General features: G+C 43.5%; 1 protein-coding gene across 1 annotated transcript; it reads left to right on the top strand.

Moving 5' to 3' along the window:
* Positions 1 to 21,925: 21,925 nt before the first annotated feature.
* On the top strand, positions 21,926 to 51,107 carry LOC140127770 (hexokinase-2). The gene is made up of 18 exons (XM_072148839.1): positions 21,926 to 22,148; positions 28,462 to 28,624; positions 37,324 to 37,472; positions 38,789 to 38,908; positions 41,148 to 41,243; positions 42,695 to 42,794; positions 43,281 to 43,464; positions 43,994 to 44,149; positions 44,397 to 44,630; positions 44,760 to 45,064; positions 45,255 to 45,403; positions 45,547 to 45,666; positions 47,436 to 47,531; positions 47,928 to 48,027; positions 48,378 to 48,561; positions 48,729 to 48,884; positions 48,975 to 49,208; positions 49,636 to 51,107. The coding sequence occupies exons 1-18, from the start codon at positions 22,086 to 22,088 to the stop codon at positions 49,778 to 49,780; spliced, it is 2,754 nt and encodes a 917-aa protein (XP_072004940.1). The 5' UTR covers positions 21,926 to 22,085; the 3' UTR covers positions 49,781 to 51,107.
* Positions 51,108 to 72,089: the final 20,982 nt, after the last annotated feature.

The following is a 72,089-nucleotide window of genomic DNA, read 5'->3' as shown; positions in this document are numbered from 1 at the left end:
ACCATATTCTGACACTGGTTTCACAATAAAAGTCAAATAGCAGCAAATCAGACATTTAGGTGTTTTTTTTAATTTATTATAATAATGTATTATATTTTTATTTGACTACGTCAGGTATTTTTGGAAGTAGGGATTCCTAATATGTTTTTTTCCATTTCATATACATTCTAGGGAAATGGGGGTGATTTGAAAGTTTAGATTTTTAAATACTTTCTTATTAGATTATTTTTTAGGCCCTTTTGGGTGTTTGAAAACAATACAAAAACAGTAATAGTTTTGTATTGAAGTATACTGTGAATAAATCACACTTCTACAGTCTCCAGGGAATGGGGGAGAGGAAGGGGTTCTGCAAATTAACACATATGTAGCCCAGCTCCTTAGACTAATAACTCACAACTGTACTCAGTCAATGACTCACAGACTGTGTATAGGCTGGATTTAATGGAAATAACTTGCAGGGAATGGGACTCTGAGCATTATAGTCATATATGATATAAGGAGTCCCTACTTCCCCATAAAAAAAGCAGAGCCGATCTGTATTCAGGATTACCAAGAGGAAGAAGGGACTCCTTGTACATCACTATAATGATCAGTGTTCCATCCTCTGCACTGTGTTTGGTCCATGAAATGCAGCTAACACATGGTCTGTGATACTGACATACTGGGGCTCATTTACTAAGGGTCACGCTGCTCACTTTTGTCAGACTGTGCGCCTTTTTTGGGGATTACACGGCTTGCACAGGTGTCTGCGCTGCACAATTTAGAGGGGCCTGCTGTCGGATGAATTCGGACTGAGCGTGGGATTTAGCTTTCAAATTGTGCCGCAAGCCCAAGCACTTACATGCACCACTAAAAAGATGGTGAGCTCCATCGGACCTGAGCTGGGAAGCGACACAAGCAATATACAGGGCGCATCATCTTAGTGAATCGCGGCACAGTGCATTCTCACCGGACAATGCACTTTCTGTGAACTCCAGGGACAGGGTAAGTAAATGTGTCCCACTATAAGTATAGTTGTGTGGTTTTTGGCTAAGGGGTTAAAAACCATGAACTGTGCCAGCATTGATCATGGCTATTACTGCCCACTATCTGCTGCACGATACAGCAGACACTCCCTGTGTATGGAAAAAATTAAAGGAGCTTTCCAGGATTAAAATATTGATGACCTATTTGGTATAGATCATCAATATTAGGTTGGGGGTCTGACTCCTGATACCTCCACTGACCAGCTGTTCGAAGCTATAGCAGCGCTACAGTGACCATGGTTCCTAACCTGGTTGCAGCCCAGACCCATTCAGGTGAATACTGTTCTATACAATGTAAACTATGGAGCAGGTGGGAGTATCCTGCACCAGCGTATGATTCAACCCCATCCCCTTTAACCCCCCCAGATCTATAAGTAAAATAAATAAATGGTTGTGTGAGTGCAATTACCAGGTGCATATTGCACCCGCTCAGTTATATGCCAGGTCCTGCCTGGCATAGAACTGTACTTTAGCCTGTGCCTGAACTTGGCACAGACTCCGTCCTGTGACAGCCAACTGAAGGGCCCAGCTTACTGTTTATACGTGTATATATAATAATAAATCCCCCCTATATGTTTTGTGAGTAATAGTAAGACTACAGTACTGCGGCGAGGATAAGAGATTGTAGACCCCCCCCCCCCCACCAATCTGATATTGATTACTGATCTTTCATTTCCTATCATGTTGACCCATTTAAAGCTTTAAAAAATTGCTACCTTTTATGTTTACAATTCTATTTTTAGTGATTCATTACTTTTATTATCCTTACATCTTAATGCCACATAATGATACATAGAAAATGATATTTCGTGTAACATTGTGTATTATTTCTTCATTACCATTCATTGTTTTGCAGGCGTCACGCATTGCCCTGTGGTCGGCAGCTGTGTCACAGCCAGATTGTGCGCCTTTCCCTTAGGATGCCATTACACATGTGTTAGTAGCCAGAGGTATTGTTCTCATCTCTCTGCCCATTGCCTGGACTTGCCATTGTTTCACTTCACAAATCCAAAGCATTGCAGGGATGATGGTAAATCATGAGCATTACCTGTGCCCGCTGCTGTACCCTTTTATTGGTGATACATAACAATATAAACCTCACACATACATTATAGTTCCAGCTCATTGTAAATCCTGCACAATGATATATCACACATATTACATAGTGTTCTGCTATCCACACCACACATCCCCCATCTTGACCAGTAAATGAGGCCTCAGAGCCAATCACCTAAGATTAAGGTATAATCACAATAACGATTAGCTCTAATTGTCAATTCCTGCACTGTCCCTTAGTCCTTGTCACCTTGTGTGGTCCTTTTCAGGACAGTCAACAATTAGAAAGACATTCCCTTAAAGTGGTAGGAAAAAGAATGGCCAGAGGTTAAGGAGCCCAACCCCCAATACACAAAGGGCAATGTGTATCTTCATTCATTGATAGGATTATTAGGTGTCCATAGACATGAGCGTACATAGACAAATACACGTAGAGCCTTGGGACCAGAGTAATTGACATCATTTTTTTAAACCTGTTTTTATGGAAAGAATTAGATATTAGAAAAATCTCAATGACTTGTCTATATACTATACCCATAAAAAGTATCATGTATAGAGATGAGCGAACATGCTCGTCCGAGCTTGATGCTCGGTCGAGCATTAGGGTACTCGAAACTGCTCGTTACTCGGACGAATACTTCGCCCGCTCGAGAAAATGGCAGCTCCCGCCGTTTTGCTTTTTGGCGGCCAGAAACAGAGCCAATCACAAGCCAGGAGACTCTGCACTCCACCCAGCATGACGTGGTACCCTTACACGTCGATAGCAGTGGTTGGCTGGCCAGATCAGGTGACCCTGGGATAGACTAGCCGCTGGCCGCGCTGCTCGGATCATTCTGTCTCTGGATGCCGCTAGGGAGAGAGCTGCTGCTGCTCAGGGAAAGCGTTAGGGTGTTCTATTAGCTTACTGTTAGGCAGGAGTGATTCTCAAAGAACCCAACAGCCCTTCTTAGGGCTACAATAACGTTCTACTTTTTTTATTTTAATTTGCATCTTTTACCATTTTGTGAGGAATTAGCAGGGGGACTTGCTACCGTTGTGTTTAGCTCTTAGTGGCACACATATCCATAGCAAAGACCGAAGTGGGAAAATTCAGTAGGGGTTGGATTTCTATTAGGCAATAACTCAGTGTCATCTCATCTGGCATAGTAGTGTGCTTCCTTTGATACTTGGCTAGAAAATAGCCATAGGAGAATACAAACAGCTTCTTGAAGCCTACAGTAGCGTTCTATATATTTGATTTCTGGTTGATCTGCTGGTGGCTGTAGTTTCTGCAGTGCATGTACTTGCCAATTCTGAGCAATTTGTAGTGAGACTTGCGACCGCTGTGTTCTGCGCTTAGTGGCGCACATATCCATAGCAAAGGCTGAAGTGGCAAAATTCAGTAGGGGTTGGATTTCTATTAGGCAATAACTCAGTGTCATCTCATCTGGCATAGTACTGTGCTTCCTTTGATACTTGGCTAGAAAATAGCCATAGGAGAATACAAACAGCTTCTTGAAGCCTACAGTAGCGTTCTATATATTTGATTTCTGGTTGATCTGCTGGTGGCTGTAGTTTCTGCAGTGCATGTACTTGCCAATTTTGAGCAATTTGTAGTGAGACTTGCGACCGCTGTGTTCTGCGCTTAGTGGCGCACATATCCATAGCAAAGGCTGAAGTGGCAAAATTAAGTAGGGGTTGGATTTCTATTAGGCAATAACTCAGTGTCATCTCATCTGGCATAGTACTGTGCTTCCTTTGATACTTGGCTAGAAAATAGCCATAGGAGAATACAAACAGCTTCTTGAAGCCTACAGTAGCGTTCTATATATTTGATTTCTGGTTGATCTGCTGGTGGCTGTAGTTTCTGCAGTGCATGTACTTGCCAATTCTGAGCAATTTGTAGTGAGACTTGCGACCGCTGTGTTCTGCGCTTAGTGGCGCACATATCCATAGCAAAGGCTGAAGTGGCAAAATTAAGTAGGGGTTGGATTTCTATTAGGCAATAACTCAGTGTCATCTCATCTGGCATAGTACTGTGCTTCCTTTGATACTTGGCTAGAAAATAGCCATAGGAGAATACAAACAGCTTCTTGAAGCCTACAGTAGCGTTCTATATATTTGATTTCTGGTTGATCTGCTGGTGGCTGTAGTTTCTGCAGTGCATGTACTTGCCAATTTTGAGCAATTTGTAGTGAGACTTGCGACCGCTGTGTTCTGCGCTTAGTGGCGCACATATCCATAGCAAAGGCTGAAGTGGCAAAATTAAGTAGGGGTTGGATTTCTATTAGGCAATAACTCAGTGTCATCTCATCTGGCATAGTACTGTGCTTCCTTTGATACTTGGCTAGAAAATAGCCATAGGAGAATACAAACAGCTTCTTGAAGCCTACAGTAGCGTTCTATATATTTGATTTCTGGTTGATCTGCTGGTGGCTGTAGTTTCTGCAGTGCATGTACTTGCCAATTCTGAGCAATTTGTAGTGAGACTTGCGACCGCTGTGTTCTGCGCTTAGTGGCGCACATATCCATAGCAAAGGCTGAAGTGGCAAAATTAAGTAGGGGTTGGATTTCTATTAGGCAATAACTCAGTGTCATCTCATCTGGCATAGTACTGTGCTTCCTTTGATACTTGGCTAGAAAATAGCCATAGGAGAATACAAACAGCTTCTTGAAGCCTACAGTAGCGTTCTATATATTTGATTTCTGGTTGATCTGCTGGTGGCTGTAGTTTCTGCAGTGCATGTACTTGCCAATTCTGAGCAATTTGTAGTGAGACTTGCGACCGCTGTGTTCTGCGCTTAGTGGCGCACATATCCATAGCAAAGGCCGAAGTGGCAAAATTCAGTAGGGGTTGGATTTCTATTAGGCAATAACTCAGTGTCATCTCATCCGGCATAGTACTGTGCTTCCTTTGATACTTGGCTAGAAAATAGCCATAGGAGAATACAAACAGCTTCTTGATCTTGAAGCCTACAGTAGCGTTCTATATATTTGATTTCTGGTTGATCTGCTGGTGGCTGTAGTTTCTGCAGTGCATGTACTTGCCAATTCTGAGCAATTTGTAGTGGGACTTGCGACCGCTGTGTTCTGCGCTTAGTGGCGCACATATCCATAGCAAAGGCCGAAGTGGCAAAATTCAGTAGGGGTTGGATTTCTATTAGGCAATAACTCAGTGTCATCTCATCTGGCATAGTACTGTGCTTCCTTTGATACTTGGCTAGAAAATAGCCATAGCAATAGGATAGCATTGTTTGGTTTTAAAAACTCAAAAAAAAACAAAAAACACAAAAAAAAAAAAAAACACAAAAAAAAACAAAAAAAAGTAAAAAAAAAAATAAAGTTATAACTCTCATTTTAAAAATGTTTAACCCGAGGGCTAGGGGTAGAGGACGAGGGCGGGGACGTGGGCGTCCAACTACTGCAGGGGTCAGAGGCCGTGGTCCTGGGCGGGGTGAGACACCACCTGCTGATGAGGGAGCAGGGGAACGCCGCAGAGCTACACTCCCTAGGTTCATGTCTGAAGTTACTGGGACTCGTGGTAGAGCACTGTTGAGGCCAGAACAGTGCGAACAGGTGATGTCGTGGATTGCTGACAATGCTTCGAGCAATTTGTCCACCACCAGTCAGTCTTCCACGCAGTCCACCCATGTCACCGAAATCGCCACTCCTCCAGCTCCTGCACCTCAGCCTCCTCCCCCCCAGTCTGCCCCCTCCCAGGAAAATTTGGCATTTGAACCGGCATACTCTGAGGAACTGTTTTCTGGACCCTTCCCACAGTCACAAACCACTTGTCCGGTTGCTGCTGAGCAATTTTCCGATGCCCAGGTTTTCCACCAGTCACAGTCTGTGGGTGATGATGACCTTCTTGACGTAGTGGAAGTGTGTAAAGAGGTGTCCGACGATGAGGAGACACGGTTGTCAGACAGTGGGGAAGTTGTTGTCAGGGCAGGAAGTCCGAGGGGGGAGCAGACTGAGGGATCGGAGGATGATGAGGTGACAGACCCAAGCTGGGTTGAGAGGCCGGGTGAACACAGTGCTTCTGAGACGGAGGAGAGTCCTCGACCTGAACAGGTTGGAAGAGGCAGTGGTGGGGCCAGACGGAGAGGCAGGGCCAGAGCTGGTGCATCAGCGCCACTGTCAACTAGTGAAGCTCCCGTGGTGAGGGCTCTTGCGGCGAGGGCTAGATCTTCAGAAGTGTGGAGGTTCTTTAAGGAAACACCGGATGACCGACGGACTGTGGTGTGCAACATTTGCCAAACCAGGCTCAGCAGGGGTTCCACCACTACTAGCTTAACTACCACCAGTATGCGCAGGCATATGAATGCTAAGCACCCCACTCAGTGGCAACAAGCCCGTTCACCTCCGGCCGTGCACACCACTGCTCCTTCCCCTGTGTCAGCTGCTAGTCAGCCCCCTGCCCAGGACCCTGCCACAAAAACCCCATCGTCGCCTCCACGATCCTCCACAGCATCCACCAGCGTTCAGCTCTCCATACCCCAGACGCTGGAGCGGAAACGCAAATATAGTGCAACCCACCCGCACGCCCAAGCCCTTAATGTGCACATCTCCAGATTGCTTAGCCTGGAGATGCTGCCCTATAGGCTAGTAGAGACCGAGGCCTTTCGCAACCTCATGGCGGCGGCCGCCCCTCGGTATTCGGTCCCCAGCCGCCACTACTTTTCCCGATGTGCCGTCCCAGCCCTGCACCAGCACGTGTCAGACAACATCATCCGTGCCCTGACCAACGCCGTTTCTGACAAGGTCCACCTGACCACGGACACGTGGACGAGTGCTGCCGGGCAGGGCCACTATATATCGCTGACGGCACATTGGGTTAACTTGGTGGAGGCTGGGACCGAGTCTGACCCTGGGGCTGCTCATATACTGCCGACGCCGAGGATTGCGGGGCCTACCTCGGTCCAGGTGTTTCAGGCCTACTATGCCTCCTCCTCCTCCCACCCCTCCTCCACCTCCTCCTCCGAACTACCATCCGTGGGCACGGCGCCATCAGTCGGTAGCTCTAGGCACAGCAGCAGTGCCGTCGCTAAGCGACAGCAGGCGGTGCTCAAACTGCTGAGCCTAGGCGACAAAAGGCACACCGCCCAAGAGCTATTACAGGGCATCACGGCGCAGACTGATCTGTGGCTGGCACCGCTGAACCTCAAGCCGGGAATGGTTGTGTGTGACAACGGCCGTAACCTGGTGGCGGCTCTGCAACTCGGCAGACTGACACATGTGCCATGCCTGGCCCATGTGTTAAATCTGATAGTGCAGCGTTTCCTCAAGACATACCCCAATCTGTCTGATTTGCTCATGAAGGTGCGCCGCATCTGTGCGCATTTCAGGAAGTCCAGCCCAGATGCTGCCACTCTCAGGGCAGCGCAGCGCCGCCTCCAACTGCCCGCTCACCGACTGTTGTGCGACGTGCCCACGAGGTGGAATTCAACACTGACCATGTTATCCAGAGTTTACCAGCAGCGCAGAGCGATTGTAGACTGCCAGATGTCAACTTCCACCAGAACTGGTAGTCAGGTCAGTCAGCTTCCTCAAGTCTACAATGAGGAGTGGACGTGGATGTCTGATATCTGTCAGGTGCTGAGTAACTTTGAGGAGTCAACACAGATGGTCAGTGGCGATGCCGCCATCATCAGCCTCACCATCCCGCTGCTTGGCCTGTTGAAAAACTCTCTGGTCAGCATGAAGTCGGAAGCTTTGCGCTCGTCACAAGAGACGGGGGAAGAATATTCCCTTGTTGATAGCCAAAGCACCCTGAGGTCTGTTTCTCAGCGCATATCGGAGGAGGTGGAGGTGGAGGAGGATGAGGAGGAAGAGGAGGAGAATGTTGGCGAGACACAAGAGGGGACCATTGTTGAGTCCTTCACTGTTCAGCGTGTATGGGCAGAAGAAGAGGAGTTGGAGGAGTTGGAGGAGGAGGAAATGGACAGTCAGGCCAGTGAGGGGAGTGAATTCTTACGCGTTGGTACTCTGGCGCATATGGCAGATTTCATGCTAGGCTGCCTATCCCGTGACCCTCGCGTTCAAAGAATTTATTCCAGCACCGATTACTGGGTGTTCACTCTCCTGGACCCACGGTACAAGCAAAATCTTCCCACTCTCATCCCTGGAGAGGAAAGGAGTGTGAGAATGCATGAATACCAGCAGGCCCTGGTGCACAAGCTGAAACAGTATTTCCCTTCTGACAGCGCTAGCGGCAGAGTGCGTAGTTCTGCGGGACAAGTAGCGAGGGAGAGTAGGCGAGCAGGCAGCTTGTCCAGCACTGGCAAGGGTACGCTTTACAAGGCTTTTGCCAGCTTTATGTCACCCCAGCAAGACACTGTCACCTGTCCCCAGTCTCGGCAGAGTAGGGCTGATCTTTACAGAAAGATGGTGAGGGAGTACGTAGCTGACCATACCATCGTCCTAAATGATCACACAGCTCCCTACAACTACTGGGTTTCAAAGCTGGACATGTGGCACGAACTGGCGCTCTACGCCTTGGAGGTTCTTGCCTGCCCTGCCGCTAGCGTCTTGTCCGAGCGGGTTTTCAGTGCAGCTGGTGGCATCATCACCGATAAGCGTACACGCCTGTCGACTGACAGCGCTGACAGGCTGACGCTTATTAAAATGAATAAAGGCTGGATTTCTCAGAATTTCCAATCTCCACCAGGTGAAGGAAGCTCAACCTGAATAATTGATCCACTCCTCCTCCTCCTCCTCATTTTCCTCCTTCTCCTCCTCTTTGTACAGTAAAGCAGAGGAAACTGGCTATTTTTTGACAGGGCCCACTGGCTCTTGCTATAGTACTTCATGCATTTAATTTTTCTGGAGGGCCACCTACCCGGTCCTCTGTTTGAAACAATTTTTGTGAGTGCCACATACAGGCACTCAATCTATTCCATTTTACTGCAGGGCCACCTACCTGCTCCTCTGGTTTGAACAATTTTTGGGACTGCCACATACAGGCACTCAATCTATTCCATTTTACTGGAGGGCCACCTACCTGCTCCTCTGGTTTGAAACATTTTTGGGACTGCCACATACAGGCACTCAATCTATTCCATTTTACTGCAGGGCCACCTACCTGCTCCTCTGGTTTGAACAATTTTTGGGACTGCCACATACAGGCACTCAATCTATTCCATTTTACTGGAGGGCCACCTACCTGCTCCTCTGGTTTGAACAATTTTTGGGACTGCCACATACAGGCACTCAATCTATTCCATTTTACTGGAGGGCCACCTACCTGCTCCTCTGGTTTGAAACATTTTTGGGACTGCCACATACAGGCACTCAATCTATCCCATTTTACTGGAGGGCCACCTACCTGCTCCTCTGGTTTGAAACATTTTTGGGACTGCCACATACAGGCACTCAATCTATTCCATTTTACTGCAGGGCCACCTACCTGCACCTCTGGTTTGAACAATTTTTGGGACTGCCACATACAGGCACTCAATCTATTCCATTTTACTGCAGGGCCACCTACCTGCTCCTCTGGTTTGAACAATTTTTGGGACTGCCACATACAGGCACTCAATCTATTCCATTTTACTGGAGGGCCACCTACCTGCTCCTCTGGTTTGAAACATTTTTGGGACTGCCACATACAGGCACTCAATCTATCCCATTTTACTGGAGGGCCACCTACCTGCTCCTCTGGTTTGAAAAATGTTTGGGACTGCCACATACAGGCACTATCCAAATTAAATTGTCTCCATAGCAGCCTCCACACGTTGTCTCCATTGCTACCTCCAAAAGTCGTCCATATAGCTGCCTCCATACATCGTCCCTTTATCAAACGAGGTGTGTCAGGCAGAAATTTGGGTTGTTTTCATGGATTCCACATCAAAGTTGTTAACTTTGTCGCCACCCTGCTGTGTTATCCACAAAATATACTGGCAAACTTTTACCATTTAGGGATATTATTTCAGCGCTTCTTGCGCATCTGTTTACATTCCCCTCACCCGGCATATCCTAAACTTATAAGAACGCTACTACACTTGATCTTATACAAAAGGTTCTTAGAAGTGCTGTTTGGGGAGTAGCCTAGAGACAGGGGCTTGGATTGGCGAAAGCTCGCCTGGCAGCGGAACGCCAGCTCCATGCGCATCATGCGCTTCTTGCGCATCTGTTTACATTCCCCTCACCCGCCATATCCCAAACTTATGAGAACGCTACTACACTTAACTTGGTGCAGGCTGGGACCGAGTCTGACCCTGGGGCTGGTCATATACTGCCGACGCAGAGAATTGCGGGGCCTACCTCGGTCCAGGTCTCAAAGGCCTACTATACCTCCTCCCACCCCTCCTCCACCTCCTCCTCCTCCGAATTACCATCCGTGGGCATGGCGCCATCAGTCGGTAGCTCTAGGCACAGCAGCAGTGCCGTCGCTAAGCGACAGCAGGCGGTGCTGAAACTGCTGAGCCTAGGCGATAAAAGGCACACCGCCCAAGAGCTATTACAGGGCATTCCACATCAAAGTTGTTAACTTTGTCGCCACCCTGCTGTGTAATCCCCAAAATATACTTGCAAACTTTTACCATTTAGGGATATTATTTCAGCGCTTCTTGCGCATCTGTTTACATTCCCCTCACCCGGCATATCCTAAACTTATAAGAACGCTACTACACTTGATCTTATACAAAAGGTTCTTAGAAGTGCTGTTTGGGGAGTAGCCTAGAGACAGGGGCTTGGATTGGCGAAAGCTCGCCTGGCAGCGGAGCGCCAGCTCCATGCCAAGATCCAACTAACATAGTTTTAACTGCAGCACCTTTAATCTACTACTAGTTCACTGCCTCCATACATCGTCCCCTTATCAAATGAGCTGTGTCAGGCAGAATTTTGGGTTGTTTTCATGGCTTCCATGTTAACTTTGTCGCCACCCTGCTGTGTAATCCACAAAATATACTGGCAAACTTTTATCATGTACCGATATTATTTGAGCGCTTCTTGCTCACCTCCTTTGGTTCCTCTCTGCCACCCATTGGTTTGAAGCCTGAGTCCATTTAGGGTATGTCGCCATGACACTCTCTAGCCTGCTGCCGCTGCCTCTGCATGCCGTCCCCTATAGTGTCAGGGTCAATTATTGGATGTTTTAGATGCTATCTAGCTTCATTCTGTCACTCTGTCATGGCCATGCTGTTGCCCATAATTTTGGCATAATGGTGCGATTATGCAGCCTCAGAGGCATCCATGCATGCTGCCCCTGCTGTTTCCTGTCCATTTCCGTGGTGTTTCCATCCTTTTCTGAGGTTCCCAGGTGTTTGGCCAAGCTTCCCTGTGCAGAGCCTTGGTCCCCTTGAAAAATGCTCGAGTCTCCCATTGACTTCAATGGGGTTCGTTATTCGAGACGAGCACTCGAGCATCGGGAAAAGTTTGTCTCGAATAACGAGTACCCGAGCATTTTAGTGTTCGCTCATCTCTAATCATGTATATATATATATATTCATTGGATCTACTGAAAATAAAAAAAAATTTGGAAAAACATGGAAAATACTTTTTCATGTTTATCAATCCACCACTTACTTTGACTACAAAAAAATTGCATAAAAACAGTTTAAATAAAACACAGTTTAGCCTTAAAGGGGTTGTCCGACTTTGAAACAAACTCTGCAGGTGGGATCCACTGGAGGGGAGGGGGCTGTTTGTTTAAAAAAAAAAAAAAAGCTAAAAAGCTTCAGCGCTCCCAGTCTCCCAGTGTTTACAGGAGCACAACACGCTGCGACAGTTTCCAGTGGCTTGGCATGCTCAACCGTCCCCTATCCCAGTGCCAGCACTTAGAAACAGGAGGATGTGCAAGACTGTAAGTTGTCTGCGCATGCATATGCTATATTAGTATATGTTACATTATATTAGTATTGTAGTGCAGTGTCTTGGTCATGAACCAGCAATCAGAGCATTATTGGTTCAAGTCCAAGTGTATATAAAGTATAAATAAAAAAATAAAAAAATAAAAAATAAATTAATAAAGAATAAGCCCCTTAAATTCATAATTCGTAATAATAAAAAAAAAACACAAATAAACCCCCACATATTTGGTATTGTTGCGTCCATAACAATCTGCATAATAAAACAGAATCATTATTGGACACGCACGATGACCGCCGTAAAAAGTACAAAAAACTACAGAAAAACGTTCAGAAAAAGTAAATTTTTCATTAATACTTTAAAAATTCTCGAAAATGTAATCAAAAAATGTTATGTTCCCAAAATAAGACCACCAAAAAGATGGTAAGGCTAAAATTTTGAAAAAAGTTTTCATTCCATAAAATTAGGAAAAAAATAAAAAAGTTGTATAAATGAATCATGGTGACTCATAGAATAAAAATAACTATAAAAATATTGTTTTTATGGTATGGTTAACCGCCAAAAAAAAGCTTAAAAATCTAATCAATTATCTTGTCACGGGTGCTCCCGCGATCGCTGCCTGCCAGTCCCCGTCCCCCTTCCCTCACCTCTCCTGGCTCCTGTCTGTGCTCCGGCTCCCAGCGTGTAGGCCGCACGCCTCCTTGCCTGCAGCCGCGCGCTCTCACCACTAGGGCGCGCGCGCGGACTTCTCAAGCCTTAAAGGGCCAGCGTCCTCCTGATTGGCTCCTGCTAATCCGGCTCGCCCTTATAATCTGGCACCTCCCTTCTCTCCCTGCCGGATCTTTAGCATTCTAATGGAACTTCCAAGGTTTCCACACCTCGCTTCCCACAGCGGTTCCTGTTGAAGTGATTGCCCATCAGCGTTTCCAGACGCTCCAGTCTCCCAGCATTTCCAGATGCCTCAGTGTTCCTCCAGCGTATCCGTGTTTCCTGCTGTGCCTTCCAGGGTTCCAGTCCAGCGGTGTCTCCAGTCCGTGCCAGTATCACCTCTGTGTTGCTGCTGTCATTCCAGGCTTGGACTGTTTCCTGCACATCCCTGGATCCCGCATACCATCTCCCGCGGTGGTCTAGAGGGTCCACTGGTCCACAGACTCCTCCCTCCGGACTCTCCCATAGAGACTTTTAGTTCCGTTGTCTGTGTGACCCGTTACATATCTATAGATGCCCCAAAATACCTGAAAAGTGCATCTCATCTGGCATAAAATAATCTCTCATATATCCACATGAAAAACCAATTACATTCTAGACAAATGAGGTGGATGCTTAAAAAACCATGCCGACATAAAGCAGTTATAGTTATAAATTGATTTGGGTGAAAAGTTGAGAATTTAGAGCTTTGAAAATCGAGAACATTTGAAAACCTTTGTACATTTTTTTTTTATCACTAAACACAAACGATACCATCACATGTTTAAACTAATACGAAGTACAATATTTTGCTGGCTTCCTATATAATGGGGAGGGAGGGTTTCTGTGTTCTTGCTACTTATAAACTGGGTGGTGAGGGGGACTTCAGTATGCTGGCTACCTATATACTGGGTGGGCAAGGGCTTCAGTGTGCTGGTTACCTATATATTGGATGGGAAGGGGGAGCTGCATTATGCTGGCTACCTATATACTAAGGGCGAGGGAGGCTTCAGTGTGCTGGCTACTTATATACTAGGTGGGGAGGGCTGCAGTGTGCTGGCTACTTATGTACTGGGTAGGGAGGTGAGCTGTAGTGTTCTGGCTACTTATATACTGGATGGGGAAGGGGGGCTTCAGTGTGCTGGCTACCTATATACTGGGCAGGAAAGGGGGCTGCAGTGTCCTGACTTTATATAGTGGTGGAGAGGGGAAGCTGCAGTTTGATGGCTACCTACATATGGGACGAGTGCACTTCAGTGTTCTTGCTACCTATATACTAGATGGGGAGGGGGCTGCAGTATGCTGACTACCTATATACTCGGTGGGGAGGGGGGCTTCAGTGTGCTGGTTAACTATATACCGGATGAGACGTGGGGGGGGAGAGGGGGGTCTGCAGTATGCTGGCTACTTAAATATTGGGTGGGAAGGGGGGGCTGCATTTTGCAGGATGAGGGTCTAGTATGCTGGCTACCTACATATTGTGTAGGGGGGCTGAAGTATTCTGGCAACCTATATGCTGGGGAGGGAGGGATTCAGTGTGATGGTTACTTATATACTGGGTTGGGAAGGGGGAATGCAGTATACTAACTACCTATATATTGGGTGGGGAGGGAGCTGCCTTGTGCTAGTTGTTCTAGTGAAGTATATATGTATATAATAATAATAATAGGCACAATATTATAAGAGGAAAGACACTGTACATTTTAATTAAAGGGGGGACACTGGATATGTTAAAATTAATACGGGGAGAGCAATGTCTAAGGTAACATAGTGGGATGGTGCTGCATACACTATAATCCATACATACATGTGTGTATGTAATATTTTTAATATTTTTTGTGGAGGCTGATTATGCTACAAATCAGGACGCATTGTATATATTTTAATAATTTGGGTGGAGGAGCTTTTCAGATAGAAAAGCTTTTTTTTATGGGGCTGAAGTCATGGATGACCTCTGCTTCTATCACCTATTGATTAACACATGCTATATACTGTACACATATCTAAGCCTAGGGGCAGCTGTGTGTACTCATCAGAGAGTCACTCTGCTGTTCCCACATCCAGGGCAGCGGGGTACAGGTATTCTGACATATATACCACAGTATAGGGTTACAAGGTTATCGGTTGAGCCCTAGAGCCTAATAGACAGTAAGCCTAAAGTAGTAGAGAGTTTTATGCGACACATCATAGGCGGAGACCCTCTTAGATCTGTATTTAATAGTTTTTTCACCATGTAATATCTTTTTAGAAATCCTTGTCATATTTTAACCTCTAACTTCATAGTAAGTGGAAGATCTCCAATCCAGGGACTATGGGGCAGATTTACTTACCCGGTCCGTTCGCGATCCAACGGCGCGTTCTCTGCGGTGGATTCAGGTCCGGCCGGGATTCATTAAGGCAGTTCCTCCGACGTCCACCAGGTGGCGCTGCTGCGCTGAAATTCCCTGAAATGCACTGAAGTTCACGATCCTATCCTGGACGAAGGTGAGTGCAAGCTCTGCGACACAACTTCCTTTTTTAAATGCGGCGGTTTTTCCGAATCCGTCGGGTTTTCGTTCAGCCACGCCCCCGATTTCCGTCGCGTGCATGCCGGTGCCGATGCACCACAATCCGATCGCGTGCGCCAAAATCCCGGGGCAATTCAAGTACAATCGGCGCAAATCGGAAATATTCGGGTAACACGTCGGGAAAAACGCGAATCGGGCCCTTAGTAAATGACCCCCTATATCTGTGCTTCAGAATCCTCCTCCTTTAAATCTATCTGAAATACTAGACACCTATCCATTCATTTTTCCCCCAACACTAGTAGAGGATTATAAAAGCAGGAAAAAGGAAGCTGAATCAGATTACGGTTACACAGGCTGTGACTCAGTTGTGTACAATGACTACATAGATATAAACAGCTCCTTCATAGGAAACCCTGAGAACCTGGACTCCAGACTAATAAATCTTATCTACACAGCAGTATACTACCCTGTGCTAAATGATATGTTCAGCTCTGAAGGATTGCCTGTATCTGTAGTAAACCCTCAGCTGTGGGCAGTACCATCATCTGCATGTTAATGTTTCCAGTCTTATACACTTTTATTTTTATGGATTTTATTTTTCATGGACCCCTTTAAGAGTAGTCAAGGGATGTTTGAGTGTTGCCTTGTGTAAGGTTACATCTCTTCAGATTTCGGCACAATTACTTAATAAATTAGTGAAATGTAGCAATTGTACAGTATGACATAGATGTAGGCATTAATTACTATACGGGGGGAATACCCGTTAGGATTGGGGAGGTAACTACGTCCCAAGGCTACTATAGGACCAAGGCCAAAAAACCAACCACCAAGTTTGATATTGCCCTAAAGAGTAGGAATTCCAGCCCTGAGATCCTCATACACATGTTCTGGCTCTCGACACACAAGAGCTCTTCCAGGACCTTCAAAGGTCTTAAAGTACAAAACTGAAAACTGACAAAAAGGATCTCCTGTCCTTTCCCAGTACAGTATGTAGGCAGTAAATGTCAAATAATTAAAATAAATATAGCTTAGTTAGTATCCATGGCAGTCTTAATCGGACCTACTACAGGCTGTTGGTGTTTCCTTGTAACACAAATCTGGACAGTAGCAATGTGACATCTTAATTTGTGGCGAGGAAGAGCTGTGATGTTCTTACATGATAACTGCACAATGATGAGGGCAACCTTGGGTCCTGCTGTGTGTGTATGTGGATATGAAGTTGACAGGTATCTCCTTTGTTTCAGGAATATAGTCCAAGGTATCGATTTAGTCTACAATTTGTCAAGGTCTTAATCTGATCCTTATGGGAGCTGAGCTGTAGTAATGGAGCATGACCACTACACAGAGCATGGCGCTATCTTCCTTGGGACCTGTGGTAGATCTTTAACTTTAGTGGCTGGTCCTTTCTGAGCATCCCCTCCTGTATGAAAATTTTAACCAAATTTTTCATATGGTGCAGAGACTGACGTATGCTCAGAACTGCAAGGTAGACAGAGGGTTCAGAGGTGCAGAGGTTAGAAGTGCAGAAATTCTGAACAGCACAGAAGAAACCTGCAACGTGAACATATCAGACATCTATGCAGGTCTTGTAAGGAGGGCCTTATAGGTTGCCACATGATAAGCAATGAACACATACCTAAGGCTACATGATGCATTTTCTCCAAAATGCATTGGGAAAACGCAAAATGCAACATTTTAATGCGGCCTAAGTGGAAATATTCATCGGCAGAAAATAGAGATAATATAATATAGATAAAATTACCTTAGCTATATCCACTTTGAGCTGAGTATTCCTCCAGTACCCGGGGCACATAATAAGGGGATATGAAAGATAATTCAAATACCGGCGGTCCCCTACTTAAGGACACCCAACTTACAGACGACCCCTAGTTAAAGATGGACCCCTCTGCCACCTATGACCTTTGGTGAAGCTCTCTGGTTGCTTTACTATAGTCCTAGATTGCAATGATCAGCTGTAAGGTGTCTGTAATGAAGCTTTATTGATAATTCTTCGTCCCATTACAGCAAAAAAATTTGTCTAGAACTACAATTTTATACAAATACATACAAATTCATTATTTGAATTGAAATCTGAAGAATATGAAGTGGATGGCAGCCATCAGGTACTGCTGTATTCAGATGTAGCAGAGCTGAGTTTGTCATATACAATATATGGAGCTCGGTGTCTCTTAAACTATTGATTCCCTATGGAGATAAGAAGCATACGTTTCTTTTTTTTAAACCTAGATAATCTGTATTCATTTGTCTGTATTTTTGCATGTTTCAGCTATGTTTTACATATTTCTTGTTCACCTAGCTTTGCAGAAAATGTACAGAAAATACACAGCCTATGCTGAGAATTATAGGGGTCACTGCCACCATTATGCTTCCCCATCTGGGATGGGATAAAGTAACATTGTAATTTCTCCCTTTCCCAACACCCACACCTAAAAGTAATATCATATTTTTTGGGATAAATTGAATCTTTCCTTTTTGCATAACTCATGATCAAAGGATCATATATTTCCAAAATTGTATTAATAAAAATAGCTATCCCCCCACCCCAAAAAGGAGCCCTCATAAAGCTCTGTTGAAAAAAATTGTCGTTTATGATTAGTCTGTGTAAAAGGGCTGCAGGGGGATTGGGTTTATTTCAGCATTTTGAAGGAAATCTAAAGTCTGGAATCTACTTAAAGAAGTAGAGGTTTTATGTTTTATTGTATTTGAGCTATTCGACTATAAACTTTATTTTTGTAATATGCAGATTACTTGCAGATGCTACTGGGGGTGTGATATAGCCCCTCCATGCTCTGGGGGCTAAGATTATTCCAACCCCCCCAGTTGCCTCCGTAGAAATGCTTCCATGCTCCATCCACTCCACTGGCTAAAGAGAAGCTCTGTGCATGCGCAGTAACACGGCCTCTATGAAGTCAGCTGGTGTCCAGCTACTGCGCATGTGCAGAGCTTTCCTGAAGTCAGTAGCACGTAGGGAGCAATGTGCATGCACGGGCTTGTGCCACTGTGTTCACTGTCGCCACAGATGCACTGAGAGTGTGGAATAGACTTAGCCCCCCGGAATGAGAAACTACTGGGGGCTTGAAAGGCCTGCGCATACGCAGTGGCTCCCTCTATGCCCATTCTAGATGCCCTGTCTATGGGCAGTAGCACAGTTTTGATGAAGCCAGCAGGGGACCAGGAGGTACTGCGCATGCGCAGAGCTCCCCTGCAAGCGACTTCGCGTTAAGGGAGTCACTGCGCATACACAGGCCGATGCCACGTGGAACATCATTAGCCCCCAGAATGAGAGGCTACTTCATGCCCCCAGCAACCTCTGCAGGCAATCTGCATATTAGAAAAATAAAGTTTCTAATCGAAAAGGACAAATACAATAAATTATATAAACCACTTTAGGTAATTGCCTGGGGAATCTACCTCTAGATATACTTCAGATACTAGTAGATTCCGCACTGTAGATTTCCTTTATGTGGTATAAATGTCTCAAAATGTGCATTTAAATACATAACCCATAATCCATGCAGAGTTATGATTGGTTATTGTGGTCACATGGTGTTTTTTTTTTTTTTTTTACAACAAGCTAAAAATTGTAGACATAGACTTCCCCTTTAAGGCACGTAATAACATAATTAATTCTGGAGATCACATGCATTATGTGTGTGGGACCCCAGTTCCTTTTCCATTGCAGTCACTGTCATCATGAAATTGTAGACAGATTACGTCACCTAGGCTGTGTCATTACACATTCCTGGTGACATTGCAGTGCCCAACCCACAGCCAAGCCTCCAGCACTCTGCAATGTCTCCTATATTATCTGTGTCACCGTGACAGGGTTGATGTCTGTCATGTTACCACAGAACAGAATGGTGTGTCACCCTTACTACCACTACTGCCCATGTCATGTGATGTAATGTATGACAGTTCTCCTACCTTCCATATATCAGCCCCAGAGACCTCATATAAAGAAGAGACCCCTTATGGACCCCCTAAGGCATAAGGTCCTGGGTGTAGCAGCATCCAGTGAAATTACACCCTTCCTTGTGAGATGTTTTCAGAGTACAGACGGTCCTCTACGTAAGAACACCTGACTTACAGACGACCCCTAGTTACAAACGGACCCCCGGATTTTGAGTATTTACTGTACTTTAGTCCTTGCCCATAATAAACAGCTGTAACAGTTATCACAGGTGTCTGTAATTAAGATTTATTGTTAATCCTGGTTCTTATGACAACCCAACACTTTTTAAATCCAATTGTCACAGAGACCAAAAAAATTCTGGCAGGGGTTACGATTATAAAATATACAGTTCCGACTTACAGACAAATTCAACTTAAGAACAAATCTAGTGTATCTAGAAGTCTAGATTGGTCCATCCATGGTGCAGATATCTTTCCATCCCCATTAGAGCTTAAAGCGAACCTTTCACCAAGAATGTTATTTTTAACTGGTGACAGGTTCCAATAGCCTATGCTATGCTGATTTAAAAATGCCTTTGTCTGCATTCTGAATCATTTCAATACTATAAAACTTTATTTCACATTACCTTGCTCCCTGCAAGTAGCGTGTGGTAAGTCCCGAGCTCCTCCCTCACCTGCTTGCTCCATTTACATTACAGGAAGTGGGAAGAATAATAAAAGAAGAGACTAAGACAAAGATACACACAGACTGCTAATCCCCCCATCCCCCTGGGGACTCACCACACACTACTGGCAGAGAGGCAGGTAATGTGAAAAAAGTTTAATAAAGTAGTGCCTGTATTCAGAATGCTGACAAAGGCATAGCATAAGCATAGCATATTCCTGGTGACAAATGACCCTTTAAGGCTAAGGCCAGAAAGTGCCAAAAGTACACAACTACACAAGGCTGAAATTTCGCCCATCCATAGAAGCAGGCTTACTTGCTAAATTGTGTGGCTTATGGATTCTATCTATAGGCAGGGTTTATGGCCATTTCTACATCAGGCGGGTGTTGTGATCGGCCATTTGAAGTTTGTAGGGGGTGTCTCGGGCCTCTAGCTGCACTTATGTACACTAGAATAAGTAGCAACTGGGTCTTTAAAATGTGGATCCTATTGATAATGAGATTGTCCCATAGTATACTGTGTGACAACCTTGATTTGACTTAAGCAGTACAAAGATGTCTTCATCAGGGCTGGATCATACAGGGGGCTCCCGGGGCGCGAGCCCCATGGCCCCCACCACTTTGCCCTTAAAGGGGCCCCCACCAAGTGTGGGCGATTCGGGCGGTCGCATGACTGAGCTGGTCCAGGGGCTGCATTGCTGTACCGAGCTTGGTTTTTGTGCGGAATTTATGTGTGAAGCCTGCTTCTTGTGCTGTATTTCTGTACTGAGCTTGGTTTTGGTTCTCTATTTACGAAAAGAACTTTGTTCTAATTCTGTCTTCTGTTTTCAAGCTTGGCTCAGGATCTATTTTTCTGAGCTTGGTTCTGATGCTGAATTTCTCTGTGTACAGTAAATTACCTGGAACTTCCCTTGCAGGACATCAGTCTTGTCAGTTGCTGGGACCACACCAGTTGTTTTTGACACTTCACAGCAGAAACACCAGCTGCAAAAAGTCACTGAATTGGGCAAAGGTTGAAAACTCTGGGTAAAACAGACATTAATACCATATGCAGCACATGGGTGAGATGCATCTATTCAGGAAACTACATAGAAGTCACTGGTGAATTTGCTGGGGGTTAGGCCGGCGGCACACGTGGCGTTTTGAACCCGTTTTTGGTCCGCTTTTAAGCAGTGCATTAAAAACGCATCCGTTTTTGACTGGTTTTAACAATTATCTTAATTTAAACAGGTCAAAAACGCATGTGTTTGTTAACGGACTGCTTAAAAATGGCCCAAAAACGGATTTGTAGCCTGGTTTGGCTGCAGGGAACAGGACTTGACTCTAGTTCTGGAGTGTGAACTGCATCCAAGGAGCAAACCTGAGAATCGGGATATCCGCTGCGGCATCCGGAGCTACAGCTTGCAGACCGCACTGCTACTCATACTGGACCTTACAGTACAGAGAATGACTCTGACTGGCCATATGATCGGAATTAGTTCAAATGAGAGGTCGTAGGAGGTCAGCAGGTGACTCCTGTAGTGATGAACAAGTTACACAGGTGGATGGGATATCCAGAGCATCTGCCAGACACAGCTTTTCTAGTGAGTTGTCATATTTATGCTAATGAGCTGGTCTGTGAAGAGGGGCGTGGCTGTGACTACTAGAGCTCCTCTCTCATCACTGCCCCTTTCCACAATGCAATTCAACTGCAGTTAAAAAACATATTACTACCTCCTGTATACCAAAACAGTGCACATATAGGCGCACTCATAGCCAGTTTTAATGTATTGTAACTAATGGTAGGGATAGGTAGGTAACAGGGTAGACGGCCATTATATACATTAGATCTGGTGTGTGTATAACATATACGCCAGTTATAATTTCAGGACACATCACTATGAATCCGCTCGCCTCCCCCTCCCGCGCTGCACAGTGGGAGACGCCGGTCCCCCCTCCACGCTCCCGTACATGACATGAGCGGTAGGGGGCGTGGCCAGTGATTGTCATTTCTCCGCTCACATTCCACGACCACCCAAAACCGACCGCACACAGGCTCCGCCCCCAGCCAATGAAGCCAACCAATCACAGTGCTGCCTTCTCACACACCCTATGGGCAGCCAATAACGCGCGTGCCGGCATTAACCCCTGGCGGGCCGGGGAGGGATGCCGCAGTCATGTATATGTATTCATAGTGATGCAGTGTGTAATGTATGGGGAGGGGGGTTGGGGCGCTCACCTCCTGATATTAGTCATTACTGCCGGAGAATGGGGGGTGCGCGCACCCGGGGGAGGACGCTCGGGACGTGCCGGCGGCAGCGCGCGGGTTAAGGATGTGCGTGACGTCAGCGGAGGCTTGTCTGCCGGGCATCAGTGAATGAAGCACATTGTAAAGAGAGAGAGCGAGGAAAAAGCCGGCACTGCTGAGGAGAGCGACACACAGACATGATAGCCTCACATCTACTGGCCTACTTCTTCACCGAGCTCAACCATGACCAGGTGCAGAAGGTGAGGAGCACACTGCTGCCTGCCCGACTACCTGCCACCCGACTACATAACTATTAACTACATCTCTCACGGCTTTCTATTTTCTTATATGTATCTATCTCTTTCATATCTCTGTCTTTATATTTAACATCTATCTATCATATCTATCGATCTATATGTGTGTATATATTGAGCTATATTCTATCAATTATCTATCTACAGTATCTATCCATCATCTACCTATATATGTATTTCACATCTATTTCTCTGTATCCACACATTCCAGAGCACTGGAGGGAGGGGGATATACAGATACTATATACTGCTGTATTACACAGTGTTCACAGTTTTCAGTTTCAACTGTTTTTTTTTTGTGTGATTTGCATTTCTATGTGATTCAATAATTAGTTTTCATGAAGCATTTTTATATTTTTTATGTTGCACTTTGTTTAAAAGAAAAACAAAAACCTTGATCCTTCATCATCTCCTATAATGTAGTAATGGCTGCAGTTTTTCTTTACATCATGTGCTTGCAGTGCAGTTTCCTCCTACCAGGTGTGAACATACCCTTTACAATATATGGAGACAATAGAGCACATAGCCCTTTATAGTCAGAGAGTATATACAGAATACTATAGTATGTATATTGTGTGTGTGTATATATTAATATATAATATAAGCGCAGAACTATGGTGTATATATACACATATATATTATACATACTGGACACCTTTGGTATGCAATGTATGACTGTTGCTTTCTGAGATGTACCTGGTGTGTGAGATCAGGCAGGTGACCCTTAGGTCAGGGGCATAAATCTATGTAAATGTGTTCATTCATGCAGCACTACCAGGAAGTCGCCCCCACTGCTCATACACCACTAGAGGGGTACAGAGCCCATGTGATGTAATATGGATTGGGATTTTCCCCCCCAGGTCACATCCCTGTTTCCACATCACTGAGCAGCAATTACTACAATATGGAAATAAAAAATTCCAGCTTCAGCAGGAAGTTTGTTTAGTTATGTGGAAAGTGACAAGACGTTAACCCTTTCCTAGCTTAGCAATGTGTTGCTGTGTGCGTTACACTGCTGTGTGAAAGCATCTAATGATTGTACCGCAGAATATGACACCCAGTAAGTTACTATATGAACTATTTGTCTATTTAGTTGCATCATTTGAAGGTTAAATCACCCCCATGATTGTTAAGGAATCTGAACCATCTGGGATCTTTTCCACATAGTAACAGGGGGGCTGCCATTAGGGGTGGGGTGTGTGTGACTGTGTTCTGGGGGCCCGAGGAAGAGTAGGAGCCGCAAGTCACAGAAAACCCTGTTCCCTTCCCAGGTGCAGGGAATTCACTGTACACACATGGCCGGGTTATCATATTGTTGGGGGCCTAGAGAATTTGCGAGTTAGGGGCCGAAAAAAATCCTTCTGGCGGCACTGGTAACATGAATCCCGGGACAGAGCTGAATTTTTATACTGGATGAGTTTCATTCAGTAAAAAATAGGATTTTCCTAATGACAAGCTGAGCATGGGGTGTCCCAGTGGGACTGACAGCGATCAGCTGTGATCTCCATGTATCTTAATCCTGCAGCGCCTCTACAGGAGAGAGTAGGAATTACATGGTGCCCATTAAAATGCATGGACACGTCAGGTCCTCCGTAGAGAGATGCTTCTTTCCACCACTGATTCTTTAAAGGGCACTAGAAGGGGGGAGGGGGACAGAATTTCCAGGAGAGATGACTGCTTGGATTCCTCTTCTTCCACCTCATTATCTTATCTCACTCTTCAGGATTCCTGGACCAGATAATTGGTTTTCCTCCAAGTTCATTTGTTGTCCATGATATGAATTGACTATGTAGAGGGTCTATCAGTTGCTAGGGAGTATCTAAGGGAATTCTCTGAGGAAGGGGGTCACTGATGAGGAGGTTTTATCCTTATAGACAGATTGATGACCTCTCAAGGGCAGCCATATAGGAAAGCAGTCACTGTCAACGAAATGGGAAATCCATGGAAAGTCAATTCCACTGGTTGCAAAATGTATTAGACTTTGGATGACGGCGTAGTATGAAGAAAGCCTAAATATTTGCTGTAGAATATGTTCTTTCTTAAGACGTTCCCAAAGGGAAGAACTGCGCGTAGAAGGAACCTGGCCACTTCTATAATTTCATCCCTTCCAAAGAGCAATACACTACAGACATGTACAGTATATCTACCGTTTAGCACGTAGTCTGTTCTGTGATTGGATAAAATTAGGTCACATTTACTGTATCACGCGGCCACATCACATATACTGTCACCCAGCTTTTTTTTCTGACATCATCATCATTGAGATGTAAGAGTTGAGCGCCCCCCGCAGGCATCCTTCATACAAAGGTCAGATTTTGATTCAATGTATTGTATTCTTTATAGTAGAGATGCATATAAATTATGTATCTCTATTATAAAGTCCAGCTAAGATTATACGCTACTTTTTTTCATATAGCGCCATCATATTCCACAGAGCTGTACAGATCATTGGGGTACATATAGAGACAAAATAAGACATTATGGACCAGAAACCTGATCAAATAGAAAACAATATAAGTGAAGACCCTGGTCCCAAGAGCTTACAATCTATGTGGTGGAAGGAGTAGGGGGGGGGGCTGCTTTCACAGTGGTCCAGCCATATAAGCAACATACACAGGGGTTTTCTATGTACCTGAACCCTAAATAAACTTTAGGGATCACCTTCTAGATTGCATGGAGTATACTTTGTTCTTATTGTGTGATAAATCTTTAACCTATAAGTGAGTCATGAAGGAAGTGTCTAGTATTGCTTTCTAGGAATTTGTCAGAATTTTTGCTGCTTGTTATACGGATGACTATAGTGAAAATTCCTCAGCTAATTCAACTTTAGTTCCATGCAGACATGTGACAGATTTTGCGGTAGATTTGCCTATGCATTGAAAAAGCATACCAGTAAATTTGGGTTATCAGTAAGTACATGTTTTGCTGATATCTTGGTGATCAGTTGAGGTCCCAGTGGTAGGACCCTCAAAGATCCCAAGAACAGGGGTCCATTTTCATAATAAAAGCAGCAGCATGGGTGTTACGGCTCTATTCCCTGTCCATGACACTGACGGAGGTATCTGGATACTACTATAGCTCAGCTATCTCCATCAGCACCATAGAGATGAATAGAGCAGCAGGTGCATGTGTGACCAGTTTCTTTATCCATTTAGGGGATCTCGAGGTCACCACTGGCACCTCCTCCAATCAGAAAGTTATCTCTTATCCACAATAGTGGCTGGAGAACCCCTTTAAACTTAAATCATACCACATATCAATTTCAGAACAGCTTCTACTTTATAGTCCAACATGCCTGATCTATACAATGAATGGTTCTGTAGGGTACGTGGCACGTGGGTGACATTGCTCTGTATATTCAGCCTTAGCCAGATGAGAACTATCATTGCTGAGAAATTGGATTGCAAGCTAGTCTTGTGAATGAGGTTGAGTCATTAGAGATCAATGTGAACCTCCTCTGTGATGAGTCAACGTACACAGACGACACCGCTTTATGCTACGTGCAAGATGTGCGATACCATATGTTATGTAGAAAGCACAAGTGATATCAGATCTGTAGGATATCCATTATAAATTATGGGACTCCACCTGTAATAAATTTCATAAACCAGAGAATGGCACCAGAACACGTGCCATGATGCGCCAATTTATAATTATAGTACCTACAGCCCAAATATAATGTGTAGCCTCCATAGTAGAATGGGCTTATTTACAATTGCTGCAAAAACCATTGTTGCGGCAGAATATGCAATTTCACTGCTTACTCTACACAACGCAGACCCATCTGTGGACCTAACCTGAATAAAGTGCTATACTGAGCTTGCAAAATTTGTATCATCTAATGACATTAGGAGAAAGGAGATTTATCGGAGGTGTCTGAGGTAGAACAGTTCTTGTCGCCCATTGAAGCCAATCGGAGCTCAGCTTTAATTTCATAAACTGCTGCGGGAAAATGAAAGGTGAGCTTTGATTGGTTGCCATGGGCAACTAAAACAGTTCTACTCTCTGATAAATCTCCCCCTATGTTTCTATGATGTAGATATATAATATACAGTATATTGGGCGCAGAAGTAGTGTAAAATGTTACGCCAGGAAGTTAAGATTATTGGACACGCCTATACTTTATATTCCGAGAAACCCCACCGCAGTTTGGAGAAGTTCACTTGTAACCAGACACCATTGCTGGTGGAAGCTGACTCATTTCTTCATCCAACGCCTGTGTTACTAAAGCCACGCCGCTGCCTGAGACATGATGAAAGCAGAGCATGTGATAGAGCAAGCAGAGCAGGCACAGACCAGGCACCATTTGTTTGGAGAGCGGACCGGTTTCTGGAAGGTGTGGCCGGTGGCTTACACAATTCACTGCCTATTGCATTCCCATCAGGAGGATAATGTCTGTGTGTGGTTACCTCAGACACCTATATGGAGCTTAACTAGTAACTGCTGGAACTCTCCTGTGAGATGATCACATATGTACTTAAAACATTTGGAACATGTAGTCAATAATAAGCTATTCCCTTATCCATCCCGTTTAGCAATTGGACCCACATCAATACGGCAAATATACCCTATCAAGTCGTTTTCAAAAAGTATAGCGCTTTTTGGTTGCACCTTTGTAGAAACTTTTGAGGAGCCTACAGTATTGTTATTTGCCTTTCTATATGGCCGTCCACACATGTAGAGTATTACCTGATCTGCCTCCTTCCGTGGCAAAATTGTGGTATCAATACAATTCAGAAAGCAGACGATTTCAGCTGGTTTCCAATGCTTGTTTATCCTGCTGGATAAATTCTGCCGTCATTACACAACGTGTGCAGGTACCTTTACACCAAAGTTACACACCAAAGTGTTGGAATAAACTTCTACCAATACCTCAATGACCCTTATCTGAAGATCACTAGTTTTCCAGTCTGATTCAGCAAAGATCCTATACTTTTCTATAAGCACTATCCGTGCCCAGATTTATAATTAGTGATGCAGTAGGGCACCACAAGCAGTTTTCTTAACTAACGCACAGACCATAACAACCTGGCACACCCTGCACGCGTCGATTATGCTTAAACTGAGTGCACCAGTTTTTTTCCTGGTGCACTCAGTTTAATGGGCATGCGCCACAATTATGTTGGGAATTCCGGCATAAATGTGGAATCCGCAGTGGAACGTCCCTTAAGGTGCACAGTTTTGTGCCTCGGCTGCACTGAAAACGGGCACAGAAATTTTAATAAATCTGGACCATAGGGTTGTATTCTAGGTTGAAGAATTTAGGAGCTCAGATCCATCAGGCTGTGTAGAGATAGTCTGACCCTGAAGTATCTGGCAGAATATTGTCAGAAATGGACAGGTTGATTTTCGAGTCATGATTTTTGCTGCCCTAGCTCATACAGAGGGAAAGAAGGTGAAATCTGTAGTGTAATGGTTAATTCTATTTGGAGAAGGATCTTTGAATAAAATCCTGACCGGACTCCTTGGAGAAACAATAAGCGTCCTAATTACCAAGCCTATACACAGTAGTCCTGATGACCCCACTCACTCACAGTGCTGTCCTGATGACCCCACACACACACAGTGATTGACAGTAAGAGTCCTAATGACCCACACATTGATTGACAGCTCTCCCTGTATCAGTGGTTGTACACATAGAAGGCTGTCACTAAATGTGTGCGTCCGGAGTCATCCTAAGCTGCTTTTTATCTACATATCTCAAATTCTTAAAACCTGTTCCTCTCTCACTATCCTATCACAGCCTCAGGATTATACAAGGTTCAAAAGTCTTTTAGCAGTTTTGAGTTTGTGTTGTGCTAAAAGTGACAACTTCATTATTTAGGGATTAAAAAGATCCATGCGTTTTGGCTGCACAACATCCTGGAGAGGTCGGAAATTGTGACCAGTTATTACAGGGAGTATTCTAACATCACAACGTGTAATTACAGGCATCACTATGGAGCTTTAACTCTTTGAAGAAGTCGTGGATGTCATGATCTATTTTCTAGGTTCTATTTGCCAATATTTCATCTTCAGGTGTGATAAAATAAAAACTCATCCGATGTACATTGTAGAGTTAACAGGGGATCTTTACCAGTTTGGCAGCCAATCTTCAGTGGGTATAGCTCAGGGTGGTCCTCTTTCATGCACTAGTAGTAACCAAGGTTAGGGACTACTCAGGAGGTTCACTAGTTCCACTTTCTGTCCACTAAATGCTGGTTACACATAACAATTAATGGAAGCTCCTAAGTGATTTTCATTGCTGTTTCCTCTACAGGTGGATAAGTACCTCTATCACATGCGGCTCTCTGATGAGACGCTCTTGGATGTCTCAAACCGATTTAGCAAGGAGATGGAGAAAGGACTCGGGGTAGACACCAACCCCACCGCCTGTGTGAAGATGCTGCCCACATTTGTGAGGTCTACACCAGATGGAACAGGTCAGTTTTGTAGGAGGTAATGCTAGAATTGTGTATCTGGTCCAGATGTGTATTAAAGGGCTAGTCCTATCTGATTGCCATATGGAACCCCAAACCACAGAGGTACACGCAACATTGAATCAGCATTGTGACCTTTTCATTGTGCAACTTAAAGTCAATGGAACCAGTTTCGTTTCTGTGAAGGGAACATGGTCCTGAAAAATCACCGCTCTTCTTTGACAAGGAAGCTTATCCCCAACCTGCTACAGAATACCCCTTTAAGACTGATTTGATCTCTAAATGTGTTTGGAGTAGGTAAATGCCTCTTTGTGGAGACTGCCTCTGCAGATGCGCAGTGTTTTTAAGGCCATGCTCAGCTAAAAACTATAGGGAAGAATATACATTGGTAAGTTTTACTGGATGGAAAATGGAAAACTATGCCTCTAGTGCCACATTTTGGAAAGCATCTCCCTACTGATCAATGCCTGACTTTCAAGTAGCCTTGGGATATGACTTAGGATGAGAACCAGAAGGTGAAGTTTGCAGCTGCAGCTGTTTAGAAGTTTTTGCTCCTCGTTGGAGCTGTCAGTCATTTACACAGAATGGGGTCACTAGAGGGGCCCAGGAGAAACGAAATCCAGTTGTGTTACATGAGGTTATGTAATGTTCCTGGAACTCTTCCTGTATAGATCTGTAAGTATGATGTGTGTAGCAATCGTGCTTTATGTACTGCACGTTCTACTTAGAAGATTTCCTAAGAGTAGCAGTAGACATGCCAGCGCCTGGCATCTTGGCACCGCTCTCAATTATACAAGCACAAAAATGTCTTTGTGCTGAGACACTGCAAGGGCTGTAGTAAGCAGAACTCGACCACGCTGGCTGAGCGCGTGGCTGCCACGTTGATAAAATATAGTGCTGCAGTATAGTTTTATTGCCCTTGTAAAGGACAGAGGAGCGTTTGAGAAAGCTGCAGAAGTGTGCCAGTCCAGGGCTCTTATATTGTTGTCAGATGTGAAGATAAGCCGGAAAAAGCATGAACAATGCGTTTCAGACATTATTCTTAGGCTATTTCAATGTTATATAAAACTATGTCATATATGTATCACAGTGGTGGTGCCTCTCTGCATGGCGCGGGTGATGCCCCTCTGCATGGCGCCGGTTATGGCTGTTTGCCTTGGTGGCGTTAGTGCCTTTATGCATGGCGCCGTTCGTGCCCGTTTGCCTTGGTGGCGGCCGTGGCTGTTTGCCTTGGTGGCGGCCGTGGCTGTTTGCCTTGGTGGCGGTCGTGGCTGTTTGCCTTGGTGGCGGTCGTGCCTCTCTGCATGGCGCTGATCGTGCCTCTCTGCATGGCGCCGGTCGTGGCTGTTTGCTTTGGTGGCGTTCGTGCCTCTATGCATGGCGTCGGTCGTCCCTGTTTGCCATGGTGGCGGTCGTCCCTGTTTGCCTTGGTGGCGGTCGTCCCTGTTTGCCTTGGTGGCGTTCGTCCCTGTTTGCCTTGGTGGCGTTCGTCCCTCTATGCATGGCGCCGGTCGTCCCTCTATGCATGGCGCCGGTCGTCCCTCTATGCATGGCGCCGGTCGTCCCTCTATGCATGGCGCCGGTCGTCCCTCTATGCATGGCGACGGTCGTCCCTCTATGCATGGCGACGGTCGTCCCTCTATGCATGGCGACGGTCGTCCCTCTATGCATGGCGCCGGTCGTGCCTGTTTGCCTTGGTAGCTGTCGTGCCTGTTTGCCTTGGTGTTGCTCTCTTATTAGTGTTGGCAGAACATACAGGTTACAAGAGGTAGTCATACACAATATATATCCATTGTCATTTTATATACAAGGAATCATTGTTCCATTCTTGTCCGCCTGGCACTTCCAGTTAGCAAGCTTCTTCCTGGGAATATTTCACTAGCATCGTACAGAATATTTGGCATATTTCCCCACTCTCATCGGGAAGAGCATGTAGGCAAATTTAATCATCAGCCAAACCAGTGTCTCCCATCTATAGACAGGTTTTTCATGGTTTCTCCTTGAAGGGTGACAGAGGGTGCAGTCCCAGGCACAGCAGCCTTAGGGGTGCATTAGATGGTACAAATATTTTGGCTGAAATTTTTAACTTTTAATAAATCCCATGACCTTAAAAAAAGTTATCATAAATTTACAACTAATAATAAAATACCAACCCATGAAAGCCCCGCCTTGGCTTAAAGGCATTTCTCACTGGATTTTGCATTCCAGATGGTTTCATATAGAGCAGGTGATACAGTAGTGTAAGCAGCAGCTCCCTGCTACGTCCAAGTATTTGCTCTATGTTGGCAGCCATGTTTTCCAGCTGTACACATAAAGGAAGAGCTCGGGGTTATTGGGTTGGTTTGTGTTGACACAGGTTGGACGCCCATTGTTCAAACATCTCGGGCTGGTGTAATGTAGGAGCTCCCAAAGAAAGTGCTGATACTGACGTACAGATGAGACGTCAGCCCAGCAGGACAATGGTCACGTTACAGCGGGGTGGAAAAGTTCACAGGAGCTGATCTGCAAATCCTGTCATCGCCGTGTGATAGTCTATGGAGCTCAGCATGTGATCCATATGACGTGTGCCAAGACAATGTATAGCAAAGAGTCAGTAATGACATATTACATCTTGTTATATAATCCAGCTTAGTACATATAGCTATATAACCGTGCTTACTACATGTTATATATATAGGAATATGAAATATTATATTTCATATTATACATGGGTAGATGATACAGCTTAGTACATGTTATATACAGGTGCCCCCTATACTTTAGTCCTAAGCTGCAATAATCAGCTGTAATGTGTCTGTAATGAAGTCTTATTGATAATCCTTGGTCCCATGATGGCACAAAACGTGTAAAATCCAATTGTCACTGGGACAAAAATTATTTTTGTCTGGATCTAAAATTATAAAATATACCATATCCTACTTGCATACGAATTCAACTTAAGTACAGACCTAAAAAACCTATTTTGTAGGTAACCTGAGGACTAACTGTATGTAGCTTTATGATCCAACTTATTGCATGCTATGTGTAGGTGTATGATCCTGCTTTGAAAGTATTACATATACATATATTACTCAGCCTATTACATGTTATATACAGGTATATGACTTCTCTTGATGCATATATATAACATATAGGTTTATGATAACAGCTTTGCATTAATTACATATAGGTATATGATACAGCTTAGTATATGTTAAATAAAGGTACACGGTACAGCTTAGTATATATTACATATAGGTATATGATAGAGCTTGGTATATATTACATATAGGTATATGATACAGCTTAGTATATGTTACATAAAGGTACATGGTACAGCTTAGTATATATTACATATAGGTATATGAAACCACTTAGTGCATATTACATAAAGGTACAGTACATGGTACAGCTTAGTATATATCACATATAGGTATATGATACAGCTTAGTATATATTAAATATAGGTATATGATACAGCTTGGTATACGTTACATATAGGTCTAGAGTACAGCTTGGTATACATTATACATAGGTATATGATACAGCTTAGAATACATTATATATAGGTATATGATACGGCTTGGTATACCATATATTTAATATAGGTACAGTATATGATACAGCTTAGTATATATTGTATGGTACAAATTAGTATATATTATATATAGGTATATGGTACAGCTTGGTATACATTACATATATGTATATGTTACAGCTTGGTATATATTATATATAGGTGTACGGTACAGCTTAGTATATATTATATATAGGTGTATGGTACAGCTTAGTATATTTTATATATAGGTGTATGGTACAGCTTAGTATATATTATATTTAGGTGTATGGTACAGCTTAGTATATATTATATTTAGGTGTATGGTACAGCTTAGTATATATTATATATAGGTGTATGGTACAGCTTAGTATACATTATATATAGGTGTATGGGGCAGCTTAGTATATATTAACATAGGAAGTAGCAGACTGTTTCTCTGCTTTCCTATACAGGGACCTGGAGTCCCATAAATCACTTTTTTCTTGCCAAAATCTGCCTAAAGAAAGTTTTTTTTTTTTTTAATGGACCACACGCGTATGGCATAGGGACTTCAGCTCTACATATGGATCTCATCTAAACTTTACCTTTCCCCTACTTATGTAAAAACTAGGGCATATAATATATGGACAGGGCTGAGCCACAGATCCAGTCTCAGCTGTAATAGGTTCTGGAATATCACTAGTAACAATATCTCCTTTTATTACAGTAGAGATGGCTGATTAGAATATAAGAAGACTACTGTAGGATGTGTATGACCAGGATGTCAGTCAATGAGTAGGCCCCGCCCACTGGACTCCCAATCCCAGAACAAGCAGAGGGATAAATGAATACATTACTCATTATACAGGAACTTTTCTATCAAAACTATCCCATATCTGTCAGCTCAGCTCCTCCTGCTCTATAACATATAGCTTGCAGATCATCATGATAAGTCCTCTTTAAGAATTTCACTAAATTAACTGAAGGTCCCTCTGGACAGATACCATGGGTTGCATAAGTACACACCCTGTATGAGGCAAAGGCCTGAGGGGTGGATAATGCAAGTACATTTTATAGCAAAAGTGCACAGTATTAATAATGAAGCAGACGGTGACATATACCTGATCAGCAAGTCCTTCTCGTTGTACCTGGTGAGGAGCGGTATAACATTGTCTGCTGCTGAATAATGGTGCTGATGGTTTCTCCCCTTTTTTGGGTAGGTGACCATCATCGGTAACATCTGTCACCACTAATGTAAGGATTTTTTTTAAAAAAAAAAGACTCTTACCGTATATACTCGAGTATAAGCCGACCCGAGTATAAGCCGAGACCCATAATTTTACCACCAAAAACTGGGAAAACTTATTGACTCGAGTATAAGCAGAGGGCGGGAAATGCATTGGTCACAGCCTCCCCATTATATAGCCTGCCGGACCCTGCCCCATAGTATATAGCCAGCACCTGCCCCCAAGTATATAGCCTGCCAGCCCATATCCCCCAGTATATAGCCAGCCCCCTGTCCCAGTATATAGCCAGCAGCGGGGGAAGCCGGAAAGGTGAGTTTTGATATTTTTTTACTGAAAAACTAGGCTTATACTCGGGTATATATGGTACTTTTCAACAAACTTGAATAGTACAAGTAAATACAAAGTATTCTATCTTATCAGAGTAAAATGCGTCTTTCTCCACTTACTTTGGCTCTTATCCTCCTCCCTCTTCTTCCTAATCTGCTTTGCACTCTGCTGAATTCTCTCCTACTAGCAATAGGACAGCAGATTAATGAAGTATCAGAGTATATAGAAACTATATACGGAGGGGAGGGGGAGTAGGAGTCACAGCAGCCAGGTCTACACTCTCTAAGCAGGCTAAACATTTACACATTGATACTACAGAGGGGAAAAATGTAAGAAAATTTAGGTTACAAGTGACCGGAAACAGAGTTACTCATCATGGTCTGTCGAAAGGCGAGTTACGTTCTAAGGGGGAAATTGTCCTCAGATCTTGACTTATTCCAACAAGTTCCTATGAATTTCTTAGAGAAATCTCCATATTGCTTGTGTTACACCGTATTCTACTACAGCTGCTCATGTTAAAAAAACAGGAACAACTGCATCTAGGATTTGGAGATATTCCCAGAAAGCAGATGTTTTCCATCACGCGTTGACAATGAGGAGAAACCTGGTAGTTTTGTGTGTGTATGTGTATTTTGTCCATATTGAATGCATTCAGTAACCTGGCTATAAAGGGGTTAAATCCCCTGGCACTCTGGTCTGTATTGTGCGAGGACAATGGTTCTGGGCAGTGTTATCCTTCACATTGCAGCCAGCACAGCAGAATCATTGCCTGGAATAGAGCACTGCCCGAGGTCATGGCAGGTCACCATCACTCATCCTAGGCACTGCCAAGCAGACGTGTCCGAATTGTTCTCAAGCAGGTTGGCAGGCCGGGCACTTGTTTTATTACAGCCAGGGATTTATTAGTACATTTCCATGGATGCTCTGTTATATAACACATTCTAGCTAAGAAGTCCGGGCTTCTGGGAGGACTGGAACTGGCCTCTGTGTATACAGAACAGATATATAGTCATGTTATCCGGGGGTCAGTACATGTACATACTAGAGTTATGTTACCTGAGTTTTGTGCTGACCACTTTTAGATTTTGATGCAGAGACATATTCAGCATTGGTTGTTAACATAACTCATCCTTTTATTGTCCGGAGGTAACCCACCACCCAGGGGCGTAACTACAGCGGTAACAGCCATAGCAGCTGCTCTGGGGCCCACAGTGTAAGGGGGCCCCGGTATCTGACCTGACACATTAAAGAATGGAGGATGTGAAGCACTAAATACTTATTATGCTGCACATTGAGCAGCATATTTTTCAGTGCATAAATGTGTGTATGTATGTAAGAGTGTATAAATGTGTGAGCATACAAATATGTATATTTTCTGAGGGGCCCCATTCACACATCTGCTATGGGGCCCTGCCTCTCCAAGTTATGCCCCTGCCGCCATCTGAGGTCATTCCCCTCTACCCAATTCAGAACGGCTAGGAGTGTATGTGTACAAGAAGGGTTAGAAGGCATGGGGTGATGGCTGCAAACAATATAGGGACAACGTAAAGGATATCTGCTATCAAAATCCATCATGATAAACCAGGGAACTTACTCATAGATCCAGGCACTGTGCACAGTGAAACAGCTGAAAAAGCTGAAGCTCAGTGGGGAACCCCCCCCCCCCCACCCCAGTGGTGACCCCCCCCCCCCAGTGCCCTTCTGGCTCATTAGCATAATTCTAAAAGTTGCTTTAAGAAGGAGGCCATGGATAATAAATATAAGAAGACCACCATGGTATGGATCTGTGAGTTAGTGCTCATGGTTTATCCATAATAATAATCTTTATTTATATAGCACCATCATACTCAGTGGCTTTACATATCATAGGGGACATATACTAACACAATATTACATTACAGAGTACAAACAGTCATATAGAATAATAGTAGTGAGAGCCCTGATCACAGGAGCTTACAGTATGAGATGCTTGATTTTGATGTTAAATTTCCTTTAAGTGGTTTTCCACCCCATAAGGTCATCCGAATTTATGGGGAGTCAAACACAACATTTTGTCAAATGTTACAACAAAGTCTTTTAATGGTGCAATTTTTTTTCATACTTTCTGTTCAAATGACAGGATGGTGGACTTAATCCATGTGTATTAATCCTTAAAGGGGTGTTCCCATTTCAGCAAATTAATGTTATTCTCTTTATGATAAAAAGTTATACAATTTTCCAATATACTTTCTGTATGAATTCCTCACAGTTTTCTAGATCTCTGCTTGCTTTAAATCTATAGGAAGCTTCTATGTTACCTCCAGTGGACAGAAATCTGACCATGGTCACACAGGTGCACGGCTCATTAGTATCATAGAGAATAATCAGAGCTGTGTGATATAACGAGCCGTGCACCTGTGTGACCATGGTCAGATTTCTGTCCACTGGAAGTAAACATAGAAGCTTTCTATAGAAGGACAGCAAGCAGAGATCTAGAAAACCGTGAGGCATTGATACAGAAAGTATATTGGAATATTGAATAACTCTTTATAATACAAACAATAACATTAATTTGCTGTAATCGGAATACCCCTTTAATGTGTAGATTGCAGCAAGGAATAGAATTAGATCCTACATAAAATTTAGGCACCCTCAGTATCCAACAATAAGGGACATTATTGCCCCTAAGGGATGATGTCACTAATCCTAGCCCTGGGCCCAGACACCAGTCAGTCCCTTCGTTCGAGTTGTTCTTGTATGACTCGTGTAACGTGTAAAACATCCTGTAGGCCCCTGTGGGTATAAAGTCCCATCACTGTACATATTCAGGTCATGTCAGGTTGTCATTGATGCAGATTCTTATCCAATACTCCCTATCAGTCATCTGGCATCCATTCCACTGACCGAGATCTTGTGGGATTTCTCCCTAGTCCAAGGGAAATTGTTATAAACAATAAGGCATCACGTCATGACCAATGGATATCACATGTAGATGTAGAGGCAAAATATGGACAATTTTACAGGGCCAAGCATCTCATGTTTATGAGCCTGTCCCAGCTCTAGGGAGAGGAATGAGCACAAATATTGGATTTTGGCATGTCGACATATTTGTTTCTGAGGCAATAAGCCACCAGCAGAAGTAGCATGCAGTAGTTTACTCCCTTTTCCCTTTAAAAAAACATGCATGCTCGGCTGAGGTCAGGGTTGGGCGGAATAATGGTTAGTCAAGCCAACTTTTTGAGGCTTAAGTGACTAATACTGTAAATATTCTGGAAGTCACCCTATTGTTTTATTTAGTTATTTCCATGTAATGATAGATTTACATCAATTATAGGTAAATAGAAGCTTCTCTTTATAATGCCTCATACACACAAACTTATTTTGGGCTCACGGTCCTCATTGACTTCTATTACGCCTCATCGCACCTTGAATGGGCGGGGCACTTTGAATGGACATGGGCAAGGTGAGCTCGACCCCCCCCCCCCTTCCCCTATGTAAGCAGGGCCGCAAACAACGGGAAATGTGCACACAGAAGTGGGCCTAAGTGAGGGTCAATGTCAATTCAAAGGTCGCTAATAAACTTGTTCAGTAACACACACCTATCTTTTTTTTTTTTTTAATAATTTCTATAGAAAATGGAGATTTTCTGGCCCTGGACTTAGGAGGAACCAATTTTCGAGTCCTGAGAGTGAAAGTTTGTGATAATGGGATGAAGAAAGTGGAGATGGAGAACCAAATTTATGCCATCCCAGAAGACCTGATGAGGGGCAGTGGAGCACAGGTAAGGATAGAGGCGTCAAGGACTGTTTTACAACCACAAAGCAGATGACCACTGTTGAAAAACATGGCTGCTTTCTTAAAAAAACAGCTCCTCTCTGGCCATGGGCAGTGCATGATATTTCAATGAAGATCCATTAATTTCTATAAAGCTGAGCTGCAATACCACACACAAGCCATGGTCCAGTGTGGCGGTGCTTTTAGAAGAACGCAGCTATGATTTTCAGCCTCTGGACAACCCCTTTAATCAGAGTCTCTCACCTAGAAGACCTCTTTAATCCCTATACTTATTCAATAACTTACATATTCACACTCTCAGGTTCTATGAGAGGCATATAACATAACTTTGGGCCAGTCATCTACAAGTCATGCAGAGGGCATCCGGCTGTACAATTTGCCCTCCTCAGCATTCCCTCGGCTCCTATACCCCGCACGCGGCTCCCCCTTACACACAAGTATCATTTTTCTGCCAGCGAATGATTTCGGGAATAAAAACACAAACCCTAGACTACAATAACTTGCACAATCCTGGCTCCGCTCTGCCCAGCTCCTGCCATCTTTAATGCCCTGAATCACTCTGACATGTTTTGTCCGGGGCTTGGCAAAGAAAACACTGATATAAAACAATGGAGAGGCTGAAAATACTGTTTGTTTAGCATGTAGGATATTCTAAGCGGGTCATGCACAGTGCTAGATGGGTAAAAGTAAAAGTTGGACCCTCTCAAATCCAGTATAGCTCTAATAAGAAGTGCCAGGGTTGTAAGGTTAAACAGTAGAGGTGCCAGCGCCTATTTGTGATTTGGGGTGGCTCCAGAGCTTGGACCAGATCATAATAAAATATAAACGCCTCTTGAGACATAAGATTTTTCCCCTACCCAAAAGATTGCTGGGATCAGACTACAGAGGGTTTGTTTGTAGTCTGTTTCCAAGGAGACACAAATATCACCACAGGAGCTGTAAACACTAAACAATCACCTCGGTGACCAATCCCGTTTTATAAAGCAGTTTCTTCTCTTCTCATGAATTATATCTGCTGCAAGTTATCTCAGCACAAACCAGAAGCGGATACTAAAGGTGGGGGATGTATAATTGAAAGCTTTTCCCACTTTATTTTGGATCCATTCCCAGAAGGAAATCATCCTATAATGAGAGGCGCACAAGTTAATGGGGTTTCCCACCACAAAGGCAGCGCTGCCAACCCTCTCAGATTGCCCTAATGGCTTGTTGTAGCTAGATAGATGTTTGGCAGAGATCTAATGTTTATGCAAAGAGTTATATAAGGTGAAAGCGTCACATATCCATCTTTTACTCCACTTCCAGCTCTTCGACCATATTGCTGAATGTCTGGCCAACTTCATGGAGAAGCTGAACATCAAAGACAAGACGTTGCCATTAGGGTTCACGTTCTCCTTCCCTTGTCACCAAAGTAAGCTGGATGAGGTGAGCAGAGGACAGTCCTGTATCATCATCATGGTTTTAGAGGGGTCGACTGATGAAGAGAATCTCACAAAATGGGCAGAATATGGTGGAAAAACACGGCCCTTAGGCCTCATATACATAAATGTCCTCATGTATTTCCATGGACATGTGGTGGTGGTTTACATGACCCCGTGTATGAGCCACAGGGGTGGATTAAGACTGCCATGGGCCCTTGGTTGTATAAATATAATAATAGTCTTTAGAAGTCTGGAATTCACTTCCTCCATTGAGGAATAGAGGATGCGTCCCTTCTACCTGCTTTCAATCTGCGATTTCAGGAGCGTTGGAGGACCTTCAAAGGTCCTGAAATGGCTGTACATGTTTATTGAGAGCAGGAACAGATGTATTAGGATTTCATCAGTGAGGGCCCTTCTCTATATACAATTTGGTGGGTGTTTTGGGTGGCCACGGACCCCCTAAATGGTTTGGGCTCTGGGCTACTGCCCAAACAACCTACATTATAATGCACTACTGATGAACCGACTCCACAATTGCCCAAGGGGTGCTGGACATAGCCCTCCCAACGTTTTGGCAATAATAGCCTACCTAAGGCCTCATTCACATTCAACCCGTGTGTCAATGACGTGCAAGGTCCGTTACCCGTGATATACACGCGTCCATGTCTATGAGGCTTTACATAGGTGATCTATACCAGATTGTTGAGTCTAGTGTAACCCCTACCTGTAGGAAACAAAATCAATCTGATCTAGCCTCCTTACCCCTTACCACAGATTCGGGTCTAGGTTTTAATCATCCTGGTTCTGTTCATAGCAAGTTTCCAGTATCAGGACTACATCATTGCCAGAACTATTATTAATATAGCGGTTTATACCAGTTTACCCCTCAGTGTCTAGACACCAGCATTATAATAAGTACACTTATTCTTATGAATATGTGCCCCCTGCTGAGTCTATCTGCCAAGGTGGAAATTAAAGGTGCCCCCTGACGTGTAGTGCATAGAGGGGCTTGTCATACACTGTTACTTGTTAGGGACCAGATTTATGAAATATTTCCACCCCGGGGATAATAATATTCCCTTACTAATCTGTAGTCAGGCAGGAAAGGGATTTTTGTCTGATCACACGTTGCTGTGTGTAATATCAAGGGCAGGGAAGGGCAGGATATATAATCTGCTGCCGCCTGCATTCACCGCCGCTATCGCTGGGATCAGCCTGCGTCATGAAAACGCTGAGGACTGATAAAACAAGAGCAATTCAGGCTGTGACGATTGACCGCTCGTATTGCTTGGCGCAGATATTGTCAGATTTATCCAAGGTGTTCAGAAATCCTGTGTCCTGTTACCTAATGTGCCTTATTATATAACCTAGGTACAGTATAGACCCTATGCTACAGGCTCTTACATAAGCTTGGCCATAACCCAGCTGACATTGTACTTGCCTATAAGAATATTAGATCTAGGGGTTGTTCACATTCGAGAAAATAATGGATATTGTCTACATGAAAAGTTTTCCAATGTACTTTCTTTATCAATTCTTAACAGTTTTTCTAGATCTCCGCTTGCTGTCATCCAACAGGAAATGGGAAACTTAATTCTTTACTTCCTGTAGATAAACCCCGGTTAACAGTCATATGATGTCACACAGGTGCACAGCTCACTATATTCCTGGTCATGTAATGTCACACAGGTGCACGGCTCAATATATTCTTGTTCATGTGATGTCATACAGGTGCACAGCTCGTAATATTCCTGGTCATGTGATGTCACACAGGTGCACGGCTCAATATATTCTTGGTCACGTGATGTCACACAGGTGCACGGCTCGTAATATTCCTTGTCATGTGATGTCACTCAGGTGCACGGCTCATTATATTCTTGGTCATGTGATGTCACACAGGTGCACGGCTCGTTATATCATCCAATGTAATCAGAGCTGTGTGATACTAACGAGCTGACTACCTGTGGGACATCACATGATTATGGACCGGGTGTTTATCTACAAGAAGTAAAGAATGAAGTTTCCTGTTGGATAGCAGCAAGCAGAGATTTAGAAAAAAAAACGTTTAGAATTGATATAGAAAGTATATTGGAAATTTGTATAACTTTTAGTTTATACAAAAAATATTATTTATTTGCTGGAATTTGCTTAATGTGGACAACCCCTTTAAGTCATACAATATTTGAGCTTCTAGTCCATCACCCCAATAATATACTTACACTATAATAAATCTCTTTGGGCAGAGCATCCTGGTGAACTGGACCAAAGGATTCAAGGCCTCCGGTGTGGAAGGAAAAGATGTGGTTACTCTCTTAAGAAAAGCCATTAAGAAACGTGGGGTAAGTGGGGCCATTGTTTATATTTCCGGGATTTGACTTATTCTTGGTTTTTCATGGAGTTCCTCTGTTATTCCTCCCAACAATTTCTGAATAAAATTTTTATTATAACTTATTTTTAGAGCGCCATTAATTCCATGGTGCTGTACAATCAGTAAGGGGGTCACATACATTACAAAACAAAAACAAATGCAGGTGGAGGAGCTCACAATCTATACGGGAGGGACGATGGAGACACAAGGTAAGGGAACAAAACCATTCATAGCCAATTTATCAAAAAGATCAATTGGCTACGGACCAAGTCTTAGATTGTCCAAGTTTGGTGAGATTTCAGTCCTCTCCAAACTTCTGTTTTTCTAGTCCTAGTGTCGTCCTAGTTGTGTCACATTTTCACAATTCTGAGCAACTTCCTTGAAACGTGTGTGAAAAGATGACCGCACTATGGTGACATCTGTTGTCTGCCGAGTGTTCAGAAATCATTTGTGGGAAAGGGACCTAAAAACCGACACCTCGGATCGGATGGTTTCAAAGGGCCCCTAAATGGTAACGCCCAGTTGGCAATATAGTAAATTTTATGGAGGAATAACAGAGGAACAATAATGCGTTATGAGAAAAGATGCCCCAGAATTTTTTAGTCCAGATGGAAAAAATTTAGGAACTGAAGCAGATGGGTCCTCTTTATATAATTTTTTCTAGTGATTGATGCCGTATTGCTAGGATATACCATGGCTTACTGACTACCAGGACCACCACCTATTCCCATTCACAAACTTTCCTTTTAAAGTGTTCCCTGAGCAGTCCGGAAATATATAAAAGGAAATCCATCATCAAAATCTATCATGATAAACCAGGGACACTTACTCCAGGCACTGTGGTAATCTTCTTATATTCTTTTTTTACTCACGTGCTGCATCTACGCAGGTTGTTACACTGTGCATGGAATCCTTCTCCCTCCCACTGTGTGATATTACAGCAGGCAGAGGGAGGTAGACAGTGTAACAACCTATGAAGCTGGAGCCAGAGGAGCTCTGGTAACACTCCCAGGAGCCCTTCAAGCTCATTAGCACAACTTTTAAAGTTGATTTTAGAAGGAAGGAGGCGATGGGAAAACAAATATAAGAAGATGACCACAGTCACAGGGCCTTGATCTATGAGTAAGTGTCCCTGGTTTATCATGATGGATTTTAACCCTTAATCCGTAATACACTTGTGTACAGTATGACTTAAAGGGGTTTAAAAACGTGGCTGCTTTCTTCCAAAAACAGCGCCACACCTGACCATGGTTTGTGCAGGTATTGCAGCTCAGCTGTATAGAAATAAATGGAGCTTAGTTGGTCAGGTGTGGTACTGTTTTTGGAAGAAAGCAGCCATGTTTTTCAACCCCTTTAAGTAAATCCTTCATAGAGCCTGAATATTTTTATGTACAACTTGATATTTTCCCTCTTCTCTTATAGGATTTTGATATTGACATTGTGGCAGTGGTCAACGACACGGTGGGCACCATGATGACCTGCGGATATGATGACCACAACTGTGAGATTGGACTTATCGTTGGTAAGTGATGAATCGGCGGTGATACAATACTGTATATATTAAAGGAAACCTACCATTTAGAATGGTAGGGGTAAGCTGTAAGTACCGAGCACCAGCTCAGGGTGAGCTGGTGCCGGTACTTACTTTCGTTAGTGTTATAAACCGCGGTATCGCGGTTTTAACACTTTTTAAACTTTAGAGCAGAAGAGGCTTCGGCGCTACGTGCGCACGATTGTGCGCGTGCCTACGTAGGAAATAGCACGGTCGCGCGCAGCGCCGAAGCCCCTTCTGCTGTAAAGTTTAAAAAGTGTTAAAACCGCGATACCGCGGTTTATAACACTAACGAAAGTAAGTACCGGCACCGGCTCACCCTGAGCTGTTGCTCGGTACTTACAGCTTACACCGACCATTCTAAATGGTAGGTTTCCTTTGAGGACACAAAGATCTTGTCTCTACTGTCCATATTCTGTCTTGTCTAACCTCTTTAATGTGTCGTAATCTGTACAGGAACTGGTACCAATGCCTGCTACATGGAGGACATGCGTCATATAGACCTTGTAGAAGGTGACGAGGGGCGGATGTGTGTCAATATGGAGTGGGGAGCTTTTGGGGATGACGGATCATTGAACGACATCAGAACAGAGTTTGACCGAGAAATCGACATGGGATCTTTAAACCCTGGGAAACAAATGTAAGTGTACATTTACACCATTGAGAGATTTTACTACACAGTGTCTTAAGATTAGTCTTACCACATGACCGTCTCGCATCGATTCCTGGGACGGCCGGTTCAGCAAGTCAGGTCACTCTGTTCCTTTATTCTTCATAACCGGAGTTCATTGTTCTCTAATAGTATCAGATTGTGAAATAAGAATAACGCTCCCTCCTAGGCATGTGATCTACGGATAAGATTTCTGGGACTAGTTCCCACATGCCAGCACATATCTGCCATTGCCTCTGAGGATGATGAGGATGATTGCAGCCCTATTACACAAGGACATGCACTCCCTCCCTGTGTTACATAGAGGCAATGTTATAACACTACAACACTGCCACCCTCTGGTTATTTCAGGTACTGACCTGTCTAATACCTTGTTACCTGACAAATGAACCATGGGGATGATATTTTGTAAACTGTAATTCTTATAAACTCTAAGTAATAATATTTAAGAAGTAGTTATAATCCACTTCATGTAAAAGTGACTGTTTTTCACTTCCAGGTTTGAGAAGATGATCAGCGGTATGTATATGGGGGAGCTTGTGCGCCTCATCCTGGTCAAGATGGCAAAGGAAGATCTGTTGTTTGAAGGAAGGATCACAGCCGATCTTCTGACCACGGGACATTTTGAAACCCGCTACGTGTCAGAGATCGAAAAGTAAGAACCTTCAAGGTCAAGATCTGTTGTTTGGGTTGTTAAAATCTATATACTTATCCATAGTGGGCAGTATGATATAATAATAATTAGGATTAATGTTACTAAGCTTCTAAACTCTTCTGATTAGTGATCTTATTGGTGTAATTTTACCCTTAACCCTGTGTATGACTACACACAAGGCTCACTCTGAGACTCTCTTAATACCACATCTTGATCCTGACTCTAACTTATTTTTCCGGTTCTACAGAGATAAAGAAGGCATCAAAACGGCGCATCAGATCCTAAGCAAGTTGGGTCTGGAGCCCTCACATGAGGATTGTGTAGCCACACACCGCATCTGTCAGATAGTCTCTTCTCGATCTGCCAACCTATGTGCCGCCACGCTTGCTGCGGTCCTGAGACGTATCCGAGAAAACAAAGGTGTGGAAAGATTGAGATCAACGGTTGGAGTAGATGGGTCCGTCTACAAGAACCACCCACAGTGAGTCCATGAACCTTTCACAGCAGGAAGGAAGACTAAACTAGACATAGAAATCTGACTATACAACAGTAGGCGATCCAATACCTCCAATGCCAAATCTAGAGCAGCTCCATGTTTTTCTTTTCGTAGCTTTGCACGGCTTCTTCAGAAGACAGTCCGCAGACTGGTGCCCGAGTGTGACATCCGCTTCATCCGATCAGAAGACGGCAGCGGTAAAGGAGCCGCCATGGTGACGGCTGTAGCCTACCGACTGGCTGACCAGCGCCATGAGCGTGAGAAGACACTTGAAGCATTGAACCTCCGCACCAAGCAGCTTCTAGAGGTTAAGAGGATCATGGGAGTTGAGATGGAAAGAGGTCTGAAAAAGTCAAGCCATGAAGAAGCCACCGTCAAGATGCTGCCGACGTATGTGCGGTCAACGCCTGATGGCACAGGTGAGGGGAGGACACTTGTTTAATGAATGTATGGGGATGAGCTGCAATGTGTGCGCTGCTTTTTATGGAAGGAGTTTCAGATCCCCAGTCACATAATATTAGTCTGTCTTAATATGTTTGAATAGAAGAGATTATATTGTATAAAGCTGATTCTACAAACCAGAGTAATGTTTACAATATCATCTTTCAGAGAGAGGTGACTTCCTGGCGCTGGATCTCGGGGGCACAAACTTCCGCGTTCTCCTGGTCCGTGTTCGCAACGGGATGAGACGTGGAGTAGAAATGCACAACAAGATCTACACCATCCCGCAAGATGTCATGCAAGGAACTGGAGAGGAGGTGAGAGCTGACAAAGGCTATTATCCCAAAAGAAAATTGTAATAAATGTTATATGTGGAGAAGGATTTATTCTTCTGCGTTTGTAACATTGGTCATGTACCATTAAACGTCACTAAATGTATTTTATCTGTCATTTCTTGCAGCTGTTTGACCACATAGTCCACTGCATTGCTGATTTCCTAGAATACATGGGGATGAAAGGAGTATCTCTACCCATGGGGTTCACCTTCTCTTTCCCGTGTCATCAGAACAGCCTGGATGAGGTAACTGGAGGCAAAAACAGAATATTCTGTGCTGGTTGTAATCCTCAATCTGTTCTCTGTGGTAATCTCTCTAATACATGTCAGGCCCTTTTACATTGGGTGGTGATCTGATCGTATCTGCAATTGTTCACAATAATTGCCCCATGTAAATACGTCGGCTGAGCAAATTATAAATGAGCTTTCCCTGTTAATTATCCATCCCATTTAATGTGGGAATAAAACTCATTGGGGGTCATTTACTAAGGGCCCAATTCGTGTTTTCCCGACGTGTTACCCGAATTTTTCCGTTTTGCGACGATTTTCCCTGTATTGCCCCGGGTTTTTGGCGCACGCGATCCGATTGTGGCGCATCGGCGCCGGCATGCACGCGACGGAAATCAGGGGGTGTGGCCAAACGAAAACCCGATGGATTCGGAGAAACCGCCGCATTTAAAAAAGAAAAAGTGTCGTGGGACACGCGCTTACCTTCACCCAGGATGGCTCGGTGAACTCCAGTGTGTTCCGATGCTCTTCAGTGCAGCAGCGACACCTGGTGGACATCGGAGGAACTGCCTAAGTGAATCGCCGGAAGACCTGAATCCACCGCAGAGAACGCGGCGCTGGATCGCGAATGGGCCCGGTAAGTAAATCTGCCCCATTGTGTCACATTAACTTACCTGTCCGAGGAGTTCGCCCAAAGTGCATTGTTCGATGATAATGCACTGTGGTGCGATTCACTAAGATCGTGCACCCGATATCCTGCATGTGTGTCGCTTCTCCGCTCAGGTCCGACGGAGTTAATTTTCTCCTTCCTGGTGCATGTAAGGGCTTGATATTGCAACACAATTTGAATGTTAAATTCCACGTTTAGTCCTAATTAGTCGGATCGTCCGACAGTCCCCCGATTTCTGTCGCATGAAAGCCCAGCCGCGCCACAATCTGATTCGCGTGCGACACAATCGCCAGTTAAATCCCTGTCCCAGCGGTGCAACTCCCGAAAACATCAGAAAACCAGACGAAAATGCGGCCGCAGGACCTTAGTTAATAAGCCCCATAGTGTGTCGGCAGTGCGCAGAGCGAGTTTCTTGGACCGAACTCTCTTGTAGGCAAGAAAGAGAGGAGATATGGAACAGATTGTCCTCTATTTTCTGTGAGCAGTGTATGGGGGACCTCATAGCAGCTAGTCACTGCTCATGAGAATTATAGAGAGAGCCCGAAGAGGGCAAAAGTGTAGAATACATATCATATAATGGCCGGACACAGGGTTACTCCATATATACACCCACTTGACTTTGCGCAAAGTGTGTGAAAGTGTTACAGTACAATGTAAAGTAGGAAGATCTGCTGTAATTTTTTTTTTTTTTTTACTCCCCCAAGGTAAAAGATCAATTGACTCCATTGGTTTTAATGACACATTCAGTTGCTGCTGCAGCATTGCAGTATATATTAATAGCCAAAAATGGTGCTAATCTCCTCCTGGTCACACCCTTATTTTCTGAGTGAGGTTATAGATATAGATCAATATGAGTAATGCAGGCTTTTCCTGCTGAGCCTATATCCTATAATTTTCAGTAGTGACTTGGAGTAATCACAGAGGATTAATCGGCTTGTGAAGCAATCGGAGGGTTTTCCTTTAATTCTGATGGTTCAGTTGAGTTCATCTGGTGAAGGAGTCTATCGGCACGACACACATGTATGGACATACTTGCCATATGGGCATTGTGCTGGCTCACCATACAGACTCCTGCCAGGTCCATATAGTAAGCTTTGTGTATATTTTTTTTCCATAGGGAATTCTCCTCAAATGGACCAAAGGTTTCAAAGCATCCGGCTGTGAAGGGGAGGACGTTGTACACCTCCTGAAAGAAGCCATCCACAGGAGGGAGGTGGGTATTCTCAGAACTGCTTTACTATATAATATATATAATATATTTATAGGGGTAGAGTATAGTGGCAGGGGGTGAGGTGGTGCAAAGGATGCGGTCGCAACCAGACCCAATGAGCCCGTAAGATGTATCTTTATTAGATGAGAAGACTAATACTACAAACAAAATATTAAAATTAGGTGCCTGGCACTCATTTTGCACTGGGGCCTGGCATTGCCTATCATAAAGATAAGTCATTAATAGAGTCTAAATAATAGTAATCTGAGAGATTTATTCCACAGCAAAGGACATTTTAGGAAACACGCCGTCCTATACACTATTAGGGAATTGTGTGTCATTAATGATCCAGCTTTTGCATATGTTCCAGTATTTACTGACCTGTTTTGGTACTTGTAGGAGTTTGACTTGGATGTAGTAGCTGTGGTGAATGACACGGTGGGGACCATGATGACTTGTGGCTATGAAGACCCACATTGTGAAATGGGACTGATAGTTGGTAAGAAAAAAACATTAATATATATCAAGAAACACAACCCTAAAACCTCAGCTATTGTAGCTACAGTAGTTTTACTCCTGCACTAACACGGATGGGATGATATGCTGTATCCCACAATCGGGCAGGAAGGACATTTTATTGTGTCTCCTTGGAGGTGCCATTTAGTGGTTACTACAAAATATTACATCATAAATCTCATTCTCATTGGGGGAATGAGAATCATGTGCTGCCTTCCAAGCCCTGAGAAATCTGCTCCATTGAGTATATTTAGGTTCTACATATGTATGTTTATAGCTTGGCTCCACAGGGTTAAGAAGGGTCATCCCTTATTTTTCATTTGTGAACCCCAGGCACCGGCAGCAATGCTTGTTACATGGAGGAGATGAGAAACGTGGAGCTGGTAGAAGGAGAAGAAGGCAGAATGTGCATCAACATGGAGTGGGGGGCCTTTGGTGACAACGACTGTCTGGAAGATTTCCGAACAGAGTTTGACAGAGCGGTGGATGAACTGTCGCTGAATCCTGGCAAGCAGAGGTATGTCACCCTGTTGGGCCTACAAAAGATGTCTGTCCCCTATATAATAAGCTGTCATACACTCTGAGGGAGATTTGGCACTGCTTCTCAGCCAGTTTTCTGCCATAGAAGCAGAGAAATAATTGCAAATTCTTGCCATAATAACAGCAATACCTTCCTTGGTACAGGTTTGAGAAGATGATAAGTGGCATGTACCTGGGGGAGATTGTAAGGAACGTCCTGATTGACTTTACTAAGCGTGGGCTGCTGTTCCGTGGAAAGATATCCGAGAGGCTGAAGACCAGGGGCATCTTCGAAACCAAGTTCTTGTCTCAGATCGAGAGGTGAGGGAACGTCTTGTCTACTTTATGATTATATGACCTCTCTCTCTGATTCTGATTACTAAAGTTATGTCTCTTATCTGATTTGGGCAGCGACCGCTTGGCATTGCTTCAGGTTCGCTCCATCCTACAACATCTTGGCCTGAACAGCACGTGTGATGACAGTATCATAGTAAAGGAAGTGTGCACCGCAGTGGCCCGGAGAGGTGCTCAGCTTTGTGGTGCCGGAGTGGCTGCAGTCGTTGACAAGATCAGAGAAAACCGAGGATTGGATTTCCTAAAAGTCACTGTGGGAGTAGATGGGACCCTTTACAAACTTCATCCACAGTAAGTTTTAGTTCAATCTAGCCTTTGGTATAAAGGGGTTCTCCAGTGACGACAAGTTAGCCTATGTTTTTAACTTGCTGATCAGTGGGGGTCTCCGTGATGGGACCACCACGGATCACAAGGACACAAATAACAACTAACCCAAATACCATATGTATATGCTAAGCAGGGACTGTATTTGTCTATCATATGAGATCCACTATAGGTCAGTCTTGTCATAGGGGGGCAGCACCTCTTGATGATGGAGAGATGAGGGCCCTGGGGCTATATTTACCCACAATGCACCCTGGCTCTACAACAGAGTTGTATTTGATTCATAGCCTTGTTGATGCATGATACAAATACATACATTATAACACAAGACACTGTGCAGTTGTATATACCCAAATATAGACCAATTGTAAATTTTGATTTTTATTCCTTTTAGTTTCTCTACCATCATGCACGAGACGGTGAAGGAGCTTTCCCCGAATTGTCAGGTGACATTTCTCCAGTCTGAAGACGGCAGTGGAAAGGGTGCAGCCCTCATCACGGCAGTGGCCTGCAGGATCCGGGAAGCAGGACAACGCTAAAGGGGAGGAGCCAAAGGATTTTGTTTCAGCGCATTCCTCTATAGAGACTCCTTACACCTTGTGTTGTCCCAATCCTCGGGACTAGTTACTTAGAGAAATTCCTAGATACTGGTCTGGGGTCCAGGATTTGATATATTTTCCCACACCCATACTAGGGAAATGTACATCGGTCCATTTATTTTTATAGAATAGATATATGTAAAAAGACTGAGCACAACTATTATCCATCTGTAACCAACCCCAGCATGACTTTCCAGCATCCTCCAAGAGGGTTTCAGATATTGGAATGAGTTACATCCTAATTCTGTTTTTTTTCTCCTCTTGCAAAAACTCATGGTAGTTCACTTTCTGTTTAGGGGACCGCCCTTCATTTACATACAGGAAGTTGCTCTACCATATACTGCCTCTCCATGCTGCACAGACTTGTAACAGGCCTCACGGGGAGTCATTCTGTAGCAAATGGAGAAGGGGGATTTACCATTTTGCCTTTATATAGCCGATATATGGGTAAAATGACCATCTAAAGCAAAGTCATGGGGGGAACAAGGCCTTAATCTATTTTTAGGGAGTATTTCCCCCTGTAAATTGAGTATATTATTTTTGGGAATGTTATATACTGTAATACTGAATGTGTACATGGATGTATAGGAGTAGTCATGATATCCTGCAAGACTTGAAAACTTCATCCAAACTTGAGGACCATACAACATGGCTATAGATCTAAAAGTTTTTAGGCTTTTTCTGCATAATTTCAGCAATAATTCATCTCTCCAGGGTGAGCAGTCCTGTACGGACACTGTACTTGTCTTGGTTATTGTAGCATACTAGTAGACTATTATATTATTATAATTGCTATTATAATTGTAATGTTAATTTATGTTAAGCCTAGATAGGACGCAAGACATATGTTACTGGTGTGGAACACCTCGTAACCCTTTCAGTGCTGCTCTTGATAGTTTGCCTTTCCCAAAGATTAACCATGTAGGACCCATCAGGGGGATATTACATATAGAGTTCTATGTAGCGCACGTACTATACGTCTGCTATGCACATAGAAATTACTTTTACAACTTGTAGTCTCAACTATATATTGTAGTAATTGTACAAATCTCTATTCATGTTCTCCCGGGCTCCTGCTGTTACGTTCACATGTTTAGGGCGTGTAGCCTCTCCAATGCTTAATGCACTGTATCAATGTCTGGCGAACTACACGCACCAGCTTTTTGTACATAGTTCTAGTCGTGTTTTATTTATATTTGCTATTTTATTGGATTTTTTTGTTCCCGTAACTTGATAAAGTTGCTGAATGCTTTGTAGAAAGATGAAATGTGACTCGTCTGGTTTTCTTTATTTCCTATCCATGTGTCCTTCTGCTTCTGTCATCTTGGTGTAAGATATCCTGGGGTGAGTAATGTTGGATGATCTATTCCAGAGGTGATCATATCGTCACTCTCCGCATATTGTTAGGAAATTTGAGCTATGAAGAATGCAGAATTATGAATTCTGCTCTGTGGATCACGCACATTATTATCAAGTCTAACAATGTATGTGATGGACAGATGCATCACTGGCCAATGTATTTTAAGTAGGGACAAGCGCACCTGAACCTCAAATTTTGGGTTCGTAGGGTGTTCATTAGAAACTTAACCCCCACCAATAATACCCACAAACGGTTCTGCATTTAAAGGACATCTACCACCAGGATTGTAAACCAAGCACACTGACATACTGGTGTGCTCCTCCTCTGGCAGGATGCGCTCTTCTTTTATCTTCTCATGCATTCGTTTTTACAAAAAAAATGGCTTTAAAAATATGAAAATGTGCCTGAAGGGCTCTGGGCTCAATTAACAGCTATGGAGTGTAGAGCCCCTCAAGCTAATTTGCGTAATTTTGAAAGCCTTTTTTGTAAAATCCAAGGCATAAGAAGATAAGAGAAGAGCAGATCCTGCAAGAGGGGGCACACACCAGTATGTCAGTGTGCTTGGTTTACTGTCCTTCATCCTGTGGTAGATTTTCTTTAAATGGCTAAACCCTGTGTGCCGAAAGTAGCACACTGGGGGCGCAGGGCCTACTTTTGGGGATGATTGTAGCTCCCGATGACATAATCTGGAGTGATGATTCTCTCTAAAGTGGAGGTGTGCAGTCCTGCCGACATGGTAATGCAGGCACGAACGGCTGGGGTGATTTAAATGCCGCTGGTAACCTTGCCAGTGGCAATTAAACAGATAACACCAAGCACCAATCTCAGGGGTCACTTGTAGGGGGTCGGTGTTTGGGCGGGGTTCGGGTAGGGACCTGAACAAGGTTTTAGCATCGCTAATTGTAAATAAATTAGGAGACGGGTGCATCCATTCTCTATTCAATCGGTAACAAAACCCAACCAGTAAAGCTAATGTATTTCCAATTGGGGAGAGCAAAATCACATGGAAGTTCTGTGGGCAGACGATTAAAAAAATAATAAAGTTAGAAAATTGATCTTGTGTTTTTTTCTTACCACTACAATCGCTGTTTACCTACAATTCTCTTTACCTCAGCAGTCCTACGGTAATTTCTGTCCAGTGTAAGAAGACAACTCTCCATCAGATATTGCTGGATACACATTCCATCTTCTCTTCTACGCTGCTAATGAATCGTTCATTAAGTGTCATAATGGGATTTCCCGGATGCACGCCGTGTACTGTAGATTTCTGCAGGATAATTACTAGCGGACGCAGCAGAAGATAATTATCATTCATCTGCTTCACAACAGGGGAGATCTGCCTATATATATATATATATATATATATATATATATAAAAACGTTACAGACACTATATAAAAAGAAACATATGATGTTTCTCTCACTATCTGACATGAAATCAGAATGAACCTTTCCCATTTTAAGGTCAATTAGAATTACCAAATTTATTAATATTTCCCAAATACCGCCACCCAAAAAAATTAGATTTTTCTACCCCATTTTTTATGACTTTCTGCAAAATCAAAAGTTGACATACATTTCATTAGTATTTGGTACCATTGCCCTCAAACTGTATGACTGGGGTCAAATGTTTTTGTATTTGCTTCCACAAGTTTCTGACAAATTTGGGCCCATTCCTATATGCCAGTGGTGGCAAACCTATGGCACAAGTGCCAGAGGTGGCACTCGCAGCCCTCTCTTTGGGCACCCAGGCCATCATCCAGCACAAAGGTCACCATTCAGGACTCCTGCAGTCACAGATAGCCCTGCTGTGTCCTGTTCAGCACTATTTTATAGTGACTTGAAGTACAAGAGGAGCAAGGAGTTGTGGACAGAGCTGGATTATCATTGAAGCCCCTTTCCAGGGCCTTTGATTCATCCTGCTAAGGGGACCTTAGAAGGAAGCTACAATAATAATCAGAATTTCGCCATCTTTCTTCTGTATTGGTGTCTTCAGGATGCCAGTATGTTCGAATCTGTGACACAGCAGGGAGCAATAAGTTACTTCAAATTGGCATTTGGCATTTGGCACTTTGTGAAAAATATATGGCTTTTGGTTCCAGTTTTGGGCACTCAGTCTCTAAAAGGTTCACCATCACTGCTATATGCTCTCTAATATTGCTCAGTGCAGTAACTAGAACAAGGGGCAAATTTACTAAGGGGTGTGCGCCAATTTTCTGGCACACTTTGCACCTTCTTTTGCAGCTGCGCCACATAAGGGTCAACAAAGTCCGACAGAAAATGTGCCCCTTTATGTGATACCCCGGTGTCTTAATTATATAGCGTGAACATGAAAGCTTTCCTCAATAAGATTTTTCCGACACAGCACTAATAAGCGGTGATCCGTTAATCTTCCATTACTCGCTGCACAATGTGTTTTAATAACCCTTTAAATAATCACTTAATTTTTAGGAACTGTATATATTGTATTACAAATCACATATTCAATGTATAAAATGTAGTAAAGTAACTGGTATTAGTCCTTCTGTGCCCCCGACTAGGAACCATCGCTGCAGATCCCGAGTAATTACCCAGCGCGTGTAATTGGATTAATAGAAAAGAATTACCTTAATTATAATGTAATCAAACGCACATTCAGAACTCACAGCTTAAAGCTGAAAGACACGAGACGAAATGTGAAGCATTTACTAAAACCACTTACGTACAATTAACCAGTTGTCTTCTAGAAGGTACAGAGCAACTATTTTTTACGAGTTTGCAGCACAGAATATATTTTGTTATAACTTTCATTGTCTACTCGGAGTGTAGCTTGGAAAGTTCACATATAACAAAGTTTAATTGGACACTGAACAAATGTTTGCATATCAGGGGCCGCAAACAATACTCCCGTGTTATGTTAGGACCCCCCTTGTGCACCCATTATAGGAATAGGTTTTTCCCCTTTAAGTGACTTTTTAGTGGTTTTTGCATTCTGCTAAAATATCAGCAAGTTATCATTGTTCAGTTAAATTTTGTACAGTATCAGTCACTCTAAGGATATATTCACACGAACGTATGGGGGACGTATATACGGCCGACGTATATACGGCCGATATACGTCCCCCATACACTCCTATGGGCGCACGGCACCCTACGGAAGCGGTACGGTGCGGCACCGTACCGTTCCGTACCCGGGAAAAAGATAGGACCTGTCCTATCTTTTCCCGTAATACGGCGCCGTGCGCCATAGGTTGCTATGGAGAGGGGCGGGGGTGAGCTGCGCTCACCTCCTCCTCCTCTCCCCGTACACTGCCGTTGCCCGCTACGGTACGGGCGGGCAACGGCAGTGTGAATATAGCCTAAGGCTGCATTCACACTACAGTATGGGGGACGTATTTACGGCCGATGTATATGCGGCCGATATACGCCCCCCATACACTTCTATGGGCTCGCGGCACCCTACGGGAGCGCTACGGTGCAGCACACGTGCGGCACCGTACCGCTCTGTAGCCCGGGAAAAGATAGGACATGTCCTATCTTTTCCGGTATTACGGCGCCGCGGCCATACATCGCTATGGAGAGGGGCGGGGGTGAGCTGCACTCACCTCCTCCTCCTCCTCTCCCCGCGCTGCCGTGTGCCCGCCGTGCTACGGTGCGGCGGGCTCACGGCAGTGGGAATGTGGCCTAAGGCCTTGGAAGAGGTCCAGTGGCCAAATATGAAGGCCCCAGCTTTAGAAATTATATATCATTATTATGGTCCTTAGTTTGCACTGAAGCCCTCACCTTCTATATTACAGTTTATTGGTAACATGTGGATGGCAATTCTGTTACACAATGGACCCCTCGCCCCCAGGTGAATTTATTTATTTTTATAATCATGTGACGGGGGAGATTTAAAAAGTTTTGTAATATACTTTATTAGGGGTTTTTATAAACAATTATTAAAAATCCCATCACTTTAAGGTTCTCTAAATCAATGTTCTCAATAAGCATTGCTAGGGAAAATCCATATACTGTACAGCTCATAGTATACAGGCAGAAGGCAACCCATTTAGCCCAAATCTAACAACCTTCTGGGGAGATAAGAGAGTCAGGCAGGAAATGGTCTATCATAAAACCAATTTGGTTTTTTAAATTTGTGTTTATTAAAGTTTTTGTAAAGAGGAACTTTTGAAATGAACCAAAGACATGACAACAAAATACGTGTAAAACTGGTGTCAGGAACCTCTGAATAGGATCAGGTTACAGGCTTCTGTGCTTGTGAATCACTCCCAGAGCTGCTCTGATTCAGCTTTGATTCAGCTCCTTTGGGAAAGTTTGGTGGTTCATTTAGAGCTCAATTTGTGTCCCAGCTGTAGCTTCAGTGACATATGGCCGAAACCGTCAGCTGCTGGGGGCAGTGTCCAAAAACTCCTTTTTATATCTGCCCAGTTTCATTAGAGGTTGCTGGTTGTTACTAATGTCCTGACACTTGTTGCCCTTCTGCTTTGCTATTTGCTATTACGTCTTCTGTGTTTTCCTACCTTTTCTATGTTTATTGACTACTCTTTTCCTAATGAAATTGTACCTTGCTGCCATCTTGGTTTTGCCCAGTTATCCTGACTATTCTTTAGTCTGTCTGTCTGTTTGTCCTTCTGTGTTTGTTTCTTCATTACTAAGCACTTACTCAAAGTAGTGATCTACTTGTAGTTGTTCTTTATGACAAGAATCAGGTAGGGAGCAGAGTTGTGGTTGCTCTTGGGGACTGCCCCTGCCATGTGGTGTTGCAGGTTGTGGTTACCAAACCCACTGGGGGTCCCACACTCCTAAAGTCCAACTCTCCTAAAGAGAAGGTCCTCACATGCCCCTAAATTATTTCTCTCAGTTTTTTTCATTCGTTCTGAGAGGCTTTACATCCAATAACCCCCCCCCCCCCCCCCATCCTAACTTTCTGATGTTCCTGTTGTTGTTTGAAGACTCTCGGTAATGATATCCTGTAATCATAGATAATTTGAGGGGATGAGAGGTGATCTCTGCCACTGTCTGTCCTGTGAATCGGATGCTGATTATAACTATATATCATTGACGCTAGTATGAAAGCAGCCGAGGATCCTCCACAACTATAAACACCTGCCTCACTACATCATACACTACATGCCATTATATTAATTCCCAAATCACCCCCCCCCCCTCCACCTCCCTCACGATAACATAATAAGGAGTCAAAGGAACTTGGACGTTTACATTGAAAGCTGATTTTCTGATTCCCCACATCCATTCATTAGAATCCACATCACTGATTATGTCCTGGTACGTGTTCTGCCTGTACAGCGCGTTCCAAGAGATTCAGAGAATTCGGGAATAGATGCTATCACTGCTGCTGAACATTACAGTCATGGCAGGGGTGTACAATGGGGCCCTATTCTTTGTTATAACTCTGCCAAATGTCTTATCATTTCATCAATGATTCAAACTTCAGTGCTGATATGTGCAGAAGTCATTTTTTGGACATGGCTACAAAAGGTCGATCTACAACAACTAGTATATGCGTTCTTTAATGTCAGATCCGCAAAGTGAATCACGTAGAAGACATTTTCATGTGTGGCAATGTCAACTGAGATGTAAAACTAATTCTTCCATGACCCCTCTCTCTTTCACATCTCAATAGATATAGATGCAGTACACTATGTATCCACTAGATGTCCTCAGCGCTCCAGGTTAGACTCCTCCAGTCTCCTGTCCCTTATTCTGCATGTACATCCCAGATAGAAGATGGGAACTTGCTGATAAATCAGTGTCAGTAGATTGTTTCCCTTTTAACACACCCTGTCATTGATAGGGTTAAATATTCAATAGTTCTAAATCCTGCCTGTCTCTATACCGGCTCAGTACTTGCCTCTTATTTCCATCCCCCTGTTGCTATGTCAACAGTTCCCAAGAATACATTATAAAAATCCCAAAAACCACTGTCAGGATGGCGGGTCTGGAGCATGCAGAGAATGGGCAGAGAATATAGCGCTCGTCCCCCAAACTTTTCTTATTACTTTGTAATCTTTTGCCTTTGTCAGGTAAAATATTACGGTGTGAAAAGTCATTTTTCTCAATTATAGGAATATCCCTAGAATGTCTGGAAGAGTTATCTATACAATAAGGAAGCGAGCAAGAAACATTCTAACTATAGTAAGAGCATGCACTGCATAACGCTGAGAGAGAAGGGAGGCTTTGTGTTAGATGAGGCCTTGTTTAGTACCTTCTGTTGGGGACCCCCTCCCCTTTTAGTGCTTTGTGATACAATGTTCAGATGTGACGTACCACACTGTGGGGGTCATTTACTAAGGGCCCGATTCGCGTTTTCCCGACGTGTTACCCGAATATTTCCGATTTGCGGCGATTTCCCCTGAATTGCCCCGGGATTTTGGAGCACGCGATCGGATTGTGGCGCATCGGCGCTGGCATGCACGCAACGGAAATCGGGGGGCGTGGCCGAGCGAAAACTCGACTGATTCGGGAAAACCCGCTGCATTTAAAACAAAAAAATCGGTTGCGGAGCTTGCACTTACCTTCACTCAGCACGGCTCGGTGAACTCCAGTGCGTTCTGATGCTTTTCAGCGCAGCAGCGCCACCTGGTGGACGGCGGAGGAACTACCTTGATGAATCCTGGCCGGACCCGAATCCAGCGCAGAGAACGCGCCGCTGGATCGTGAATGGACCAAGTAAGTAAATCTGCCCCTGTATGTCAGCAAAGCACATGTACATATAGTACCTAAATAATACAATACTGATCAACCAAAACCATAATCAACCACAGAATGCCCCAACTTAGTCTTGCAGAGCCTCTACTACATTAAAAAGGAAATCTACCACTTTAAAACACTCATTCTAACCCAAACATACAGGTCATGATAAGATTTAGGGCTTGAATAGGCAAAGAAACTGTCTGTTTTCCCGAAAAATCGATTTTATAATTATGCTAATAACCCTTTGGCGCCCCCATGTTCGTCACACAGGGCGCTTGGGTATTAGCATAGTTATGCACGCCCATAGCGTGAATGAGGGAGCACTGCCTGCTCTCCCGTTGATGTCACCTAGCTCTCTGGAGCTGTAGCACATGCACGTTGAATCGGCACCTAGCCAAGACCTTGCTGCGCGATAGCCGCATCTTGCACGCATGTGCTACCAATCCTGAGAGCTAGGTGTCATCCCTGGCTCTCAGGAGCATGAAAGGGAGGCTGTGCATAATTATGCTAATATCCCAGCAGCCTGTGCGAGGAACACAAAGGGTCATTAACATAATTATAATAATAATTGATTTTTTCGGTAAAACAGACAGTTTCTTTACCTATTCTAGCCCTGAACCTGCATCAGCTTATCATGATTGTCTAAATTATGTTTGGGTTAGAATGGATGTTCAAAAGTGGTAGATTTCATTTAACTGCAATTGTGGCCTCCCTTCACCAGTTCAGCACAGCACAACGCATAGCCGACTCTGATACGTTGGTGTTCGCTAGCCTTAGTTCATAGTTCATCCTACTCTACTACAATACTACTCTATTACAATGCCGCCACCTACCCAGGTCTACTCCATATGCTGTTCCATGCACTGAAAACTAATAAAAAGTTAAAGCATTTCATCAAATTTTATCACTATGACATATGGTCCTTCTCTCCAGAGACACATTTGATGTAGTCGCAGCAGAATTGTCGACAGCATGTTGCTTTTGCTTTTTCTAGAAGCAGTTGAACAGCTTCTAGATGATGTTTCTTCCATGGCCCAGTATGGTGCATCATCCAGAAAATCAACTTTAAAGTTAGATGTATAAAGTCAGGGAAGGGGAGAGTTTAACACTGAAGTCAAGCTCTCCTCGCCTCAGAACACCTCCTCTCATGGGATTGACATCATGTGCCGGCAGTGGCGTAACTAGAAGCTGATGGGCCCCAGTACAAAGTCTGTGCCAAGCCCCCCAACTATAATGTATGGTTTATAGTAATAGTCTTCTCATATGGGAAAGTGACACCGTAAGGGCCCCCTAAACCTCTTGTGCCTGGGTGCGATTGCAACCTCTGCACCCCCTCAAGTTACGCCCCTGTGTGCCAGACTTCAGCATGATGTCCCTGGACACAGCACCATCAATTATAGTAAAGGGAGTGTTTTAAGACAGAGAAAGCTTGATTTCAGTGTTAAACTCTCCACCTCCTTGACTTTATAAAACCTATTTACATCTCACTTTAAAGTTGATTTTCTGGATGATGCCACCACACCAGGCCACGAAAGAAACATCATCTAGGAGCTGCTCAGCTGCTTGTCAACAGACGGCTAGTGGTTTACTAGGCCAATTTCTGATGATGGGTTCCCTTTAAAGGCACTTCATAGTAGATTGGGTTTGTATAAATCCACTCCACCTTACTGCTGCAGATTCTCAATTTGGAATTCAATCTTTGGAATTCAAAAGTAAAATCCTGCCCTCCTTTGCCCGCTGAACAAGTCAGCCATCTTTTCTGTGGACAGAGTAACAACCGAGTGTCTGCTGTAGATTGTACTCGATGATTGTGTCACATATGTAAAGTCCCTCCGGTCAGTCATCCCTAAATTTAGTTCCAGTTAGTTTCCTGGTCTGCTGGAGAGGGTTTGGCCTGCCCTCTCATGCCACATTTAAATTTATTTCTCCTAAGGCTAGAGCCATGCTATAGCTATCCTTTGCTACCATTTATTGCTCAGACATTGGGGCTCATTTACTAAGGGTCCGGGATTTTGGCGCATGCGATTGGATTGTAGTGCATCGGCGCCGGCTTTCACGTGACAGAAATGGGGAGGTATGGCCGTCAGAAAACCCGCCGGATTCGGAAAAACCACGGAATTTAAAAAACAAATTGTGTTGCAAGATCAAGCACTTACATGCACCGGGAAGAAAGAAGGTGAACTCCAGTGGACCTCGGCGCAGCAGCGACACCTGCTGTATATCGGGCGCATGACCTTAGTGAATCCCGGCAGACCCGAAACCTCGTCGGACAACGCGCCGTGGGATCGCGCCTGGACCGGGTAAGTAAATGTACCCCATTGTGTTAACACCTACAGTATATTATGCCTATTACTGAAGGGTTAAGCTGTGATGTTTATGTTATGTTGCAACATTTGTTATCTTTCCTGCAGAATCCAAGGCTGTGATCCGTTTGTGTACTGAAAATCCCCAGAACAGAGTATAAATTCTCTCTCTATCTGGATTTCTAGGTTTTTCTTTTTTGCCTTTTGATCTCTACACATAGATTTCTGCCCAAGAAGCAGAGCCAACCTGGCTTCTGATTTCACTCTTCAAACACTGGTTGTAGGCACATATGGTGAGACATTACAAAATGTTCCTCTGGCTAAGCTCTAAGCCAAATCCATAGTCAACCATTAGGGTTTAGGTTTAGTCCAGAGTCTTGGCACTTTCTATTTTCCATAAAAAGATGCATTTGATTCTCCACCAGTGTGTATGACCCACAGTATTATGTTTGTATATCTAATGAAGGTTTTGCTACAGTGTACACGATATATCCTGTCAAACATACTTCCTACCATGCAATATTCCACAAGTGTCTGCAAACACCATCACCTTTAAAATGGACCTACTGAAATGAGAGAACTGGATTTCTATCAAATAGATTCTAGTAAGGATGATTAAGGATGATACAACTCAAACAAACAATGTTTCAGATATTGATGCCTCACTGCTGGAACCTAATAATGTTAATCCCAGATATATTGAAAACCTCCTTTCAGACCAATTAAAGGATTATATGAGACGTAGCAAGCTCTACATTGGAAAACTAGGTCCAAAACTAGAAGAATCGAAATTTAATTTCATTAGTGAAAACCATGTGGAAGAAACTTGAAGAATCTAAATTTAATTTCATTAGTGAAAACCATGTGGAGAATCCCCATTGATCTGTACATGGATCGATAGTATGTCAGGTCAAGGACCTCTCTTTCCTCTCCAGTAATCTTACCACCAGATTGTTTCAGGAAAACCTAATTGATGTGCACTGGGTCTGACAGCCCCTTACAAGGGGTGTCAGATAATCCAGGCTAGATAGGAAACCCTTGAAGAAACACTTGTAAAGATAAGAAGCAAAAGCAAATATTTGGCATTACTATGAGGCAACGGAGTGACCTTACCAGTTCCCTGTAGCATCTTTACTAGAGATGAGCGAGTATACTCGTCCGAGCTTGATGCTTGTTCGAATATTAGCGTACTCAAAACGGGTCGTTGCTCGGACGAGTATTTTGACTGCTCGAGAACAAGCTTTCACTTAAGGAAACACAGTGAAGAACAGTGAAGAACACAGTGAACACAGGATCATTTAAGTGAAGAACACAGTGAAGAACACAGGGAAGAACACATTGCAGATGTTTCCATACAGAAAGGTGTTCTTCACAATAGTATGTGAAGAACAATATGCGTGAAGAACACATTGCAGATGTTTAACATGGGTCATTCTCCTTTTTGAAGTTCCACGAATATTCCATTGAATAAAAAAATGAAGAAACAGGACTGACTTCCTCATTTCTCAATAAAATGACACATTTTATTGCAGAGCCTTGGTCCCCTTGAAAAATGCTCGAGTCTCCCATTGACTTCAATGGGGTTCGTTATTCAAAACGAGCACTCGAGCATCGGGAAAAGTTCTACTCAAGTAACGAGCACTCGAGCCTTTTAGTGCTCACTCATCTCTAATCTTTACCAACTTGGCTAGTCTTCGACTGGTAAAGGAGCACCAACTACAAATACTCTTTGCTTTGGTTATGAGTAATTTGGAGACCTCCAAATGCTCTGGTGTTGAGGTTTGAGATTCTTTTTTTCTCAAGTTTTAAAGGAAGGATTAAGAAATAGTCAAGGCCAGAAAGAAAAACGCAAAGACCAACTCTTTTTGTTCCTTATGTCCTGAACTCCTTCAGTGTCAGCTGGACCTCCAAACTCTTAGCTTCCCCAACAAAGCAAGATCACATCTTGCTCCAAAGATTTGGTTAAGAATGGGCAAACATGGTGGTAACCTAAAGAGGTACCATGATTTTCTATTGAGAAAAAATACTATGGTGGACTCCAGACCTCAAATGTACATCATATGTACTCAGTAGAATTGAGCAAGTCCGAAAAGCCAAAAAGGTCAATAAATTCAACTGACTCTGGGCTCACATGCCAATCATTGACAAAGCTGAAGAATTTAAACAAAGAACACGATTTTTAAAAATAATCTGACCATTTTATCCACCCATCTAAACTGACCTACTACTGAAACAACATCACAAGCCTGAATCTTGGCATCAACAGTGACTTGTAGGAAAAGGGACATGGTGTATCTGACTGATGAGTATGCTTAAAGGGGTTTGCCCATAAAAGAAATTTCTAAAAAGATAATCCACTAGTGATGTTTACACAATAAAAATAATTTTGACCCACTTGCTTTACAATTTTACTCTGTTTTAGCTCCTATCACTCAGTGATGGTCAGTGTAGGACTCCAGAGTGTGGGTAGGGACTCTCTAAGCAGACATTTTATGATTCCTCTGTGCTATAAGATGCTGTGTGACGACAATGTGCTAAGATTATCAGTTTACAGGGTTTATCTACACTTTTATTTAGCTTCTGAACATTCTACTAGTATCTGACTCATAGAAAGAGAGAGATAAGGCAGATCAGAGATGAGACATCCATGAGATAGATATAACACACAATGACACACACAGTCCGCTCTGCTATATACCTCCTTCAGATAAAGACCTTTATCATACACTGGCACTCCTGTGACTGCGGGGCAAAACCTTGAAAAGTTCGACCTGGAGTAGTTTTGCAAAAAAAAAAACAGCAAACAAAAGAACACAGGCATGGGGTGAGAGTGCCCACTCAACGCTCACATGGTGTGAAGATGGCGTAGTCGCTATTGTAAATAGTGCAAGAATTTGCGATCATTTTACTGCTTCTATGCCAGAAAACTAGTGTAAAAACAGTGATAAATATCCCCCATTATCTGTGCAGAGAGCACTGCGGCGTGCAGACATGAGAAGCTTTTCATGAGAAGAATCTGACCATAGTCAGAAGATTTATGGTCGGATCCAGGGGCAACCAAAATTGTGCACACCAGGACTGATAGAGAAAGGTTGAATTTATATCCGTGCAATGCTTTATTTATGTAATAACAGTAAATTAAATAATGTTTTATTTTGCTATCCTTAGTATATTTAGGAATCTTGTCTTCATGGGAATACCCCTTTCATGGACGGCCAATAATGCATCATGATCAGACCTGGTCCAATGACCAAGGACAGAAAATCTGGATGCAGTATAGAATGGTATCCATAACATCTTACTAACTAGAGATAACTAAAGTAGGAGATAGCCTACTACCCTAGTTACCAAATATTCCTAAACGTTAAGAGATTTACTTTTAGCTTCCTACTTTGTGTACATTATTTATGCGTAAAAAGCCCAAATGGAGAATTAATCTTAAAAGAAACCTATAAATAAGAAATTATTTTCTTTTAAGAAAAATGTGGACCTATTCAACTGAGAAGTGAAAGAGACAGGGAAAAAATAATCAGTAAAATATTAAAAGGATTACACTGGACCCTTGGAATGTAGCATTGAAGTCCATAAAGAAAGTTGTGGAGTTGTGAGTGATGTGTCTGTGTGACTTGTAGTTATAAGGTAGTTATATGATGAAGAAACATTTATTGCAATCTACAGGGGCAGCCACTGGTTTACAAGATATATTATAGGTAATCTGTCAGCTGCAGACAGTGTTAGGTATTGTCCAAGGAGTGTAACCTTACCCAAGTGTGTGTTATTAGTAATGACTGGAAAGTGAAATGTGAAGTTAAAATCCAGGCCTAAATCTCTTACAAGGTCTCTGGGTAGATGTTTCAGCCTGAAGAGCTTTCCACACCCTGTTCCACACCCTTTCCTCTATGCTACAAGTATCAGGATTTGGGTTAGATAATTACAGCAGTCACTCAAAGCAGGGGAGGGGCTGTGGAACAGTTCATTGCAAACAGCAGAAAGCTCTTCAAGCTGAAAGACCAATCCAGAGCACTTGCTGGAGCTGCAAACCTGGACCTGGACCTTTTCACAGTCCTGCAGCTACTTACCAAACATACAAAGGTATGGTTACACAGCTGTCCATGGCCTATGCCTTGCACTGTGTGCAATGAAGAATCAAGATAGAGACAATCACAAAGTCAGTCCTTCTTCCTATACTACATTAATACTTTATGTTACAGTGTTTCTAAGGCATGTACTTCCCTCGCCTGATGGATTGTTGGATTTGAGTTTGTATTTTCCCATGTTCTTACCCTAGTTTGTTTACAATTTTATCTTGGTTATTTTACTTCTATCCCAATTGTGTGGTGGTCTAATAGCCACAGTATGGAGTAGAGTAAAACTATGCAGTATGGGCATTTTATTTTAAGTTTTGGCATGGGCAGCAAAGTTTTTTTCTGATCTTGGGCACTGCACTCTAGTCATTGCTCATAGGGTGCTCTAGTCCTTTAAAGAACATCTGTCATCAGGTCTGTGTCACTATTTCTGTCACCTCTACCTTTTGGAGCAGCTCACAAGGATCCATCCCAGCCTTTATCTAGTTATTTCATACATTAATCATTGTAAAATCATATTTTCTTTATTATGTAAATTAGGTTGGTCACATGGTCAGAGGCAGTGATGTCACCCCTGTTACCCCTCCCCTCTCCTCCCCCTGCTCATGTCTGTGTGTAATGTATAGTAAAGCATTGCTGGTGTCTGTGCTTTACCTGCTGACATGCTGCCTCCTCCTAATATACAGGTGAGAGACACAGACATCAGCTACACATGTACCTGACATGTTCTGCTATAACATGGCTGCCTGGAGCTGTTGTATCTCTCCTATACACACACAGGCTGGAGGGGGTGTGGCCAGCACCAGGAAGCACATCATTATACAGCCTCACACCATTACACAGGCTGTCAGTCAAGCACTGGGGGTGTGGCTGTGCCTCCCACTCATGAATAAGCTGGACAGCTTGAATATGCTAATGACTCATTGGAAATTTCACAGGTCATTTGCATACAGCTTTAGGACCTCTTTGCTTAAGTTTACAGGTATATAGAGGGACAATGAATGGACAGAGGCAATGCTCTCTAATGGCAGTTTATGAAAATATATTTAGTTTAGATGGGTTATTTTGCCTGACGGGTTCTCTTTAAGGAACTTTCAACCCCGCTAGTCCCAGGCACCTTTTGCCTATTTAAGACAGCATCTCCCACAAGAAGGTGCCTTAGCAAGAGGTTCCTACCTTGCTAGTCCCTGTGAAGATGTGTATTTGTTGTAATTTCTATTTACCTGGCATCTCCTGACAATAGGATTGAATGATCTCTTCTTACCCTGACCTTGGACTGTTCTCTGCCTGTCCCTTTGGTAATTTATTAGTGTTACTCAACCTGAATCAGTTGCTACTGCAATGAGACTACACCAAGAGGTAGCAACCTGGTGTATTCTCTACTGCAAAATCGGTATCACTCTACGGGACAACACCCTTAGGAGTAGCTCCAAGTCAGTTTCATTGGGGGACATGCAGGGTCGGCTCCAGGTTTTAGTGGGCCCCTGGGTGACAGAGCCTTAGTGGGCCCCAGTTACACTGCCTTCCCTCCCCCTCCACCTACACTTGCCCCGGTTGGCCGGGTGCTGGTGCGGTCCTGGGGACATGTATAACAGTATAATTGGAACTTTTGGTGTTGTTCTGGTGCTTTTTGCACCTGATCTATGATCATGTCTTTTTTCTTGTGATACATGGTTTAGTTTTTTTTTAATGAAAATGTCTCAAATTCACAATTACACAAGCCATGTGAGGGGGTTATGTACAGAAGTGGACATTACTAGCACTCTAGCCACGTCCCATGGGGATGACAACATATGAGGGTGCGGTCAGATCCTCCTTCCTCTGCACCTGCCCTGGACCAGGTACAGATTTGCACCTAAAAAGTTGCATAAATAGAGAACAAAAAAAGTTACAAAAGTGTTATGCAACATCTGGGCGTGAAGGGGCGCAGCTGCGGGAATGGTGAGTGCTTGCCCCGTGCCTTCTCCGTTTTTAAAGATCACCGGTGAATGTTCGCTGATTTTTACAGAAAATTATCCCAGGTCGGACCTAGTGTAGTTTTGTCTGTCAGCCACAATGGCCGTCGGATACATAATCAGGTCTGAGCCTCTTGATGTCTCCGCCGTAGTGATGGGCAGGGCTTTATCATTGTGCATCGGCGTATTATATGCCTCCCCCTTAGTTACCATCCTGAATAATGCCCTGCAACCAGATTGTCGTTTACCATTATTATTTTTGTTACTCTAACCTGCTACCACAAAATAGTAATGTAATCATTATATTGCTGGTAGAATCTGTGTATCATATTTGTAGAGGCCACTTAAGGTGCTTGCCTCTGGCAATTAAAGGGTTGATGAAGCGTCTTCCCTTCTAATATGTAATAAAACAGCGGCGGTACATCCGTTCAGAGAGCAGTGATACGGAGCGTGCGGTACTGCCCGCAGCCTCAGCATAATGATCTGAACACTGCACCTACTGAGGACAAATGACAAAAGTCGAAGAAATTTAACAAGACTTTGTGCCTTAGCCGTTAACGTCTGCTAATGTTCCAGATCTTACACATTTCAAAGCAGGAGGGAATATCCGATCCATCCAAAGAGTTTATTACTCAGATAAATGAGAGAACGCACTTATGTTTTATTGAGTTTAAAATGAGATCTCGGTGACGTCAAATGTGCGAGGACGTATTACAATGCAGAAGACGTAGCTCCCCGTAATTATACCTTATAGCAAATAGAGATTATCCTGTGCCGAGAGCCGCAGCTCTGAGTGATAACGCTGTCACCGCGGAGCTGTAAATTCTTATTTCTTATCATTTTCTTGCATCGCACAAGGAAACGGCAGCTAGCAGCCAATAGGAAGGGTCTTATTGCTTTTTTGTGTGTTAAAAGCAGAATAATTAAGCTGCGGAGGTTCTTTGACAGTGGAGGAAACAATTCTTTTAGAAGTTTAATGCGAAATTTTGGTCTCCTGAAGTACCTTAAGATATGAACGTCAATGATGACTCATGTTTAGCTCATTAGAAAAACAAGATTCAAGTTTCTCGTAGACATTACGTGACCATATAATGACCTCCGATAAATTTATGTGGTGTAGTAGTTTCTCTTGCCTTCTCTGGTCACAGGGGGTCTCCAGCCTCTCAGGGGTCGTCAATTAATGGGGGTAATGATTCCCATTTGGGATAACCAATTGGTTGGTCTGGAAGATAGTGAAGATAGTACCTTCATTTTATGGAACAAAGATACAAGAAGACATTGATTGGACTGGCAGTATTACACAAATATCTCAATCACATGTTTTAAAGTTGGTTCTTGTGGGTCCATGTCCTTTATAGCTCCTTTTCCTGGAATGTTATTTCCTCATCCCTGTCACCCATAAATAAATCTCCAATTTCTCCTGGGATTAAGCAGGACAAACCATTTCCCACAATGTCTCTATGTTAACTCTTTCAAACAGGACCTTGGTCATGGTCCTCCACTAGCAACCAGCACTGATCTTCTTAAACTCCTGTTAAAATCAGCAAGCTTCTAGTTTGGTGGCACCAGGCAGCCTGTCACTTTTTTCCGTTTTGCACTGCTGCAGCTCAGCTCGGCTCATTGTTCTTTTAGCAAACCCAACAAAAGGAGTCACCAAGGACCTCAATCTAAAAGTTATTGCAAGTTTATTAAATCCATGTTTCGAGCCCCCAGAGGTAGCATTGGGCAATGTTGGGGTGCCTGGCATTATGTCATATAGAAAGTCACATTTTACTTTCTACTTGTTACTGTACCTACCTGGTCTCCTAATCTCTCACGTTTAGCAAGAACACTTTCCTTATATCAGACCTTCATGTCCGGGTAGTTGCTCATATCTCATTTGTTCATCACCCATGTCACAACCTCTTGCAGTGTCTAAATGATATACACCTTGGCATATAATTTGACTGGATCAAATCACAATGAAAGACTTTTTTATTGTATGTCCTTGTTGACTGTTTTTGATTGGATTTATTAAACTTGCAATATTTTTTACGTCTATTGAGGACCTTGCTGACTCCTGTTTGTTTGGGATTTTGCTGTTATGTCTTCAAGAAGAAGGTTCACATTAATGATATAGGGGGGCACTATATGTGTCCAGTCCATTATACCTTTTGCTTGTGACATGTTGTGTGTTCAAGCATAGATCTTTGCTATGACTTAGCTTGCCTGTACAAATAGTAAGTCTCAAACATATGAAGGAAAATCAGCAGGGTCGGCTCCAGGTTTCAGTTGGCCCCTAGGTGACAGGGCCTCAGTAGGCCCCTTTTGCAGTGAACTCAAATGGCAACATTCAAAATTCAGAAACTAATTCTGTTGCCCGTATTGATTCATTAGATAAAGCCCCCCTCACCCCCATGGATTCCTTATTTATAGCCTATTGTGGGCCCCCCAGCAGCTCTGGGCCCCGGCACTTGCCCAGTTAAGCCCAGTGCTGGCTCCGGCCCTGAACATCAGTCACGATCACATTACATATGCAGTATGTACTCCAAACTCCATCATGGGTAAGTGTGTAGTAGACACTACATATATCAGCGCTGACCCAGGTCCACCTGAATGGGCGTTACACTTCATTCTTCCATCTGCCTCTCAGGTCTGTGTTACTTACTGAACATATGCGATGTCCGTTGTTGACCACCTCCCACCCAATCTTTTAATGATCTAAATGATAGGTCATCTATATTCAATTTCTGGAAACCCATTTAAGCTGCAGTAAATTATTTTACATTTCAAGGTTATATCATGAAATAAAGTATCTCCGAAAGTAAGATTTCTTAGGACGAGACTGGTTGGAAGAGATAAGCGTTCAAGAGAGGTGTCAGTCTTTGGCTTATTGAAGAATACGAATAGGTCAGTATATAAAAGAAGACAGATAGACCAACATGGTAATTAGATGAGCCTTGCTGTTAAGGATCAGTTCATCCTGGATTCTTTTTTAACAATTTTCTTTAAAGCGAAGTTAGTAAAAGGAGAAAGCAAATGACTTTTCTACACCTCATTCAACCGTTGGTCAAGTGATAAGTGAGGAAATTATTTAAGAAATTGAAAATTCAAGAAAAAAATAGCATATATAGAAATTGAATGATGGAATCAATTTGGTAGCTTCTTCTCTAGGTTTCTGTAACTCTCCTCGGGGTAAATAGGAAACAGCATAGAACATTGACACCAAGCTAAAAATATTCATAGAAGATAAGATGAAGGGGGTAGAGGAGCAACTGTACTGAACCTTGAATCTCTGAACTGAACTCAGCGGGGCACGTTTACTAAGGGTCCGATCACCGCATTTTCGTCGGGTTTCCCGACTCTTTACCATTTTGCCCTGAATTGCCCCGGGTTTTTGGCGCACGTGATCGGATTGTGGCTTGCATGCGACACAAATCGGGGGGCGTGGACGTCGGACAACTCGACTGATTCAGACAAACCGCAGAATTTAAAAAACAAATTGTGTCGCAAGATCAGCACTTACATACACCGGGAAGAAGAAGGTGAACTCCGGGGACCTCAGCGGGGGAAGCGACACATGCAGGAAATTGGACAGACGATCTTAGTGAATCGCAGCAGCTCCAAATCCTCGTCGGACAACGCACCTCAGGGATCGCAACAGGATGGGTAAGTTAATGTGCCCCGGCATGTCCATTCTTTTCATAGATTCTAGGTTTGGGCCTGTAGATACATGGGGGCACATTTACTTACCCGTCCCATTGACACCGCTGATCCGGAATGTCCGACGAGGATTCGGAGCTGCCACGATTCACTAAGATCGTGCGTCCAATTTCCTGCATGTGTCGCTTCCCCTGCTGAGGACCGCTGGAGTTCACCATCTTTTTCCTGGTGTACGTGAGTGCTGATCACAGTGTCAGGGGGCCCCATCATCCAACCTGATAATAAAGAATGGAGGATGTGAGCCATTATATATACATAATGCTGCACATTGTACAGGATAATATGTATATAACATATGTGATTATATGCTCTATATGTGTGGGTACAAGAGTGTGTAAATGTGTGTGAATGAGTGAAGAACGGTATGTTTATGTATATAGGTATATAAGAGTATATAAATGTATATATGTATGTGTATGTATGTGAGGGTAATATGCATATTTGAAAGGGGGGCCCCATTCAAAAGTCTGCTATGGGGCCCTGCTTCTACTAGTTACGCGCCTGGTTGGACCAAACTCACTTGTGGGCAACGGGCTTCAGTTTTACCTTTGCCATGATGAGGCACGTTACGCCAGCGTGCACAGAGCTCGCTCTCTCTTGGTATTGTTAAGTCAGGTGTTAATTATTACAATAATTAATGCAAATTAGTGAAGTAGCTGAAGAAGAAGGCTTATAATCCTGAATAATCGTGCAATCCATTCACGAGGCTCTTGAATAGTTTTTTTTTTTGATGAGCCGCGTTTCACTGCCGTAGTCACATGTTAAGGTGATTATCTTCGCTTGATATGTAAATTTCCAGTGTTTGAAATTAATAACAAGTTTCAATCAATGTAATTACATATCTCATTAAATAATGGAATACACGGGACATGTGAGCAGAGGCAGGAAGTTCGAGGTGACAAAATTCAAAAAAAATATCGGAATTGATGTCAGAGTTCTCTTCCTAAATACGAGATGGGGGGGGGGGGGGGGGTTGGGGTTTAAAACTTTGCATAACAATAACAGTTTCAATCTCCTTGAAGGTGTCAAGGATAATGACGGGATTCCCAAAGGATTTCTATGGATACAACTAAATATTTACTCTATGGCAAAAAAAAAACATTTTACAAGTGTTAAGCTGGTTGTAAACATCAGTGAAATAATGTCAAACTTTCCCAATATGTCAACAACATCTAGCGGGAGATTTATCATCAAGTTTCTGAGGTAAAACTGGTCTAGTTGCCCATGGAAACCAATCAGAGCTCAGTTTTAATTTTATAAACAGCTGTGGAAATTTGGAAGCTGAGCTCTGATTAGTTGAGCAACTAATTCTACTCTACTTTCCTTATTCTACTCTAAGAGACTTATGATAGATCTCCCCCTAATGTGTATGACAGTGTCCCAACTTCCCCATTGGAAGATGTGTGCTGGATTTAACGGGGTTGGCACCTCAATGGGGCAGATTTACTTACCCGGTCCATTCGCGATCCAGCGGAGCGTTCTCTGCACTGGATTCGGGTCCAGCCGGGATTTATTAAGGTAGTTCCTCCGCCGTCCACCAGGTGGCGCTGCTGCGCTGAAAAGCATCGGAACGCGCTGGAGTTCACCGGCTCGGGCTGAGTGAAGGTAAGTGCAAGCTCCGCAACAGATTTTTTGTTTTAAATGCGGCGTTTTTTCCGAATCCGTCGGGTTTCCGTTCGGCCACGCCCCCCCCATTTCCGTTGCGTGCATGCCAGTGCCGATGCGCCACAATCCGATCGCGTGCGCCAAAATCCTGGTGCAATTCAGGGGAATTTGGCGCAAATCGGAAATATTCGGGTAACACGGCGGGAAAAAGCGAATCGGGCCCTTAGTAAATGACCCCCAATGTGTATGTAGGTGTGGGGGGCAAGATATTAGGTAATTTATTAATATACATCTATGAAAAGATTTGGTCCGCTTTCTTAGTATGTATACTGAAGCTCCTGGTTCAGAAATGTCTTTTACCTCATCATCTACCATTCCAGTCTATAAAATGGCTACAAATGGAGGGTCATGTGATCTCTAACCGTCCATGGGCAGGATCTTAAAGGAACACTCCAGTCACAGCTGATTTATTGAATTACACCTTTTGCAGAGCCTAGAATTACTCTTTTTTTGTAAAAGAAAGAGAAAACAAAAAGACAACGA

The sequence above is a fragment of the Engystomops pustulosus genome, chromosome 4 (genome assembly GCF_040894005.1).
Source record: "Engystomops pustulosus chromosome 4, aEngPut4.maternal, whole genome shotgun sequence".
Taxonomy (NCBI): Eukaryota; Metazoa; Chordata; class Amphibia; order Anura; family Leptodactylidae; genus Engystomops; species Engystomops pustulosus.
This window is presented reverse-complemented; position numbering and strand designations above follow the sequence as displayed.

What these genes read in the sequence shown, in the direction of transcription:
- LOC140127770 (XM_072148839.1), top strand. Translation starts at nt 22,086, where the DNA reads ATGATAGCCTCACATCTACTGGCCTACTTCTTCACCGAGCTCAACCAT. An exon ending in TGAGATTGGACTTATCGTTG is followed by an intron (nt 42,795 to 43,280) that starts GTAAGTGATGAA and finishes TAATCTGTACAG; the next exon opens with GAACTGGTACCAATGCCTGC. An exon ending in ATCAGAACAGCCTGGATGAG is followed by an intron (nt 45,667 to 47,435) that starts GTAACTGGAGGC and finishes TTTTTTCCATAG; the next exon opens with GGAATTCTCCTCAAATGGAC.